The sequence below is a fragment of the Amphiprion ocellaris genome, chromosome 10 (assembly GCF_022539595.1).
Source record: "Amphiprion ocellaris isolate individual 3 ecotype Okinawa chromosome 10, ASM2253959v1, whole genome shotgun sequence".
NCBI lineage: Eukaryota > Metazoa > Chordata > Actinopteri > Pomacentridae > Amphiprion > Amphiprion ocellaris.
The window spans coordinates 27,117,044-27,189,132 of NC_072775.1; the positions used below are offsets into that span (position 1 = coordinate 27,117,044).

General features: G+C 42.0%; 3 protein-coding genes across 6 annotated transcripts in view; 2 read left to right on the forward strand and 1 right to left on the reverse strand.

Annotated features, from left to right (window-relative positions):
* The window catches only part of LOC111570366 (junctophilin-1-like), a 61,533-nt gene extending 58,622 nt beyond the window's left edge, over positions 1–2,911 (reverse strand). For 2 of the 3 annotated variants that reach the window (XM_023273086.3, XM_023273087.3), the window contains exon 1: positions 2,321–2,910. In XM_023273086.3, coding sequence (XP_023128854.1) covers positions 2,321–2,699 — 379 coding nt within the window. In that variant the 5' untranslated portion in view covers positions 2,700–2,910. Of the gene's footprint in view, positions 1–2,320 lie in introns of all 3 variants that reach the window. The other variant, XM_023273089.3, reaches the window with a different exon arrangement.
* A 5,402-nt stretch (positions 2,912–8,313) lies between these two features.
* Positions 8,314–17,823, forward strand: LOC118470476 (uncharacterized). 2 transcript variants are annotated; one of them, XM_035949453.2, is made up of 3 exons: positions 8,314–8,644; positions 15,834–16,003; positions 17,183–17,823. In XM_035949453.2, exons 1-3 carry the CDS (start codon positions 8,537–8,539, stop codon positions 17,556–17,558), a joined length of 654 nt encoding a protein of 217 aa, XP_035805346.1. In that variant the 5' UTR covers positions 8,314–8,536; the 3' UTR covers positions 17,559–17,823. The 2 variants fall into 2 exon arrangements, with proteins under 2 accessions (XP_035805346.1, XP_054870822.1); XM_055014847.1 differs by having other exon boundaries at positions 8,319–8,644; positions 15,830–16,003.
* Positions 17,824–26,544: 8,721 nt separating this feature from the next.
* Positions 26,545–30,054, forward strand: LOC111570364 (uncharacterized). Its single transcript, XM_055014846.1, has one exon. The coding sequence runs from the start codon at positions 26,545–26,547 to the stop codon at positions 28,858–28,860; it is 2,316 nt and encodes a 771-aa protein (XP_054870821.1). The 3' UTR covers positions 28,861–30,054.
* The last annotated feature ends 42,035 nt before the right edge of the window (positions 30,055–72,089 follow it).

The window sequence follows — 72,089 nt, forward strand, 5'->3', positions numbered from 1 at the left end:
GCAAGGTTGACAAGACTAACATTAGTCACTTCAATCCAGAAAACAAGACACCATATAAAGCACAATATGGACAAACACAGAAAAGAAAAACTCATCAGTCAAATCCAACATATGAAGAGCTATACTTAAGAACAACAACAGTACATATGTTAGTGAGGCCATTATACTTTAACTTTTGCTGTAAAATTAGATTTTTAAAAAATGTAATTGTATTTTCATGATGTGCTTCTGTCAAAATAAATAAATGAATAAATAAATAAATAAATAAAATTCTGCCTCGAAAGTAAAATGCTTACTAACAGTACAGCTCACTTAGGGACTGATATGTCAACTTTTGTGTGCACTTGAGTCTAGGTATTTTGACAGCATGGATATTCAACAGTTGTGATTCTAAAACCACCCCCAGTGCCTGTCATTAGGTCACAAAACAGTTAGCTTTGTGGCATGGTTAGGAGAGCTCAGGCTCTGTCCATTATGGCTTCAACTGGAGAATGTGAGAATGTGCTATTTTAAAAGATGGAAGTAACTTGAGACACTGGGAAGTCTGTGGGATGGCCTAAACATAACTCCATCCTGCTATCTTGCTATGTGGAATAAGCCTTCTCCACAAAGTCATGTGGAAGAAACTGGGCTAACCTCTGGAAAAAAGAAAAAATAAAGAAGGAAAAAAAACCCTGAGTGCCTTATATTCGATAGATTTGTTCATTTAAAAACAGAGCCAATATGGGAATTCACTTTGGGCACTGTGAAAGTCTAAAGGTTAAAGCACAAGTCACAGTAGCAGGGGTAAAACATATCCCATTTTATATACTCTAGAACAATATAGCTGAATTTTCAAAAATGCTGAGCATTAAACTTAATATGATGAAATGTGTGTAGTCTTTGGGCCCAAGTTGATGTCAACAGGGGGACTTTCTCAGACTTGAGAAATGTCCCCCACAGCCACAGACTACTTTATACAGAAGTTTTCCCACTCTGAGCAGCACTCTGCATGATTAACAAACTGGAATTTGTGTTACCTTGTCTTTGTCAGTTGAATATCCCTTTAATAGTACATTATTATCTTTGCATACATGCCTATGCTGATGCCAAATGCTCCCAAATATAATAGAAAATCTGAAAATTCTTCAGACGGAAAGACAAAGTTGTCTTACTCACTTTATCTTGAGCATTTCCACCACATCTCAAAGTTTTCCATCAGTTATACCCTAGAATGAAACACTGGTCATGCAATGCTAACTAAGCTATCTCCATCACAAGCTAAAACAAGTTCGTCTGTGGACCTTAAACTATAATGAACTTAACAAAACATTTTTTCTAGAGGTTAAAAGGTCTTATTAAATCCTTAATAAATTGTTTACAAATGAAATGGTAGAAAAACTTTCGCTGAATAATAGAAAAAGAAATGTCAGATAAATATAGATAGTTTATGTCACAAATGCAAAAAGTTATTTAAAAATGCATTGTGATCATGCAGCAGTCATGAGTTGACGATTAACATGACAAGATTGTCTGATCACGTTTGCTGTACTGTGAACACATTTTTCTACATTTGATCCAATAAAAAAAAAATAACTGATTGAAAATTATAAACAAAAATTATCTAATCAGTCGCATGCCTAACATTGGTGAACAGTTTTCTGTGTGGTCAGTCCTAGGTTGTCAGTAAATGTATTAAAAACAAATGCATTGCATCTTAAAAAGGTCTGTACAGCACAGGAAGGAACGCCTCTGAAAATTACCAGACCATTACACAGAAAATACAATACAAACTGAAGCTTAGTAAGTCGTGGAATAGGTCAGTGTAACTGCTACTCAACAGCAATCAGGAAAGTATGATGGATTAAGAGTGACACTGTATTGGTGTTTTACTACGGTCAGTCACATAAAATCAAACTCTCCTCACAGACAACCGATAGAGAGCCTGAAACAGTGGAAGCTTACAGCCTCAGATTTGCATTCCGTTGATAATTCTTTATAGGCTGTCCAGACTTAGTCCAAGCAAAACTTACTGCATACGTAATGCTGTCTCGATGTCTACTAAGAAGTATGACGCTCGATGGTGAACTAAAAAGTATTCTAGAATGCCCCAATAAAACACTCAAAAACTACAAGACTCCGCTAAATGTCAAGTTTCCAAACTGAAATAGAAGTGCTTCTTACAATTCATGATTTCGCATAAGCATGCTGGATCAAAATTAACTCCACAGCTACTCAAAAATGTACGACAGTCGGAACAGGTGTTCATTACAAACCAAATTTCACGCGTGTGTGTGTGTGTGTGTGTGTGTGTGCATCTCCTCATGACGCCCCCTCTCACCTCCATCACCGTACGTCTCCACGCCATATCCGTCTTGCAGTCCGTTACTCCAGGTCCCCTCGTACCTGGCCGGCGTGTTCAGACTCTGTCGGACTCCGTACCGGCCTTTAAACCCGTGAGTCCACTCTCCCCGGTAAATCCACCTCCCTTTGGTTTCTACGCCGAGTCCGTGTCGTTTGCCCTGTGCCCAGTAGCCCTGGTACACGTTGCCGCTGGGCCAGGTGTAGACCCCAACCACCTCGAAACCGTTCGACCATGAGCCAGAGTATTCGCCCTGGCCCTTGGGTCCGGTGCACACACCGTGGCCGTGGGCTTTGCCGTCCTCCCAGCCTCCACAGTAGGTGCCACCATCATCAAAGTCGAACCGACCGCCCGTCATTCAGAAACGGAGAGTTACGTATTGCTCGGAAGCTTATGTTTAAGTCCAGAGTGTGCGAATTGTTCTCAGAAGCGATGTTACGATGACAGGGAAACCTCTGTGAGAGTACCAGTTGAGGGAACGGGTAGTGATGGCGGCTGGGCTCATCGGCTGGTCTGTGTCGGAAGGTGAGAGGCGGCCGCCACGGCTGCAGGCGTTCCACTGACGAGTGTTAGGAGACTCCCCCACTCTATTTCTGAAGTGAACACCCCTAAGCTATCAGTGGTGAAACGATACGGTGCTTCCTGTTTGGCTTTTAAGAATAATAGCCAGCAATTCAAATTTGAGTAACCTATTGCAAATCCATCTGTCAGCTAACGTCTCCTCTGTTTCTGAGTCTAAGCAGGACATTACACAGACTGCTCCTGAGTCCGCTTAGGCCTCTGGTCAACTGATGCTGAAATGTCCTAATGTGCTTGAAATTAAATAAATGGCTGTCTTCACTGTATAATGAATTTTTTTCAGCCAAAAAGACAAATATGAAACACAAAAAACCCAAACCGAGTGACAGACTGTTATACATTCTGTATAATTTCAGCACATTAACTTTACACATATTATTGTGTCTGCATTCTTTATTCTGTTTTTAGTGTATGTGTTCATATACAGTAAACATAGATTAGCCGAAAACCTTAAACTGCTGACAGATTTATCGTATAACACTGATCATCTCGTTACAACACAATGTTCTGCCGGAACAATATATATGTGTATATATATATATATATATATATATATATATATATATATATATATACATACTATATATTAGGGATATCCCGATCCCATCTCAAAGATCTAGATCAGGAGACAATTGTCCAGCAGCCAACAAGTGTGACCTCCTAATTCTCTGAAATAGTTTTTTTTCTATGCTGATTACTTATAATTAGATGTATATAATAAGATCTAGGGTGATGTGGATGTGATTCAAGATGGCATCCAAGATGGCTAATGCAAAGGACTAAAATTCAAATAATATTAATAAGCAATAATGTTTGGTCAAAGTGCATGTTTTTGTGTACAGTAAATTTAACAGAAAGGGTTTAAAATATCAGGTGTAGAGCTGCTGTAGTAACTAACAATATGGCAGCTATTAAGCTTTAACTAGACTAAAGTCTCGTGGTCAGTGTGTTTTTGCACATGTGAAATTTACATATACAGTACATGTAAATTTACATACATAGGAAATATACATATACACTGTAACAAACTGCTGTAAGAAAACGGTGAAATTCTGGATGCATTGTTTTCTATCTTACCGTAGAAACAATGCATTCTGGGAAATATTTATGGGCGGTTTGGCGATTCCCATAAATACTGTATTCTGCTGTATATAACGTTGAGTGACGATGAATTCACAGAGAAGAGGCCACACAAACATGTCGTGGTTTCTCTTAGACATCGAGGATATGCAGATGTTGAAGAAAATGTCCATTGACACTGTTGCTTAATATAATATGATTTTATTATAAAAAGACAGCATCTGATCAGGCACTATGGTCTGCCTGAGGAGACTTCCAGAGCCGATACGAAATCCCACAGAACAATGGATCTCTGGTCACTCTCATACCCTTCTGGTAAAGGATAGAATTACAACATCTGGTTGTTATTTGCAGACCCTTACTTAAAAACAAGACCACTCTCAAATGGAGCTCCTCGGCTCACTATTTCCCAAAGGACCACATCTATCCCTAGCTAGACAGGGGACCCCAAAGTCAACATAGCATTAAGTTCCTCGGACAGAAAGGCACCTTCCAATGTAATGAGCACCTTATGTCTCACTCAGGTTCCATTGTGATAAACAACTCATATCAGAACTCATATCAGATCAGATACTTCAAACACATCAAGTGTGATGTCTGTAGGAGACGGCAGAGCAGTCGAAGCCAATGAACTTTCTTTATGAAGATTATCCACCTGAATCCGGCACTTTATGAGCAAATCAATGATCATCCATCTGAATTCTGCACTGTATTAAGCAGATCACACGGGAAGTTGAAATATTTATCTATCTGGTAATATTTACTTGTACTATCCGGTGAGGACTGGGCATTTGAACTTTTCTGGAGGAACACTATGGAATTATATTTGTGCCACTATCCTGAGTGCACAATGTGACATTTTGAGCACAAAAAAAAAACTGAGCAAAGAAAAACTTAACCTGAGCAAACAAAAATCTATTTTGTGCTCAAAAAATACATCCACAAGTTTGGGAGGCTATCGCCAGCAGTATCAAGCCGAAGACAAGAGGATATGAACTAGACGACATATGAGGGTAAGCTAATGCTAGTTCGCTAGCTATCGTTTATCAGTCCTGTGTATGACCCTGTAATGGCTGCAATTTATCGCTATTAGGTATTAAAATATGTATGCTGTGTATGTGATTATATACAGAAATTTACAGCTAGACTGGAATATATGAACACATTAGCAAAATGATAATTGCTATAAACAGTAGTGCAAAAAGCAGAGAATGCTGTTCATGGTGAAAAAAAAATACTGTACATGTCCATTGGAATACTGACTATTGTACAGGTGTGTAGGAATGGCTCAGCTCTTTATTAGAGTGATGGCAGTGGGGAAGAAACTGTTTTTGTCTGGTGATTTTTGTATACAGGGATCTGTAGCACCTGCCAGAGGGGAAGGGGGAAACAATTTATGTCCAGGGTGAGTGGGGTCTCTGATGATGTTTTCTGCAGTCCGTACTACGCGCTATAGTCTGTTTCTGTCCTGCTGTGAGGTTGACCCAAACCACACAGTGACAGGTGCACAGGACAGATTGGATGACTGCAGTGTAGAACTGGATCAACAGCTCCTGTGGCAGGCCATGTCTCCTCAGCTGTCATAGGAAATACATCCTCTGCTGAGCCTTTTTCAGGATGGAGTGGATGTTCATCCCCCACTGCAGGTCCCGAGAGATTGCAGTCCCCAGGAGCTTGAAGGACTCCACAGCTATGATGTGATGTGTTTAGCCACCCATTCATTCATTTTCAATCATGATCATGTCTTTGATAGTTTTACTTCAATAAATTTTTGGCACTCTTTACTTTTTTTTAAATAAAGTGTATTCTGTGTCAACTTTTTACCTTTTAACATCCTGTCACTTCACATCAAAGGCCATGTGAGGCTTTTACACTGCTAAAATATCATACATAACACCTTGTTGGTGTTAGTGGCCCACATGAAGTTGATTGTTTTTTGGGTTTTTTTTTTTTTGCATGTTTATGCCTTTTTCTGATTTTGTGAAGATCAAAATCAAATGTTTTGACTTTTACAGCAGCATGCATAAGTGAAACCTGTTGTAGCTGTAACACTAGATGGCAGCAACAAGCCATCTGGATTTAAACAGAACAAGAACACAGGGAGGGCACCGACTGGGTGAAATGAACTTTAAAGTCTGAAAATGAGCTTGAGCTAGAATATATAAGGAGTTCTGTTTTCTTTTGAAAAGAGGAATTTATAAGGAGCAATAAGTTTTTGAAGAATACATCCCTTTCACTTGTTTGTTCACTCAGTCCACATTCAGTTCAGTTCATCCAACCATCACTTATCCTCCTCATTTGGGTCACAGAGGGGCTGGAGCCTATCCCCACTGACTTTGGGTGAAGGCACGGGACACCCTGGACAGGTCACCAGTCGATCACAGGGCTACATATAAAGACAAACAAGCATGCACACATTCACATATACGGACAATTTATGATCACCAATGAACCTTAACATATTTTTCAACTGTGGGAGGAAGTCAGAGTACCTGGAGAAAACCTACACATGTCCACGGAGAACATGCAAACTCCATGCAGGCCCAGGGGATGTGAACCGGGGCTCATCGAGCTGTGAGGCAACAGTGCTAACCACCGATGCACCGTGCAGCTCCCAATTCAATTCAATTCAGTTTTGTTTAAAGCAAAAATTCAGAACATATATCATCTCACTGCACTTAACATATTAAGGTACAGACTTTAAGAATTTTAAAAGCTTTTTTAAAAGAAAAGCAAACCCATCAATCCAAACTTGTCTTTGAATTCCCTCTGAGCAAGCAGTTGGCAAAGCGGGAAGGAACCAGCATACTTGTCACCATCAAGTATGCTACTGATGCCACTTGGTTGATTTCAAACACCACTGTCCTTTCCTGCTCACAGCTGAAACACAGGTTGGACTAGATGTGAATAGAAGCTCATAAGTTGCTGGTCAGCCACAAACCACATAAGGTCAACAAAGGGGAATAGTTTCTTTTGCAGTTAAGCATGGTTACTGAAAATGGAATGGCCTAAAAAGAGGTGATGAACATGTTTATTCCCTCTGTGTCATAAATGCACCTTCAATTGCTTTGAAGTGAAAAAGTAGGTCAACAATTGACCAGAGGCTTGCAGGAAAAAAAACAAACAAATTGAATGTGGTATTTGCAGCACTTATGGACAATTCACTGTAAATTGACTGCATTCTACATCTTAAAGCTGTCAGTCAATCAGTGATTCTCAGAGGTTCACATCTGTTTTGAGCTTCTGCGAGAGAAGGGTTTTGGAAGGAATCTGGGACAGCCAGATTAAAATTTAATTTTATTTTGTTCTTCATTTATTTATTTAGTTGCAAATTTCCCCGCTGTGGGATCAGTAAAGATTTAATCTATCTATTCATTTAAAACAGTAATTTGCGTCACTTCTGTCTAAAATTAGGTGAACTGTTTGTCGTACATTCTTTTTTGTCTAATTTTTTCCTGGAAATAAGTAGCAGCATGAATGTGATACTTTACCAATATTCTGAGGAAGGAATACTTTGATATTCTGGGAAATGCACTTATTTGCTTTCTAAATGAGTTTGAGTGATTAAAAAGAATAATACCACTCTCAGGACTATACTATAAGAATGAACAGTCAACAGCCAGAAGCTGGCTGACTTATCATTTACTGAATTTGGAGATACTCATCCTCTCATGATGCTATGTCATTACTCAGCACCTGAACAATCAACAGGGCTTTCATACTTGTCCTTGTTCTTTGTACAACAATTTTGGATGAACTTCCCAACAGACCATTTGTGAAGCCCTGTTGTTACAGTTTCTAAACTACATGAAGTCAGGCAAAATTACACACCAAAACTTCAAACAATTATTTTCTGCATTCAGTTATGTGTAATTTATTTACATAAAATTAAAACTAGACAATGAAGTGTGTTACACAAAACCTATTGCATGGCAAACATAAAATAAAAATCTATACAAAGACTCATTGTAAAACCTCAAGAAGAAATGAAGTATCTGATCTGATATGAACTGCTTATCATATGGAACTTGGGATGTGTGGGTCATCACAATGGAATGTGTTATTCTGTTCCAGAAACCCAGTGCAATGTTTAGATAGGGGCTCCCACTCCAGGAGCTTGATGGATGGAGCTCTTTAGGAGCTGTAGAGTTAAGGGGGGGTGGTTAAAGATGCTCCCTGCTTCTTTATATGGTATGGAACAGAGCCTAGGAGCTCGACTAGTGGGGGTCTTTGAGACCCACAGAGCCTAGGGCCTTGATTGGAGGAGGTATCCTGTACTTTGACTTCTATCAGAGACCAGATGTTGTAATTCTATCCTTTACCAGAGGGTATAAAATGACCACCAGCCCTTTGTTCAAATGGGAGATTCATATTGGCTGGGGAACTCTCCACAGGCAGACCATGGTGCCTGTTCAGATGCTGTCTTTTTTATATAATAAATTATATCATAAAAGCAACAGTGTCAACGGACGTTTTCTTTAGCATCTGCACATCTTTAAAGTCTAAGGGAAACTACGACAATTAGTGGCGACGAGGATGGGATCTGTTTGTGGGACACCGCTTCACCGACAGCTCCAGCACACTCTTCCACCGCCTCGAGAAGGAGAAGAAGAGAGAGAAGAGAAAAAGGACTGGTCAGAGAGAGTGAGTATGTTTCTCTCACAATGTGGGGTGCTGGTTAGTGTGTGGAAGCAGTGGGTGTTTATTGTGGTTGGCTGCACTGTAAAGGATCATGCGTGCATATGTCCATTGGATGTGCTGAGGTTTAAAATAACTTTCGGTCTAAATTGGGGGTTTATTGCGCATAGATAAAAGTTGAGGTCAGAGTTAAAAAGACAAAGGAGTTTATAGAGTTAAAGAGAGAAGAGAGTTTAGAAGTAAAGAGAAATGATGCTGCAGCAATAGAGTACAGAAAAGAAATAAAAGTTGAAGTGAGATAAACAGAAGTTAAAGAGGTAAATGTAGAATAGTAGAACTAGTAATGATGAAGTAAGCTGAATAACCATGCAAGATTAATGAGACAGGCCTGAATCTTGTTAACGGTAAGACGTGTAAATCAGACGCTTTAAGTGAAAGTTAGCTTTTGAGTAGTCGAATCTGTGTTTAGAAAAAAAAGAGGAGAGAGTAGATTTTACTTTTGAGCCCAAAGGTCAATTGGCAAAATGAAAATATAGAGAAGAAGAGGTAAAATAAAGAGAGAATAACTGAAAAAGAGAAAAAGAGGCCTAAAGGAAGATAGGGTTTGAGAAAAATAGGAATGAGGATAATAAGGGAAGCCACAGATTTGGACAAAGCCCTCTGGGAGGCAGTGTAGAGCACTGGCCGAAACCCTGTTACTATGAATAGCCTACCATAAGTACAGGTACAGTTCAAAGGAACTGGGAATATAAATGATTATATTCAATCGTAAATAAGTTCCCTCTCGAATTCCCACTGGAGACGTCCGGTGTCCGATGCCCGATGCCACTTCTCAATTGAATGATTTATATCCCGGAATGGCAGCACAAATTTAGATGATAAGAGAAAGAGTAAGGGATGAAATGAGCGGCTTAAGCATGCTTTTAGGATTTGTATGAATGACTTGACCGTGTGTGTTTTGGATGAGGTTGAATAGGCCTATATGATTTATTTTGTGAGGTTGATTTGTTTGATAGTGCGTTGAGTGTGTGTGCTTTATTCTGTGAGTTTGATCTGCGCTTGTGGGTCTGGGTCTGGAGTCCCAGCCCCTCCCTTGCGCCTGCTCTGTCTGTGTGTGTGCTCTGTGTGTGCGTATGCTGCAGCAACTGTGTGTGTGTGTGAGATCTCTGACATAGTGTAAGTCCCTGTGGTGTTTGTTTGGAAGAAATTTGGCCAGAATGAGAGGGTTAATAGATAAACAGATAATGAATACATAAATAAAAATGGGGGATATTTCTGACTGAATCGACTTTTGTAACTGATACATATATATATAGAATAGACTTCTTATTAGATAGGTATATATATATATAGGTTGTGATAGGTTATAGGAGGAGATTTATTGCCTCCTCAGGGTTAAATACCTATGATCCCTTCTGCAGGGGGGACGTTTATAAGTTTGCTAAAACATATGAGCTCTGTAGAGGACTATTGTGAATTGATAATACATATGAGCTTTGCGTGGATGTGTATACATCTGATAAATATATTGGAGCCTTTGCTGAGTCTGAGGAGTAGAGAGACCAGTGAGGACATTCTGTGGGCATAAGCATGCATAAACACTTAAGACGATGAACAGTAACAGAGGAAGTTTCCTGATAGAGTTTGTCAGAACTGGGAAAAGAGATTCTGATTCACATAGGGGAGTTTAGCAGGTTGATTTGCTGATTGATTGGTGTGCTTTTTCTCTTTGTCTTTTGTTTATTTCTGCATGTGTGTGTGACAGCATTAGATGAGACTTTGAATAAACAACATGAAGTCTTATTTAGAATGAAGGAGGAGATGGGGTTTAACTGTTAGAGGACACATTCTAAATTCTGTGTTTTAGCTGTTGATGGGGAGGATATTGTTCTGGCATCTATGTAATTTTTGACTTTGTGCTTTTGCATGGGGTTAATTTGACTTATAGAGGTAGCTGAGATTAGATGTTCACTCTGTGATGACCATTGAAGACTGGAAGTGGTTGCTAAGTTTAAGAAGAGGAGCCAGGAGTGGTCCATTTTGATGCTGAGAAGTTCTTCTGTGTGTGAGGAGCAGTGAGGGAGCCCCCCTCCCTTTTTCTTCTCTCCTTGTGTGAGACAGAAGGAGAAAACAGTAGGAGGTTATACGACTAACAATAGATTAACACACTTACTCCTTCAATTCAATGCATTTTAGAATTGAGTATGGTTAATGTTGAATTCATGATAAGAAATCTGTTTACTAGTTGTCTTTAAAGAGACTCTTGAGGGAAGTTATTTGTTGGGGGACAATTAAATGACCTAAATGTTGACAGAGATGTGCAAATGTCAATGAGTTGTTTTTTGGGTGAAGTGTAAGATTGATGGTGATCATATGACATATGAACCTTTGTTTTCTCTGTTTTTGTTCTGTTCAACTGTGATGTGTGAGAATTGTGGAGGAGACTGAGGAGATGGAATGTGTCTGAGTCCCGATCCCTCAAAAGAACAGATGAGTGGACAGCTGACGGTGCTCTACATGAACTGAGACTTTGCGGATGACGACATGTGTGGCTCCTGTGTCCAATGTCATCAAGGCTAGTGTGATTTTATCCACAAACTGTTTTTGATGTATATTGGTGTTTACTTACATACACACACACACATACCTATTTATTGCTGATATTGGTGACACATATTTAGCTGGTTTTCACATATAGGCCCATAGTGTCTTTTACAGCAGTGACCCAGATAATCTTGTAGTTTGGGGTCAATGAAGCACATCCATGTACACTTACAGGGGATGTTTCAATTATTGGAGAGGAAGCTTGGCAACAGACTTACCATCTGAGGTATTCAATTGATTAATAGATCACTATTGATTTAGACGATTATTAAATACTGTGGAGAGGTTGATTTGGCTTAAATGCTGTTGAGTGCACAATGTCAAAGATGGACCGCACAGTTAGAAGAGTGATTATGCCGGTTGATGTAGTCCAAAAGAACAATCTGCTTGTTAAAAGCATTGCAGAGATGTCAGAGAAGTGGAGCAAGCGTTGGCCTGATATCGACCGACCTTGGCCAGTAGAGGGGACTCTCAATTCTGATGCAGTGAGAACAACGCTGGTGCTGTGTCGACGCATAAGACAGGCCAGCAGAAAGGCTGCCAGTAGAGGTCGGATGTGGAGAGCGTTGAGAGATACATTCCCAACGAACATACATCCTGATAATATTTTGATTGAGCCACTGGGTCCAGAAGAGAATCCAAGAGCCTATGTGTCGAGGGCTCATCAGACGTGGAGAAATGTCACAGGAAATGACGCAGATTTGAATCAAATGGAGAAATCGATTCTGCGAGGTAAAATACAGAAGGGGCTGCCCCTACCGGTGAGGAGTAACTTGCCAGAGGTGGTTTGTCTGGGAAGCATGACTAGAGCTGCCTACACAGATCATGTGGCTCATCTGGTGGAGCTACACTGGAAGAGGGAGCATGACCAGAAACAACAGGACAGGGAGATGCTTAGAAAACTTCATTAGATACAACTGGTACATCTACCATCCTCTGCGTGCCACACACCTGGACGGGGGAGCGTGTCAGGAGTGGGCTAGCTGCCGTAGCTTCCTGCAGCAACCCAAACGCAGTTACAGAATACTCCAACCAGTGTGACACCCAAAGTGTTTGTAGCTGGCGGCAGAACAAAGTGAAGCGACCGGAAGGGCTGTGTCCTCTGCCTCAAAGAGAAAGAGACCATGTAGAGCTCCACAATCCACCTTTTATAGTAGGTGGGCACACCACGATTGGCTGACCACCCCCTGCAGTGTTACAAGGGAGAGTAACATCACTTCCACTGGGCAGGACTATCCTGCTACACAAGCATACAAGGTGTTCAGAGCATTAGGAAGGGAAGGGTCCGAAGGACATTTAGCATCCCTCCTTTTGTACTCTGTAATGCTATTTAGCCACTTCCACATGCTCTGAAGGTCAATGGTTGAAAAATGACTCTGTATCCTGAGGGCATTATTAGTCTTTGCCCTTTTTATGCCAACCTCCAGTTCCCTCCTCGCTGCTCTCAGTGTCACTGCATCTCCAGACCTGAAGGCTGAGTCCTATGCCTTTAAAAGAAACTGCACATCTCCATTCAACCAGGGTTTCTGACTGGGACAGACTGTTACTTTCCTGGTGATGGTGACAACATCAATGCATTTGCTGATGTATCCACAGATGACACATATTCCTCCAGGTCCACCCTACCCTCACCAGTTGCTGCTTCTCTGAATACCCACCAGTTGGTACATTCAAGACAGTCCTGGAGCATAGAAACCGCTCCAGTGGGTCACACAGTGATGGTCTTCTGTGTGGGCTTGTTGTGCTTGAGCACAGGATGATGAGCAGAAATCAGCAGAATGGAGATGTGGTCAGAAAAGCGGGACGCTGCTCTCCATGTCTCTCATCTGTTATTTCTTACAAATGTTTCAGAGGTCAGGACTGAGCCACCATCCAATTTGTTTCATTTGATTCATTTCTTTTTATTGCAGTGAGCCTGACTGCAGCCCCACCACGATCCACCCACACACCCATTCTTCTGACTCCATCCTAATTCCACACATGACGTGTCATGTCACAATTTGTGTCAGTGGAGCTGCTTAGAAGAGAGATCAATAGATATAATTTCGAGAATTTCTGTTTTCAGAGCTAGAAACTCAAGATATCTGAGAGTAGTGTAATTATCTGAAAATAACAGGACATATTAAACAGCAATTAACCAAATCTAACTAAATTTTCTCTAAATATTTGCTCAATTTCCTTAAGGTTGTTAAGATTCAACAACAGATTTATTCAGCAAAATTTATATTCCTGCTGCTTTGATACACCCAAATCTTTGTTTATAATACCTGTCAGGAACATCAGTTAGTTCATCAGTTCCACACTGCTTTTATCCACACATGCACACACACATGCACAGAGACAAGTAATGACCTCAGGTTTCCAGGCAACAAACAGCGTTGTTGTTTACTCAGAAGAAACACGATCACTTTACTGACTCTAGGTGATGCAGAACTTTATGACAGAGGAATAAGAAGTAAATCACAGAATGCTGCTAATGCTGCATTCCTAGTGATCTGGATGATTTGATGCTGTGCTTTGTGGGGCACAAAGAGTGAATAACATATGCCTTAAAAGAAAGTAAGGAGTTGTATTTAGTTCTGATATTCAGTTGCTTCTTCAGAGTTTAGAATTTTAATTAAGAAAGAGCTTAGTATGCAAAAACATCACTGGTTCATTATGACAACATTTAAGAGTCAACTCTGAACTAAAAAATTATCGACATAATTTTGATCTCTGATTCAGAGTAATTTAGGAGTTATAGGAATTCATTAGTAGTTATGCATGATCATTAGTAGTTATGCATAATGAATTAATTAGTTGTTATGTATGATTATTTTGATAATAAATAATTATTTACTGGTTATTTTACTAAATACTGATCATGATACAAAATGTTGAGTATGCACCTTACTGTGAAAGAAAAAAATAAAATAACATGGCCATTGTAACGGTAAAAATGAAGCTTTGCTGATCATGGTCAATAGCTTCTTGCTTGACAGCATTTGACAATAGATTTGATTTTAAGACTGACAAAAAAATGACAAAGATTTTAAGAGCCCGGAATATGCTGTAGTTCTGAGTTCTTTTATTCAGACATAAAGTGACTAGATACACATGTGGACAGAATTGTTGGTACCCCTCGGTTAATGAAAGAAAAACCCACAATAGTCACAGAAATAATTTGAATCTGACAAAAGTAATAATAAATAAAAATTCTATGAAAATTAACCAATGAAAATCAGACATTGCTTTTGAACTGTGGTTTAACAGAATTATTTAAAAAAAAAAAAAAAACTCATGAAACAGGCCTGGAAAAAAACGATGGTACCCTTAACTTAATATTTTCTTAAACAACCTTTTGAGGCAATCACTGCGATCAAACAATTTCTGTAACTGTCAATGAGACTTCTGCACCTCTCAACCTCTCAGCAGGTATTTTGGCCCACTCCTCATGAGCAGACTGCTCCAGTTGTTTCAGGTTTGAAGGGTTCCTTCTCCAGACGGCATGTTTCAGTACCTTCCACAGATGTTCAATAGGATTTAGATCAGGTCTCATAGAAGGCCACTTCAGAATAGTCCATTGTTTTTCTCTTAGCCATTCTTGGGTGTTTTTAGCTGTGTGTTTTGGGTCATTATCCTGTTGCAAGACCCATGACCTGCAACTGAGACCAAGCTTTCTGACACTGGGCAGCACATTTCTCTCTAGAATACCTTGATAGCCATGAGATTTCATTGTACCCTGCACAGATTCAAGACACTCTGTGCCAGATGCAGCAATGCAGCACCAGAACATAACAGAGCCTCCTCCATGATTCACAGTAGGGACAATGTTCTTTTCTCGATATGCTTCATTTTTGCGTCTGTGAACATAGAGCTGATGCGCCTTGCAAAAAGTTCCAGTTTTGTCTCGTCTGTGCATAGGACATTCTCCCAGAAGCTTTGTGGCTTGTCAACATGCAGTTTGGCAAATTCCAGTCTGGCTTTTTTATGATTTGTTTTCAACAATGGTGTCCTCCTTGGTCGTCTCCCATGAAGTCCACTTTGGCTCAGCGACGGATGGTGCGATCTGACACTGATGTACCTTAAAGTAATTTTCTTTCTAATCTCCTGAGACAACTCTCTCCTTCGCTTCCTCTGGTCCATGTTTAGTGTGGTACACACCATGTCACCAAACATCACAGTAACTGCTTGTAGCCCTATAAATAGGCCGACTGACTGATTCTAAGTTTGTAGACACCTGTGATGCTAATTAGAGAACACACCTTGATTGAACATGTCCCTATAGTCACATTATTTTCAGTCTTTTCTAGGGGTACCATCATTTTTGTCCAGGCCTGTTTCATGAGTTTATTTTTTAAAACAATTCTGTTAAACCACGGTTCAAAAGCAATGTTGGATTTTCATTGGTTAATTTTCATAGATTTTTAATTTTATTATTACTTTTGTCAGATTCAAATTATTTCTGTGACCATTGTGGGTTTTTGTTTCATTAACTGAGGGGTACCAACAATTTTGTCCACGTGTAGATGTTGATTACCTTGACAGTTTCGGCTAGAGCTCTCGCCTTCTTGAGAAGCGTCTCACTGACAGCGTGTGATGTGTCAGCCAGCAGATTTTGACAGCCGGCATGCGCCCAGTAGAGCCGCCAGAAGAACATTATATGAACGGACCACTTTCACTACAGAAGAAGAGGACAGACGACAGGAGGAACAACACATCCAGCAGGCATTCACATGCTGCCAGTACCTCAAGTAGGCCATCAATAAAGGAATACGACAGGTAAAAAACAAACAGAAAGCAAAACAACAAAAAAACAAAACAAGCACAAGATACACACGATAACAATAAAACCATAGTTACCGTATATCCGAGGGATAACAGAACTAGGGCTGCAACTAATGATGAATCGACTAATCATCTGAGCCAATACGTCATCAAAGGCAGAAGTGAGCGCGCAATGCAACAGAAATCACCGTCCGAGTGGAGCGCGGAACACGGACGGACATCCGCATTTATGATACAGTGTGGACATCCGTGTGTGTCGTGCATATATAATATATGTACGATGCAGCGTGGACGTCCGTCCATGTTCAGCGCTCCATTTGGACAGTGATTTCTGTTGCATTGCACACTCACTCCCGCTTTTGATGACGTATCATGCTCAGACGATTCATCGATTCATCGTTAGTTGCAGCTCTAAACAGAACCCTTCCAATGCACCATGAAAAAACACAAGATAGGTACCGCAATAAAACCACACATCAAACTACAACAACTACTAGTACAGTGGTCCCTCACCATATCGCGGTTCACTTTACGCGGTCTCACTATATTAAAAATGTTAAAATATTTTAAAAGAATATTCAATGGGGGCTGCACAGTGGCGTAGTGGTTAGCACTTTCGCCTTGCAGCGAGAAGGTCCCTGGTTCGCGTCCCGGCTTTCCCGGGATCTTTCTGCATGGAGTTTGCATGTTCTCCCTGTGCATGCGTGGGTTTTCTCCGGGTACTCCGGCTTCCTCCCACAGTCCAAAAATATGCTGAGGTTAATTGATTACTCTAAATTGCCCGTAGGTGTGAATGTGTGAGTGCTTGTTTGTCTATATATGTAGCCCTGCGACAGACTGGCGACCTGTCCAGGGTGTCCCCTGCCTTCGCCCGAGTCAGCTGGGATAGGCTCCAGCCCCCCCCCGCGACCCTAGTGAGGATTAAGCGGTGTATAGATAATGGATGGATGGAATATTCAGTGGACATAAAATGCATAGTGTACAGCGCTGGGCTCTGATTGGCTCAGCGACCATAGCATCAGTCTCCGTCTCCCAGCAGCATTCAGCATCTCACCTTGAAGGTCTGATCGCTGCGCAGTTTGTCTGCAGTGTTGTGCTTTCGTAACATTTATTGGAAAAAAAACTATTTTTTTGAAGCAGTAGGATGTCAACCAAATGTTCTGCGCCTTCTAGGGCTTCTGATACCGAACTCAAGCGCCAGCAGAAGATGCTAACCAAAAAGGTGGAACTCCTCAACATGCTAAAGGAAGAGAGAAGCTACGCGACTGTAGGCCGACATTATGGAATCAATGAGTCTTCAGTTCACTACATAAAGAAGGATGAAAAGAATGTAAGGATGATGGCTGCAATGTCTTTTAACAAGACTGCAAAGAGGGTGATAACTTCCTGCAATAAGGCCGTTGTGAGGATGGAGTCTGCACTAGCCCTGTGGATAAGTCACTGCAGGAAGAAAAATATCCCGCTGGATACCATCAACATCCGCACGAAGGCTAAGATGCTGATAGTATGTGTTTTTCTGGGATACGTGCTTTCCATATATTTTCTTTAGCTAAAGAATGTTAAACAGAATGAAACCATATGTTGAAACGTTTACTTTAGCTATCATCCATCACAGGTTGACCTGTGGGTTAACCTAAAGGGACTAGGGACCTCCTGGCTCCCTCTTTCTCTCTTTCTTCTTCTCACGCGATGTATCTTAATGTATGCCAGATGTTGAAACCTATAAAGATCTAGTCATTGTAACTCTCTTCATTCATTCACCGCATGATGCTTGAATCACGAGCTCGTCCGTATTAAATGTACTCTTAATTTGGTCTACCTGTGTCCTCTCTTCATTGATGAACATCCACCTTCAGATCAACATCATTTCAGATGCTTTAAGAAGCTTTTGCTGAAAGCAGTGATGTTCGTGACGGTGATGAGGATGGTGAGGCAGAAGCAGGACCATCGAGAGCTTCTCCTACCAGACCAACCCCATTTAATGCCAACGAAGACTGGTTTGATAATCTTCAGAAACGCTTTGGACTTACGAGCATTTCTCTGCATGGAGAAGCTGCATCTGCGGATAGAGCCGGAACGACGGAGTACGTGAACAACACATTCAAAACCATCATCGAGGAAGGAGAGTACAAGCCTGAACAAGTTTTTAATATGGATGAAATGGGCTTATTCTGGTAGTGAATGCCATCTCGCACTTTTATAATGAACGACGAAGCCAAAGCACCTGGATTTAAAGCCCAAAAATATTGTGTAACTTTGATTATGTGTGGGAATGCTGCGGGCTCTATGATAAAGCCAGGCCTTATTTATAAGTCGAAAACCCAAGGGGCCTAAAAAACAAGAATAAGAATGCGTTGCCTGTGTTCTGGATGCACAACCCCAAGGCCTGGATGATGAAACGCCTCACATCGGATTGGTTCCATCAGTGCTTTAGCCCGAATGTCAAGCTTTATCTGGCAGAGAAATGCTATGAATTCAAAGTGCTTCTGATCATGGACAATGCTGGAGGTTACACTGTCGATCTGTCGTATGATGGCGTGCAGATAGAGTTCCTGCCACCGAACACCACGTCGCTGATTCAGCCCATGGATCAAGGCATTATTTGTGCTTTTAAGGCTCTCTATACACAAAACACCCTGCAAAACCTCGTTTAAGCTATGGACTTGGACGAAGACTTCTCGTTAAAGGCGTACTGGCATGAGTACACCATTGCATCGTGCCTCCTAAATATTCAGAAGGCCATAAAGGAGATGAAGAGCGAAACTTTATATGCCTGTTGGAAAAATTTGTGGCCAGAAGTGGTCTACAATTATAAGGGATCCTCTCCTGATGAAGTCCATCACTCTGCAGTAGATAAGGCTGTGAAGCCGGCAAAATTACTGGGAGGAAATGGCTTCAGTGATATGACTCCTGATGACGTTAATGACCTGATCAATGCGCACTCACAACCGCTGATGGACAAAGACCTGACTGAGATGACGAAGTCACCAAGTGAGGAAGAGGAACAAGAAGAACTAGGGACTGAAGAAAAGGAGGCTGGCCTAACCCTCGATCACCTCGCAACCATGGTCAGAATGGCCAAGGAACTTCAGCAAGTGGCTCAAGAATGGGATCCCCAGATGCTTCGTTCGTTGCAATTCTCAAATACAATCGAGAGTGGCATGTCAGTTTATAAAAACCTTCTCATCCAGAAGAAAAAGCAATGCCAGCAACTCCCCATAACTATGTTTCTCACTCGGAAAAATACACCAGTTACGCTGACACCTTTAGCGACAACAGAAGTAATGGATGAGTATGAAGATACTGCAACATCTGATGAAGAGACTGAGCTGTAATGCTCTTCTTGACTGTGCAGTACATTCATCTCATCATCATTAGTACTGCACAGCTAATTCATCATCATCTTCATCATTCACAGTAAGTACCCATATAGACTTTTATATGATGTCAAAATTATGTAAGTTTTAGAGTGTATAAAGTGTTTAAGAACATAGGAAGTGTTTATAAGAGTGTGGGAAAGATTAATAACAGTGTGGGAAAGGTATATAAGAGTGTGGAGAGGGTTTATAAGGCCTTAAGTCTGAATATATATAATGTTCAGACTTTCATTCCATATATTCAGGCTTTAATTCCATATATTCAGACTTTCATTCCATATATTCAAACTTTCTTTATATTTATTCAGACTTTCATTCCATATATTCAGATTTTCATTCCATATATTCAGACTTTCATTCCATATAATCAGACTTTCATTCCATATATTCAGACTTTCATTCTATATATTCAGACTTTTTTTTCCTATGGAGCCCCGGAAAGGACACGGCGAAAAAAACCAGAAAGAGGGAGTTTCCGGGTCGCATCGAAATGTCCACATAACTTTAGTGCTCTCCAACGGTGTAGCTAAAGACACCCCCCCCCCCCCCCCCAATCAAGATAGGGACATGGGGAGGTAAAGGACGGAAAAAGACAACGGACACAAAGTTAAACGAAGTGGAAATATCGTAACACAGGAGTCACTCCCCTGAACACGAGGATATGGAGGAAGACGAAACAGGAGAAGCTAGCTTGGCCGCATACTCAAAGAACTGAAAGATTTTACACCAGATAGCATGAAACAGCTCTCGGACATCCAACAAAAGCTGCACTTAACAAATAACCGGCTGGAGGAAGCAGAATGCCGTATTGACGATGCGGAAACTGCAATGCAGGCGACATCGACTTTACTGAGGCGACTGGTACAAAGACAGGATGAGATGCAGGCTAAACTAACAGACCAAGAAGCCCGCGCACGCAGAGACAACATCAGAATCTATTCCATTCCCGAACAAGCAGAGGGCAACAACATCATTTCATTTTTGGAGGATTTGCTATGAGTTTCTTTGGACTTTCCACGTGACGCTGAAATGAAGATTGAAAGAGCCCACAGAGCACTCGGGCCCAGACCAGCGGACCCATCAAAGCCTCGCTTCATCATTGCCAAGTTTTCTAGCTTCAGAGTTAAAGAGGAGGTTGTTAGAAGAGCCTGGTGAAAGCAGCAAGTTTTCCACAACAACAAACGATTCTAGCGAAAATGCGAGTGTTTTATGAAGAAGGGGTCCGCCTGTATCAAAATGCAGCAGAGGTGACAGCAGATATGTCATCGTGCGGACTCCCAGTCACCATCATCTCGCCCACCATTGACCCTTATCAGCGCGAGCTACAGTGGCTTTCATCACGACGGAGCACCGAGGACCAGAGCGCAGCAACGCAGAGGAGCACACTTTCTCAATCAAGTAAAGAAAATCGGCAGCGTATTCTGGAAAAGCTCCAAGAATTCAGGCAAACGACTTCTACAGATGAGTAAAAACACATCTAATTCAACTGCTCCATAGCTAAAGATAAAAGACTACTCTAAAAGTTGACATTCTATACATGTTCTTGTTTTGCACCTCATTTATATTATTATATACGTTGGACATGGACACTATTTATTTATGGTTATTGACGCAGTACAGCCATTTCATGGCCATGGGGCCCTGCTAGTAGTGAGCAGGTTTTCCCCTGACAGGAGCTCTAACATCACAAGCCCAACAAAGGTTCAGTTATTCAGAACATCTGCTCTGGAAGCGCACCCTCATTGTGGTTTTATGTTTGTTCAACTACTTGCATTGAAGACAATAAGTTTTTGTTTTGTTCGTGTTTTTCTGTTCATAGTTAAATGGATGCAACATGTTAATGGACATTGTACATTGTACTTTACCGTTTAAAACGCCATGACGATAAAGTTTTGTTCACATAATGTAAATGGGGTTCTTAACCCATCAAAACGCAGTAAGATTCTATCCAAATTGAAAAAGGATAAGGTTGAAGTTGCAATGCTTTGAGAAACCCACCTCAGTCCTACAGAACATGAGAAATTGAGAAGAATAGGTTTCTCCAAAATATACTACTCATCTTACAAAAATGGTCATAGAAGGGAGGTCAAAACTTTAATCACAAAGTTCCATTTGAACTAATTTCTGAAAGTAAGGACAAGGAAGGGAGATACTCACTGATATCAGGAAAAATAGATGGTGTTATTACATTGCTAAACGTATATGCCCCTCCTGGCAGCGACCTTGTATTCTATAGAAAACATTTTGAGCTTATGGCACAAGCGACTGGTATTATTATCTGTAGGGGAGACTGGAACATTGGACTTAATCCCAAGTTTGACTCTTCAAAATGCTTCACTCAAAATTCTTTGCAAAAGAAAATTAAAATACTAATGTCAGACCTGGGTATTATAGATATTTGGAGGAACCTCTACCCAACAAGCCGAGATTATACTCATTATTCACATTTGCATACAGCATATTCCAGGATTGATTATTTCTATTTTTAAAAGAGATCGCCACTGAGTACAAAATGCTGATATAGGAAATATTGATTTGTCAGACCACGCTCCCATCTTTTTAACATTAGAAATTAATAATGAACCTATGAATACTCTGTGGAAATTGAACACAAGTGTGTTAAATGACATGCAATTTACCAAATTAATTAAAAAAGACATTACTAATTTTTTGAAGGAAAATTTAAATGGAGAAGTGTTACGGTTTCAGTGGGAGCTCAGGCGCAGGAAACAAGCAGACACGCTGAAGCGATTTAACAGAGTTTATTCACAAACAGATTTTACTACAAGCCAAAACAAGGATCGAAACTGGTCTACACTATACTTGAGATGAGCTCTCTAACACTACTAGTGGTGAGGCGGACCAACAACAACTTAAGACGCTAACTCACTGTGGGTAATACCCAGGCAAGGAAGGTTTCTATAAAATTTCAATAAAACTACAAAGCTCTAAATCCTAACATGACAATGGGCTCGAATGCACTCGTCTAAAGACTCTAACTAAACAGTAACAAAAGGGCACAAAAATGCCACTCAGAATAAATTCGATAAACTATCACAGACTGAAACTTGGTAGATGCTCGGACCGGGTTCAAGCTGGAGGACCTCAGGTGAGCGGAAACCAGGGAGAACTTGAGACGGCAGGTAGGTATGAAGTGGACGCCAAGGAACGGCTGTGATGAATCAACCCCGAGTGAGGAAGACGGCGAAGAATCCAGGTGAGACCAGGCAGGAGCAGGTAGATCCAAAAAGGCTGTATCACAATCTGGCACTGAGAGGTGAGTAGCATCTGCTTAAATGCTGAGAGAGTGAGGTCTGATTGGCAGCGTTTCCACCTGCTCCTGAAGCGGCTGATGAGGGTGATGTGAGACACCTGGTGCAGCAATTACTCCCAGGAACACCTAAAAAGGAAAAAGAGGAGGAGAGAGAGCACTATCCAGGTCTGGCAGCTGCCAGCCTGACAAGAAGTTAGTCCAGAAATTGTTTGGGATGCATTAAAAGCATGTATGAGAGGTAAAATTATATCCTTCTATTCACACAGAAAGAAGGAGAGGCAATCTGAATTGCAGGAACTAAATGAAGAATTAAAAGAGCTTGAGACAAAACATAAGAAAGATTTGAATTCAGAGCTTAATATGAAATTAAACTTTTGAGAAGTAGAATAAATGCAATGTATCAGCTGGAAATAAAAAATAAGATGATTTACACAAAAGTATTATGAATCAGGCCCCAAATTTGCTAAATTGCTTGCATGTAAATTACAAAAACAACAAGCAGATAATACTATATATAAAATAAAACATCCGATTTCTAAAATGTGTGTGTATAAGCAGGATGAAATTCAACCAGTTTTTCAAAATTACTAATTAAATTACTAACAGTAACACAACCAAATTTACACAATGAACAACAGATGAAAATTTTTTTGAAACCTCTTAATTTACCTTCTGCGTCTGAAAATCAAAATAAAACCCTTATGGCTGAAATAAATGAAAGAGAATTGTTATGGGCAATATCAGAACTAAAGGCAAACAAATCACCTGGCCCAGATGGCTTTCCCGACGAATGGTATAAAAAATTAAGAAATGAGTTATCACCATTCTTATTAAAAATCCTAAATATGGCATTAAAAAATGGGAAAGTAATACCATCATGGAAACAAGTCACAATTTCTGTAATTCCAAAAGGAGGAAAGGATCCACTTAATTGTGGCTCCTTTAGACCCGTCTCTGTTCTCAACATTGATTATAAAATATGTACATCAATCCTTGCTAAGAGACTAAAAGATATTTTACCCACACTTATTAACACTGATCAAACGGGCTTCATCTCGCAGAGACAAATGCATGATAATATAAGACGCACTCTTCACATAATGAACCACATTAAAAAACATTAGATCGAGGCAGCTTTGGTCAGTCTTGATGCCGAGAAGGCCTTTGACTCTGTGAGCTGGAGCTTTTTATATAAGGTCTTAGAGAAATATGGTTTTCATGATAATTTTATTGAAACTATTGCAATGTTATACACAAAACCAACTGCTCGAATAAAAATAAACGGTAACTTATCAAACATGATTGAATAGGAACATAGAACTAGACAAGGTTGCGGGCTCTCGCCTTTTTTGTTCTCTCTTTACATAGAGCCTCTAGTGCAGATGATAAGACAAACAGATGAGGTACAGTGCACCGCTTTTTCTGGAGACACTCATAAGGTGGCATTATATGCAGGTGATGTCTTAATATATTTAAATGAACAAACTGAATCACTGCCAAGATCGTTTAAATGCCTAAACACCTTTGGCAGTTATTCAGGATATAAATTGAATGTGAGTAAAACTCAAATAATTACCTTAAATTATGATCCACCAACAAATTTACAAAAATAATTGAATCTAAAATGGGACCTGACCTCTTTGAAATATTTGATAGTTGCTATCTCAACTGACACTTCAGTTATAGCCAAACATAATTACGATGATCTTCTCATAAAAATCAAACAAGATATTCAGAGGTGGAAAGCCATTCTCCTTTTGAGCCTGACTCAAAGAATCGAATCAATGAAAATGAACATACTACCGAGATTTCTTTATTTGTTTCAAGCTCTCCCTGTTGAGATTACAAAAAACAGTTCTCATTCCTTGCATTCGTTTTGATGTCTCACTATGGGATATGCCCCTTGCGTATGCCTCAGAAGCACTTATCTCATTACGCTAATTCTGATTGGCTGGTGATCGCAACGCCTGCGTCAGGTGGAGCCACCTACCCTTAAGTAACCTGCGCTACCACGCAGTGTCACTCAAACACCTCTTCTCGCTTCATATAGCATATCTCAACTTTTTAAGTGCTAGCTAGCTTAACTGTTCATAGATTGGAGCTAACTCGTCTATTACTCCATCGTTGAACGTGAGCTGCCAAATTTGCAAACTTCCAGCCTTCACCATAGCCTGGAAATTTGACCGCCCGACCACACCATGGTAAGGCGTTTTTACATGGGTTAGCAAACCAGCTTATACTGTTTCGGTTAATTAGCAGACCAGCTGACACCATTTTGGTTAATTAGCACACCAGCTAATTTACGGCGTCTCTTGTTTGGCAATCCAGCTAATCAGGATGGACGCCCATGTTCCTCACACCAGAGGAAATGGAGACTCCGGGGCTCGGCTCTGTGCCTGTGGCAATAAAGTATCGAGCCATGACTCAGACCAGGTCTGCTCATTTTGCCTCAGGCTGCAACACACCCGACAGGCTATCGAAGCCCCCGGTTCATGCGGGCACTGCTCCCGCTTCACCATGAAGAGTCTCCGACAATGCTTAGCATGCCAAGCTAGCTTGTCTGGCCAGGACTCCTACTTGTCCACAGGTGACACACCAGTCACCAGCGAGGCCAAGGACGGGACTGCCATGGACACCGGACCGCGTGCTAGCGTTAGCTGGGGCTCCCAGCTAGACCTAGCTGTTCTGACTCCACTTATGGAAGATGTACTGGAGTTGGATTATGAGGGTGACGACGAGGATACCTCGGAGCTCCTCATATCCGAGGAGGATGAGAGTGAGGATGACGTCCTCATCCCCTTCGCTCAGTTTGCCATGTCAGGTGCTGTAGCTGCCCTCAGGGACGAGGAGGGAGAAGCGGCTGCTTCCCCCTCCACCAGGATGGATATGCAGTCCGTGTGCAAACATGCTGCATCCCAGCTGAACGTCCCTTGGCCTGCAGTAATAACAGAGACCATCAGATCCCTTTGTGAAGGAAAGAAATTGCCCCAGGCTACAAGGACAGCAACACAGCAACTTCCTGTCTTCCCTGAGCTGCTTGACAAGGTGTCCTCCTCATGGAAGGAACACCCGTTCAGCAGCAAAAGCCCGATACACGGAGCTTCCTCCCTGGATTGTGAGGGCATGGAGAAGCTTGGCATTCTCTGCATGCCCCCTATGGAGCCGTTAGTCGCCGCGTACCTTCGCCCACGGCTGACTACCTCCTCCAGGAACCCCACACTGTGATCCAAAGCAGACCGCTTCCAGTCCGCCATGACGGAGCGAGCTTACAGGGCAGCAGCGCTGACTGTCAGGGCACTGAATGTCTCCTCCATGCTCACAGCACGCCAAGCGGAGCTATGCGAGGATCTGACGACCAAGCTTGATCCAGCAGTGTGGGACGAGATTACCATGATAACGGATATCTGCCTCCGCGTACAGCGCTGTGCGGTCCAAGCCACGGGAAAATCTCTGGGAATGATGGTGTTGCAGGAAAGAGCCAGATGGCTCAACCTGACCAACCTATTGGACAGAGAGAAGGAGGACATTTTGGACATGCCAGTCATTCCAGACGGCATCTTTGGCTCTGCTCTCGCCTCAATGCAGCAACGCTGTGAGGTGATGAAGAAGGAGGACGAAGCTCTCCAGCTCTGCCTCCCTCACAAAGCCAAGCCCACACCGGCTCCAGCCACACGACAGAGCTTCGCACTGGCTACGGTGCGGCCTCCAGTCTCTCAGTTTGAAATCCCGACACGGCCTAAAGCCCATCCTGCCCCTAGTGCTGCACCCAGCCAGGAGGCAAGGACCAGCTGGCCCAGAAAGGCCCCCGCAAAGACAGTAGCTCTGCCAGTTCAGACCACGCAGACTGCCAGTCAGCAGGCCAGGAAGAAGAAGAGGGCAGCCTGATGGCCTCCCCTCTTCCCGCTGGTGCCCGTGCTGGCTGTTCCCATTCACCAGCCCCACTGGTTCTCTTCCACAGTGTGCTACTCCGGGTTTCCCAAGCCCACGAGTCCCCGCCTCTGCGTGCACTCCCGGTGCGGCAACAACACATCCCAGCGGAGGGGGAAAGACACTTCATTGTGAGGACAGCAGGTTCTGTCCCTCATCTAAGTCACACAAGCACACACCATTGTTCTTGTTTAATAAAAAGGTGTTCACTGCCGCATCCAGACTTTCGGTCAAGGGCACAGTTACAGTTAACAAACGAGAACACAATAAGCAGTTCGGTGCCGGTTCCAGGTTTGGAGCGGAGGTGTACAAAATCTGTCAATGCACTAACACCCAGCGTATGCGCAGTAACGCCCAAGGGTCACGACCATATCCTGCCACTAGAGGGCCCCATAGCACCGTTATTGGAGGCCCCGGTGACAAGCAGTGTGTCAGACACTGTCACATCTCTTTCTATGATGAGAGAGAGGTGGGAAGCGATCACAAGCCCAGCCTGGGTTCTGAGAATGATTTCACGGGGTTACAGGCTTCAGTTTGCCGCTGTTCCCCCCCGCTTCTCTGGTACAGTGCATTCTCAGGTGCGCAGAGAGTCAGCTCGTGTTCTTCAGGAGGAAATTCACTCGCTGTTGTCAACGAGAGCAATATGCATAGTGCCTCCCGAACAATGTCAGAGCGGCTTCTACTCCGGGTATTTTCTGGTCCCCAAACGAGGAGGGACCGGGATTCGCCCAATCCTGGATCTCCGGATCCTGAACAAATACCTCAGAACATACAAGTTCAGGATGCTCACACACGCATCCCTGCTGCGTATGTTGCATCAGAATGACTGGTTCACATCAGTCGATCTGAAGGACGCATATTTCCATGTCCTGATTTATCCTCCGCACAGGAAATATCTGAGGTTCGCTTTTCTGGGTGTCTGTTATGAGTACAGAATGCTCCCTTTTGGCCTATCACTGAGCCCGAGAGTGTTTGTACGCTGTACTGAGGCAGCCATTGCCCCGCTACGACAGCAGAACATCATGGTGGCCATGTATTGGAACGATTGGCTCCTCCTGGCACGGTCCAGGGAGGAAGCCATGGTGCAAACACACACCCTCATAAAACACCCGGTCAACTTGGGTTTCATGATAAACCCAAAAAAGAGTGTTATCTCCAGTGCAGAAAATAATCTTTCTGGGATTATCACTATACTCGGTGTCCTTCACAGCTCGTTTGTCAGCCGCAAGGGTGATGGTTTCAGAGCCTGCCTCTCACGCTTCACCCTGCACAGTCTGATCCCTTTCAGATTATGCCTCCGACTACTGGGGCAGATGGCCTCAGCCATCCTGGTAGTCCAGCTCGGTTGCCTGTACATGAGGGATTTCCAACGATGGGTGTCCTCCCTCAGGCTGGACCCTGTGCGTCATGGCGCATGGAGGGTGACGGTCAGCGCGCCATGTGTAATGGCGCTGTGCCGCTGGCACCACCCGACTTTCCTGGTGAAAGGGGTGCCCATGGGCCCCATTCTGTCCCAGAAAGTGGTCACTACAGACGCAAGCATGTCCGGCTGGGGCAGTATATGCGAGGGTCGATGTGTGAGGGGCATCTGGAGCAAAGATCTCCAGCGCTTTCACATAAACTATTTGGAGCTCTTAGTGGTGTTTCTCACACTAAGAACGGACAATACAACAACGGTGGCATATATCAACCGTCAAAGGGAGTATGTGCTCACGGCAATTACACACGCTGGCAAGCAGACTGATTCTGTGGAGCAGCAAGCGTCTCCTGTCTCTGAGAGCCACCCACGTCCTGGGGGCTCTGAACAAGGGGGCAGACCTGCTGTCCAGGTGTGCGCCGCTCTATGGGGAATGGACACTACATCCAGCCATCGCAGAGCAGGTGTGGGCCCGCTTCAGCAGAGCCGCGGTGGATCTGTTTGCATCGAGAACGCACAGTGTCCGCTGTTTTTCTCAATACGCGATCCAGGTGCGCCGCTCGGCATGGACACACTCGCGCACATCTGGCCGCTGGTCCTCCTGTACGCTTTTCCCCCGTTGGCTCTGATACCTCCGACTCTGGACAGAGTCAGAGAGCATCGCCACACACTAATTCTGATCGCTCTGCATTGGCCGGCCATGCACTGGCTGGCGGAGCTATATCAGCTCCTGTCGGGACAGCCATGGCAGATTCCCCTGAGCAGGGATATGCTGTCCCAGGCAGGGGGAGTAGTATTTCACCCACACCCGGAGCGCTTGGCCCTATGGGCCTGGCTCGTGAGTGGTTTAATTTAAATACTACAGGGCTCCCTCAGAGTGTGATTAACACTATTCAGAGCGCTAGAGCATCCTCCACCAGGTCTCTTTATGACTGTAAGTGGAGGGTGTTTGAGGAGTGGTGTCAGAGGAGAGGGCACATCTCCTTTCAGTGCACTGTTAGTGTAATTTTGTCTTTCTTGCAGAGCTTGATAGACAAACATAAAGCCTTCTCCACAATTAAGGTGTACTTGACTGCTATTGCAGCATGCCATGTGGGATTTGAAGGAAAGACGGCCAGCCAACATCTTTTGGTCTGCCGTGTTATGAAAGGGGCGTGCAGGCTGCTTCCTGTTTCCAGGTCGCTGGCCCCCCATGGGACTTGGCAGTGGTTTTGGATGGGCTCTCCGGGGCTCCATTTGAACCACTGGAGGAGGTTAGCTTGAAGAACCTGTCTCTGAAGACAGGGCTGCTGCTGGCGTTGGCCTCTGCCTAGCATGTGAGTGACATTCATGCACTCTCAGTACACTCCTCGTGCACTCAGTTTGCTCCTGGGCATGCCAGGGTGTCATTGAAGCCCCACCTTGCTTTTGTGCCCAAGGTGGTTGGCTCATGCTTTCCCATTGTTCTTACAGCATTTTCTCCACCACCATTTTCTTCTCCTGAAGAACAGCGGTTGCACATGCTGTGTCCAGTCCGTGCCTTGCGGATTTATATGGACAGGACAAGGGGGTTTCGGAAAAGTGACCAGCTTTGTGTCCTGGGCTAGCCCCTACAGGGGCAGGCCCATCACAAAGCAGCGGCTCTCCCACTGGATTGTGGCCTGCGGGCTCATTCCACACGTGGCCTGGCTGCATCCTGGGCCCTTTATAAAGGGTCTCAATTCAGGAGATTTGTGCAGCAGCAAGCTGGTCTTCACCTCTTACTTTCGTCCACTTTTATAAGCTGGACGTCTCTGCTCTGAGCCTGGCTCATGCAGTACTGAGTACTGGGCCTACATAGGGCGGAGGGCCGTTCCTTGAGTGCTGGTGGTTGATTTGAGATAAGCATGTCTGGCAATACGGGAGTTTCCATATCCCATAATGAGACATCGAAACGAATGCTGGGACTGAGAACTATAGGTTACTTGCGTAACCCCGGTTCTCAGAGTAGCATGAGTGAGGTGTCTCACCAGACAGCCCTTCTTGATGTGCGAAGTGAGAAAAGGTGCTTATTTTGAGTGACGCTGCATGGTAGTGCAGGCTACTTAAGGGTAGGTGGCTCCACCTGATGCAGGCATCGCGATCACCAGCCAATCAGGATTGGCGTAATGAGATAAGTGCTTCTGAGGCATACGCAGGGGGCATATCCCAAAGTGATACATCTCACTCATGCTACTCTGAGAACCAGGGTTAAGCAAGTAACCTATAGCTTTTGGAATGGGAGAAATGATCTCTCGATACATATGGTTGGGGAAAAAACCACGAGTGAGATTCAAAACGTTACAACTTTGCAAAGAAAATGGGGGAATGGCAGTATCAAATCTAAAGGACTATTTTTATTCAGCACAAATCAAACCCATAATAAATCTGTGTAACCCTAATTATCAAGCTCGGGGTGAAAGGATATTGAATTGGAGATTTTATCAAACCCCCCTATACCGGCGATATTGGGAAATAAAGATTTAGGAAAAATTCTTAAATAGCTTGAAAATCCATGGCTAAAGTCATCATTGATATCATGGTCAAATGCTAAAGATGAATACAAATTACATGACAAATTGAAGATTATGAGATGGTGTGCATATGACCCGGATTTTAAGCCCAACCAAATTGACACCAGATTCCGAAAATGGATAACTAAGGGTATAACAACATGTTACTCACTAATGGACAAAGGAGTAATAAAGGATTTTCAAACTCTCAAAAACAGTCACAATCTAGAGAAACATGATTTCTATAGATATTTGCAATTGCATCACTACATTATTCAGAAGATAACTTTCCCTCTAGATGTGCAGGAACCTGTGCTCAATGAAATACTAAATTCATACTGTGCAAAATCCAAAAAAGGTGTAATATCTAGGTTATATAAAGTGTTTATCAGTAAAAAGCCATACTCAACACAGTATGTCAGAATTAAATGAGAAAAAGAAGGCACCATTATAATAACCGATGAAGATTGGCAGAGTTGCTGTACATCTGTATGGAAATGCACAAATTCGCACTCATAGAGAGAGTTCAACTGGAAATGCCTTATTAGATTTTTTATTACTCTGAAGCAAAAGTTGCATTGTACCGGGGAGGAGCCTAAGTGCTGGAGGCAGTGTGGAAGTCAAGATGCCAATCACTGGCACATATTCTGGGGCTGTCCAAAACTAATACAATTCTGGAAGGATATACACAAAATTATGGAATCTATATTGAATGATACATTACCTTTTGAATGTAATACGTTTATTATGGGAATGACTAAAATGCACCCAAACAATACATATTTGTATAGAATTCTTATAACTGGTTGTAAAAAGGCGATCACCAGACGCTGGCTCCTCCCTGAACCACCCAATATAGGACAATGGACAGGTATTGTCAACGAAATATATCAGATGGAAAGGCTGACTTTTTCGCTCCAGTTACAGATAACTAAATTTTCAAAGCTATGGTCAAAATGGACAACATATGTTTCAGCTAACCAAATGCAGCACATAGCAACCCTGAATGTACAGGACATGTAAGGGAGTGGTTAACATCCTGGCTTGGGAAATGTTTTATTTCATTTAATTTAAATACTTTTATTTTTGTCATGAGAAGAAAGCTCTTGGTCATTGTTGTGTTATATTGCATCCAATGTTCAATGTTTTTTTTTTTTTTGCTATTCAGCTAATTTCATAATTTCAAGGTAAAATGCTGATTGTTCTTGAGGTTTCAGCTTTGCAGATGTGGAAATTCAATGCACTGATTTCTTATACTCATGTTTTTGGTGATTTTTAGTTGTTGCTCAAATAAATTTAGCACTGTTGGAAATTAATACAGCAATAATTAATCAGTTAATGGAGAAAATGATTTGTAATGCAGATGCTATCAATAGCATTTCTTAATCATTTATTTAGTTGTCGGCCTTGAATGATGAGGTCCAGTTACCAGGACCGCTACTCTGCAGCTCACTGGTCGCATCCTGCAGCTCATCCATGCCATCCTCCTCTCAACAGAAATTTGTTATGAGAGATGCGTGTTTAGTGTATAATTTACAGACTTCATTCAGTGTTCAGTGCACATTTCTATATACACACATTTTGACAGATATTCAGTGTGACACTAGAGGGCAATGCTTACATTTCCATGGTATTGCGGTATGTAGCCAACATTACTTCACTTTTGCCAGCGGTGTTTAGTAATAATTTGGCAGTCAGTGACAGAAAAATGGCATGGCATTTGGATGCATATGATAAACATAACATGTTCATAGCAATTATGTTATAAATATAACATAATTTAGAAGTTACACTCTTCACCTGTTTCTCCACCATGGACACAAATATGTTTTTTGACTCTGAATGATGTGGTGTCGTGAGTAACTTTAATCTCTGATACAACTGGGATGTGGGTAATTTTTTAAAAACAATGTCAAGAGGGGGACCAGCAACCTGTAGTTCTTCATAAGAACTACATGTGTTAACACAAAGTATATTTGTGCTCAGCCTTTATTTTCACATATTTCAAAGTTGTAACTTTAGAGTTTAAAAAAAATATTTTAAAGATTTAAACATCTCCCCATTGCACAAATCTAAAGTTCTACCTACAACATAACTGGGCTGCAATGCACTAATGTCATACACAAGAATTAACGCATCAGAAATGACAAACTTTATCTACTTTGTAATTGTATGAAACATATTTTTTATGTAAACACACGCACATCACATCTGCATGTGCGTGTGCACATGCATCACATCACACACACACACACACACACACACACACACACACACACACACACACACACACACACACACACACACACACACACACACACACACATACACACACACACACACACACACACATACCCTCTGCCATCGCTTTTACATTATTACAGCTTTGACAAACTAATATCCAAATACTGTTAGGAAAATTAAACCCGCCAACCCCAAATGTGTATTGATGTAAGGAGACCTAATTAAATGTGCTAGCATTGAGTGTGTGTGTATGTGTACATATGTGCTTATGCATGTACTTTTTTAATTAAATCAGTTGACACCCCTGAGGTAGTGTTATTACAGAGGTGACAGAGACCTCCTGGACAGTGACTAAACACACAGCACTTTCATTTATCCACTCATGCAGCATGAATGTGTGTGTTTATTTGTCCTGTAAATGAGTGTGTGTGTGTGTGCGCGCATATGTGTGTGTGTGTGTGTGTGTGTGTGTGTGTGTGTTTGTGTGTGTGTGTCAGAGAGTGTGGGGCTGGGGGAAAATAGCTTCAGGTGTCACACCATATCAGTCTGTCTTTTTATTAGACTCTAACTGTAACGAGTAATTAACTTCCTGCCGAGAACATGTTTGTTCCTCTGTTGATGTCATAAAGAGAGATATTATCAAGCCACGGGTCAGAATTTACTTTTCCCTACCAGAGGCTAGGGAAACTAACGTGTGTGTGCATGTGGTGTGTCTGTGTTATACAGCATCCTATATATATATATATATATATTAGTTATTGCCCATTTCTGTGTAGCATTGTATTTTCTGACTGGAATTGTTTCTGGTGTAATCTTGTGATTACATGGGTGTACATTTGCAGAAAATTTTAGAAATGTTCTTAAAAATTTTTTGCATACCAGTTAAAAGACTTTATGAAGAGTGTGGTGTGTTCACAGATACATGAGGTTTGGGTGATTGTACCTTACTATTTATTGTATGCAATAAGCTAGACAAGAGTTTTGTGTAAGAGCATGCTGCAGGCCTGTACTCTAATAATTAGTCTTGCCATCTGTGTGTCAGAGGGTGGCAGCAATATGCCCCCTGTCTTGTCTTTGCCTCCAGCTATTAAACTATGAAGCTGCTTACACTAGCCTAAATGTGTTGCTCCATTATAGGGACTGACACAATGTTACTGCACAGTCAAGTTACTAAGTTACAAAATCTGAAAAACGATCCAACAAAAAATTTTAAATGTAATCTTTCATATAGTGTATATTCATTAAACACAAAGTGAAATATTTCTTTTTTACCTTTTTTTTCTTTTAATTATTGTGGCTTATATCAAATGAAAATCCAAGATCTTAAATTGTTGTGCCTTTCCATTCTTGGTTCAAACTCTAAGACACTGATTTCAAAATGAAATGCCAAATAAACGTTCATCTGAAAAATGGAGTTTGGACCACTGAGCAACAGTTCAGTTAATTTTCTCCTAAGCTTTGGTAAGATCTTCTGATCTCGTCTCTGGTTCAGGAGTAGCTTGCTATTTTGAACGTGACAATTTTAGCCTCTTCCAAACGATGTCTGTGTTTGGTGGCTTTTGATACACTGACACCAGCCTCAGTCCACTGCTTGTGAAATTCTCCAAGTTCTTCAATCAACTTGACAATCCTCTCAAGACTGCGGCTATGTGCGTTGCTTATGTTCCTTTGCCTAACACACTTTTCCTGTCCAATCAACTTCACATTAACAGTTGAAGACAAAATTACTTGCCCCCCTATGAATTTTTTAAAAAAATTTCCCAAGTGCTGTTAAAAAAGATCACATAATTTTTAACACAGCTTTTCACATCCTAGTTCCTAGATTTATTTTGGATGCTTACATTATTTTCTTTGCACACAGAAACAAAATTATTGAACAAAAAACAAAAACTACCAGGGTCAAAATTATTCGCCCCTTGATGCTAATAGTCAGTTGTGTATCCTTTTTATGGGATAACAGCTTGCATTTGTTTGTTGTACATATTTAATCTGCAGTGGCAAAAAAAAAAAAAAAAAGATAGTTGACAAGATTTCCTATGTGTCCAGATTTTAGGGACACCCTGTAGTTTGTAAGAAGTCTCTGGCACATCTCCTGAGGAATCCCAGCCCATTCTTCTTCAGTAAATCTCTCAAGCTCCTCCAGATTTGATGATCTTCTGGCATGGACCCAGGTCTTCAGTTGACCCCACAGATTTTCAGTTGGATTCAATTCAGGGCTGTGTGCAGGCCAGTCAGGAACGTTTACTTCAGTCTTCTGGAGGACCAGTTTCCCAGTTCCAGACGCACTGATGCATCCCCACAAAATAATACTGCCACCACTGTGTGATTGTGATCTTTGACACTACAATTCCTGACTTGGCTAAGTCATTAACTAGTGTTTTCGTGGTTGTTACAGCATCATCAGACACATCTCTCACAAGTTTTCTTTCCAGAGTCTTTGAAATCTTTGGCTTCCTACCTCTGCCAGACTTGTTCTGGCTCTCTTTGAATATCTTGATGATACATCTCGCTCCACTTCTTGACACTTGAAAATGCTGTGATAACTTTGTGTACCCTTCTCCTGCTTTGTAAGCATCAAAGATTCTTTTTCTCAAATTCAAACTGATTTCTTTTGTTTTTGGCTTGATGTTTTGTCAAGTGACAGCTCAAATCCTTAATGAAGTTTTTATATTGTGTGTAAAGGGAAAGACGATCCTCAATTTTAACTTGATTGATTGATTGATTACAAGCTGTGAGCATTACAAAGTTAAAGCACATTATTGCACAACACTGGTTTGTGCTTTGGCTCAATGACAAGGTCAGTTCTTAAGGGGGCTAATAATATTGACCCCTGTAATTTTTCATTTTTCTAAAACTATTCTGTTATTGTGTTAAAAAAAACAATTAAATTGTGCTTTGTGAAGAAAACTAGTATGTTTAGAAGTGCTATGATGAAAATCACCTGCTCTGCTTAAACTGCACCTGGGAAAATTTTGAAAAAAAAAAGTAAAATTTCATAGGGTAGATAATAATTTTGTCTTCAACTGTGCATGCTTTGATACAGAGCTCAGCCAATAGAAAAGATAAAATAGAAAAATAAAATACAAAAATGCTTGAAACATTTTATTTTGCATGCAGTGAGTCTAGAGTATATAAAACACTGTTAAATAACTAATGTAAAATATTAAGCATTTTCACAATATATAAATTTTTTTGTTGCACTACTAGTAGTAGTACATCCACCACATCAGAATGTTGGTGGATAAAATATTTCTAGCACTCATAGCACTGGAAATTCTTTTTATGCTATTCAACAACAATTTCTTTGCAAAAACAATGCCTGCTTGACTTTGAATAACAACAAGCTCACCAGCTAGTCTCTTGCAGTGAGTCATCTCACACATTGGTCATTGCAATCTTTACCAGTGCAGCTCAAACATTCAGTCACTTGGCACAGCTGGTCTGAGAACATGAATTACAGGCAAATTATCAGGTGCAGAAAGCTTTATTACAATGAAGGTAATACAATAAGAATGACTGAGCACAAGATCCCTACAATACAGGGCAGGTGGTGAACCACAGAGAGAGCTCACTACTATTGTGACTGTCATTGCTGTTGGCTCACAATGTTGCACAAACATTTACATCTTGTGTCCTGGGTCATCTGTGGGCCATTTGCAATGTGAGCTGGAGTGACTACAACCATCTGAAGCTCCCCATTAGTAAGTTAGAACTGTAGAAGTGTCTTGAAGGTGAAACATTCTCCAGAACCTAAAACAGAAGTTTAGCTGCTTTCTACTGAAGCTCCTAGGGTTGAGCTAGAGTGAGTTTGTTGGTTCAACAGACAAAGGCAGAAGCAGATACATTGCCAATGATTAAGGGACTTCCTACCCACAAGGAAGTAACAGCAGCTCAGCAGCATTGGTCAGCAATCATTCTCTGTGTTACAAACTCATGCCAGGATTCTTTCCTCTTTTTCCATGATCAAATGTTTGTGGAAGACTGCATGTAACATCAGGGAAGACTGCATGTAACATCAGAGGATAATGAGTTTTTTTTTCTTGTGTTCAGGTTTCAAACCAAAGGTAGATATGCTAATCATGAGATGAAGTCTTAACTGTGAGAAGGACTGCAAAGATGCAGATTTTTTTTGGCATTTTATATGTTTACCAGGTGAGTGTCAGATCATGCAAAATCCATTCTGCAGCATGGCAACAAATCCAAACATATGGCCAGAGTCATAAATAACTATCTTTATTCACAAGACAAAAAAATTGTATTGCAAACAGATGGTCTGACCCCTACAGAGCCCTGATCTCAGCATCATAGAGTCAGTCTTATTACATTAAGAGACAAACGAAACTGAGACAGCCTAAAACCACAGAAGAACTGTGGCACGTTTTCCAAAAAAGTGTACCAAGGAGAACTTTAGCTATTTTAAAGGCAGTCTCTCTTTTCTCTCTTTACTGCATTTTGCATGAGGTTTATTAATAAATACAAAATAAAATAAAATAGTCAGGAAAAGCAAAGTCCCTAAAACTTGAACAGCACATTATTTTTGATATATTAACAACAGGATAAAATCATATATATATATATATATATATATATATATATATATATATATATATATATATATATATATATATATATATATAATATATATATATATATATATATATATATAGCCTGCTATGACCACATGTACTGGAGCACTTTGTTTCCTGGCTCAATTGGAAGTGTGCACCACTCCCACATCCTCCCCCTCCAGCTGCTGTCATCATTATGATTGTTGCTGTTTATTTTGGCAAAACAACAGCCATTATGACAGAACTCTCCTATGTACAACATGGTCTGCCACTTGTTCAGATGTCAAGTATTGAAGAGCCTATATTTTCATACAGTACCACCTACTGGTTCTTAACAACCTGTTTTTCCTCGCTCCTCTTTCTCTGAGGTCAGCAGTCAGTTCACACAGCCATCAGAACTTTTTTTCAGAAACATGCAAAAACATTGAAGTAGGACATGTTAGATTTGGAAAAACCATGCATTGAAAAATAGTGTGGTTTGATAATACAACACTATACATAAGATAATAAGCATTGAAAACAGTTCTACTAATATCTACAAATCAGCTGTTTACATTTATTTATCACTCTATCATTTTCTTGTTTTTTTTTGAAACATCTTTCTTACCTCCTACAGTGGTTCTTCATTCTCTAGTGTAAAGTGTGTGGATTTGCTTTGCAAAGAAACGAGATAATGAGGCACAGCCAAAGATAAATCAGATAATTAGTGGGAAGTCAATAATAAATTAAAAGAAATGGGAGGGAAAGGAAGGAAGAAAATGAAGAAGGAGAGGTTGTGTAGATGAGGGAGGGTAAGAAATTAAAACTGATAAAGCAGTGACTGCTTAATTTTTCCTGATTAAATAATAATAAAATAAAAGTTCTATCACTCATATGGTAGCATTCTATTCCAGTACAGTGTGTATATTTACATGGACTAGTTACACAACTACTGATTCGAGCAGGTAATTCCAGATGTCCGTCTGACCAGCAACACTTTGCAGCTCCTCCTGGGGGATCCTGAGGTGTTCCCAAGGCCAGATGACATATTCAATCCCGCCAGTGAGTTCTGGATCTACACCTTGGTTTCCTCCCAAATGGACATGCTCAGAAAACCTCAAAAGAAAGTCTCCCAGGAGGTAATCAAATGTCTAAACCACCTAAACTGGCTCCTTTCAACCAAAGGAGCAGAAAGTTTACTCCGAGATCCCTCTGGGTGTACAAGCTTTTCATCCTACCTCTAAGACTGAGCCAGCCCCTCTAGGGTGGAAATACATTTCGACCTCTTGTACCTGCAATCTCATTCTTTTGGTCACTACCCAGAACTCATGACCATAGATAAGGTGTGGAATGTAGACAGACTGATGAACAATAGCTTCACCTTTTGACTCATCAGTACAACTTCTGCATTCCTGCAGATGTTGCACCAAGCCGCCAATCACTCATGAACAAAATCCAAAGATGCTTAACCCTGTAAAGCCTGACCCATCACAAAATAGCCAGAAAATTCTAGGTTTTTGGAACTGAGATTTCCCTTTTAACAAAATCCAAAAGATAAATTTTGCCATATCATTATATTTATGATATATTTTTTGTATCAAATTTGATACATTGGGCAGTTTTGGCAATTTTTTGCTCACAACAATCTTAAGCAAAACTACACTTTCTCCAGTCTACTAATTAGCATTAAGTGAGCTGACATAATTCTTAACAAAAAAATAATATAATAATACATGAAATTAAAAGAAAGAACAAAACAACAAACTGCAAGGAGCTTTGTCTCCATCTCCCAGTAGACTCTCACACTGGACATATGTACTACTCCCATTTGCATGTACATGCCTAGAATCTGCTCTATCTCCTCCTCGTCCTTATCTTCTGCAAACTACTCCATGTCACTTGTGTTGCCATCCAGTATCTCATTGATGACATTTTCAATGTACTTTCTTTTTCTCTCTTCTTCATCTAGTCTGTTTGACATCTAAAAATTGGTCAATATAATATAGCTATTATGATTTCAGAGGAATTGTTATTATATAAATACTCAAAATGCATTTGAATGTGGCATTTAATTCATTAATTAAGTTAATTAAGTCATCAAAAGTAGTGTGTTGATGACATTTTCAATGTAATTTATTTTTCTCTCTTCCATGTCTAGTCTTTTAGACATCTAAAAATTGGTCAATATAGTATAGTCATTATGATTTCAGAGGAATTGTTATTGTAAAAATACTCAAAATGCATTTGAATATGGCATTTAATTCATTAATTAAGTTAATTAAGTCATCAAAAGTAATGTATTGACGACATTTTCAATGTAATTTATTTTTCTCTCTTCATCGCTAATCTTTTAGACATCTAAAAATTGGTCAATATAGTATAGTCATGATTTCAGAGGAATTGTTATTGTAAAAATACTAAACATGCATTTGAAGATGGAATTTACTTCATTAATTGAGTTAATTAAGTCATCAAAATAGTGTGTGTTTGTATTTTCATAGGTATAATGCAGATTACATTACATTACAAAAATGGTACATGACAATTCAAGAAAAAAGCATGTTATAAACCTGGAGTATCAAATTTGATAGAGACATTTTAACACAAGTTAATTGAAATATAAACAATGAATTGCTTAGTAAATATGCATTCTTTCAATGTAGAAAATATATATTGGAAAAATGAGTAACAACTGAGATGTTATTTTTACCGTTACTTCTTGAAAATTAGCAATGATTTTCCTGAAAAACACGTGTGGCAGATTTCATGAGAGTACCCATTTTGAAAAGGGGCAAAATGCGACTTCAGCTGCCTGTAGTGGAATTATAACCCACAAGGGGATAGAATACATGTTTCACTTTATATACAACAGGTTTTTAAAGAAACTATCTATCATGTTGATGAGATTGAGGTCTCAGAAACTTTATTTATATATATATATATATATATATATATATATATATATATATATATATATATATATATATATATATATATATATATATGGTTTTTTTTGCCTTTTATTTGATAGGTGCAGTGGAGACAGACAGGAAAGGAGGGAGAAGAGTGAGGGGAAAAGACATGCAGCAAAGGGCCACAAGCAGGAATCGAACCCGGGCCACTGCATCAAGGAAGCCACTGTTCATGGGTCACCCGCTTAACCCGTTGAGCTATCCAAGCACCCTGAAACTCATATATATCAAAAATGAGACAAATGGTTTTATATTCCCTTAGGGCAGTACCACTCCGCCCAACACAGAGGGAGCATTCCAGCAGAGAGCCATGGTCTCGGACTTGGAAGTGCTGATCCTCAATGCCAGCCGCTTTGCATTTGGCTGCAAATTGTTCCACTGCGTGCAGGAGGTTATGGTCTAATGAAGCCAACAGCACCTCATCATCTGCAAAAAGCAGAGATGTGATCCTGAGGTCCCCAAACCAAACACCCTTCTCACATGTTCTGCGCCTTGAGATTCTGTCCATGAACACCACAGGATCAGAGACAAAGGGCAACCCTGACAGAGTCCAACAAGCACAGTAAACATGTTTAACCCTTTAAGCGCCAAAGTCGCAAAATTGCGACATGCAACATTGCTAAATTTAACAAGCCATAGCTGCAAATATGGTGCCTCATGTAGTTACTACTTTACACCAGGAGATGGTGGACATCTATGGAGTGGACATGATGGAGACTAGGCCAGTTGGTGGGACAGCAAACACAGATCTGAAGCATCCAGCTCAGGGACCACGGACACTCGGAGAAAGAACACAGAGAGAAACAGAGTGAGTGTAATGCAATAACAGTATATATATTCAATATAAAGGTAGATACAGAAGGACTCAGTGCATCAAGAGAGGTCCCCCAGCAGCTTAGGCCTATAGCAGCATAACTAGGGGCAGAACTAAGGGACGTTGAAAGAGGAAATCAGTTGTGCAAATGAAGACACCAGCTGACCCCCTCAGGGTCACCCAGTCAGCCCTAACTATAAAATTTGTTAAAAAGGAAGGTTTTAAGCCTGGTCTTAAAAATAGAGAGGGTGTCTGCCTCCTGAACCCAAACTGGGAGCTGGTTCCACAGGAGAGGTCCCTGATAACTGAAGGCTCTGCCTCCCATTCTACTTTTAGAGATTCTAGGAACAACAAGTAAGCCTGCAGTCTGAGAGTGAAGAGTTCTGCTAGGATAGTATGGTACTATCAGGTCTTTAAGATATGATGGATATCGGTTGTTAAGAACTTTATATGTCAGAAGAAGGATTTTGATATGATCTCTCTTGCCAACTCCTGTCAGTACTCTGGCTGCAGCATTTTGGATCAGCTGTAGATGTTTGAGAGAGCTATTGGAACAACATGATAATAAGGAATTGCAATAGTCAAGCCTAGAAGTAACAAATGTGTGGACTAGTCTTTCTGCATCACTCTGAGACAGCTCTCGTAGGAGGCAGTTGCACTTTTCCTCGCTCCGTTTCTATCTCTGTTCTCCCCACTCCCTCATGTCTTCTGCTTGCTGCACTTTTTTGTCTTTTTGTCTCATCTCGTCTGTTTAACTTGGAGCGATTGCTTAGCACTGGACCTTCGAAACACCGATCATGGAATTGATTAACTGGTCTCTCAACGCAATTGACAAGATTGTCACCACAAAGAGCACAGGCCTAGGGGAGCCTACCTGCCCGGATGGGAGTTTTGCCTCTGGTTACGTGATCGACGCCTGGGGGAAGTGGAAGGGGATCATGTGCTTGGCACCCCTATCCGTGAAGGATGTGGAAGATGTTTATATATTCGGATTTATGATGACAGGCCTGCTGATAATTGGCTTGTTCACTGGCCTGAGCTTCTGGAAAATCAGGAAGACCCCATATAGAAATGACGTCCAAACACTGCTGGTCTATGCAAACGATCGGATCACGGCTGCCGATTCTCGGCATGATGAACTCAATCGTAAGATGAACAATTTGTTTGTTGTGACTGTTGATTTGAGTCGCGATGTGGAAGCCCTCAGGGTGAGCATCGCTACAGCTGGGGTCTAAAACTGTTGAGAGCAGTAGGGGAAAGGTGAAATTACACCTCTCCCGCCCAAACAAGAAGGAAACTGATCACATTCTGGCGCCCCTGGAAAAATAACAAACTCCTCTGGAAGTTTCATGGTCAAGAGATAGCTCTCCTGACCCCCCCCCCCCCCCCCCCCCACCACCACCACCACCACCACCACCACCACCACCACCACCATCGCAACCTGCTGTGTTATTGCGCTCCCACCCTCGTGAACTGAGACACCGGAGGTCTGAGACGGAAGTAGTTGGGCTACACGCATACAGACACATCGGACTCATGAACTGAGGACTGAGCTAAACATTCGCACAGACATGCCCATACCCCCCTCCCCCCCGCCTCCAAAAGCTTCCCTCGCTATATGCACAGGGGTCAGGAATCCGTGCGTTGCTGCACAGGAACCGACTAACTGTGCGGTGCTCCCTCCTCCACCACCCCACATCCTTATCCCAACTATCCTTGTCTTATGTCATGCTTTGCCTGTTGCAGGTTTGGTTTTTTTTTTTAGGTTCCTTCTCAAATTGAATTTCCCAACATTGGAGGTTTCATTTGGTACAACGAGCCTTTTTTCTCATTTACCCTCTGCTATCCCTACCCAGATCCCAACATGTCTTTTTCTTTTTTCCTCAAGAAAGGTGTGCGCAGCACTGCACAGCAGCCGGAGCTGTCATTGGCAGGGCAGCTCAAATGAAATTTCATTGTGTATGAAAGTGTGCAATGACTAATAAAGGTTTGATTGATTGATGTTCCTGATTTTTACAATATTTCTCAGGTGAAAAAATGAAGTCCTACAGATTTGTTTTATGTGTGAGTTAAAGGACATGTCCTGGTCAAAGAAAACTCAGAGGTTCCTCACAGTAGTACTAGAGGCCAATATAATGAAATTCAGAGTAACCATATGCTTTGAAAGCGAGTTTCTACGATGTTTGGGGCCAAATACAATTACTTCAGTCTTTTCTGAATTTAGTAGTAGGAAATTACTGGTCAACCAGGCCTTTATGTCCTGGAGACAATCTCACAGTCTGGCTAGCTGATTAGTTTCATCTGGCTTCATAGATAAATACAATTGTGTCGTCAGCATAACAATGGAAATTAATACAGTGCTTCCTAATAATATTGCCTAAAGGAAGCATGTATAATGTGAACAGTATTGGTCCTAAGACAGAACCCTGAGGAACTCCATGATTAATCTTAGTATGGTCAGAAGAGTCGTTGTTGACATGCACGAACTGGAACCTGTCTGATAAGTAGGATTTAAACCAGTCCAGTGCTGTCTCTTTAATGCCAATTATGCTGCCCTCGCGGCGCGTGTTCTTGTGCGTAGCTAGACAGCTAGTTAACGTCCGAAAAAGGTCTTCAAATAAACACACAGGGCTTGCTTTTCCCGTATTTTACTTGAGTTGACTGTTCTTTTTCTTTTCTTTCCTTTCGTAAAACTTAAACATTACAGAGAAAATAAAAAGGATCAGTATGCAAGCACTGACATATTCACATTGACGCTAAGCATTACACACGTAGCTTCGGCGACCTAGCATACAGTTTCTACCGACATACAAATCCGCAGTATAATGTATAAGACACGACTTTACAACTTATCAAAACATTGTGCTCATGTACATATTTTACTTACAGACTAATGATCTCCAAGGCAGAAGCGTATCATAAAAACATTAGCAACGTCATGAATTCGTCTCTGTCCGTCTTGACTGTGTGCTCGACATGAGAGACGGAGCTAACTAACAAGAAACACAGAAACGTCAAAGATAGGTTGTGAAATAAGAGCGCTCACTCTGTGGCTACTTCTGAAAACCAAACAAGAAAACAGAGCACTCACTCCGACGCTGTTTTTAAACCCCAACTGGTAATAGCCTTTTAGCTTTTTAATCCACTTTTAACTAACTTATTTAACTTATCAACTTATTTATCTAATTTTGAAGACAGTACACCAATAGAATGTTCTAGTAGCTGTATTAAAATTTTATGGTCGATTGTATCAAATGCCACACTAAGGTCCAACAAAACAAGTATAGAGACCAGTCCATTATCTGACTCTATGAGAAGGTCATTTGTAACTTTCACCAGAGCTGTTTCTGTGCTATGATGCAATCTGAAGCCTGACTGAAACTCTTCAAACAAGCTATTCCTTTGTAAATGTTCACATAATTGATTTGCAACTGTTCTCTCCAGAATTTTAGAGAGAAATGGGAGGTTGGATATCGGTCTAGAGTTAGCTAAAACATCTGGATCTAGAGTGGGCTTTTTGAGTAAAGATTTGATTACAGCAATCTTAAAAGCCTGTAGTACATAGCCTGTTACTAGAGAGAGATTAATCAGATCTAACATTGAAGAATTAATTAACGGTAAAGCCTCCTTGAACAGTCTAGTTGGGATAGGATCTAAAAGACATGTTGATGGTCTGGATGTAGAAACTGTTGAAATTAGTTGAGAGAGGATATATAGGAGTGAAAAATTCTAAATATCCATCCGGTCTTACAGCCAATTCTAAAGCAACTGTACTCAATGATACATCTGTGAGGAAGGGCCAGATTATTTTTTTTCTAATCATAACAATTTTATCTGTAAAGAAGCTCATGAAGTCGTTACTGCTCAGCACGAAAGGAATACAAGGTACAACAGAGCTCTGACTCTTTGTCAGCCTGGCTACAGTGCTAAAGAGAAACCTGGGGTTGTTCTAGTTTTCCTCTATTAAAGATGAATAATATGTTGTCCTGGCATTATGAATAGCTTTCTTGTAAATTACTAGACTATTTTTCCAAGCTACATAAACTTCCTCTAAACTAGCAGAATACCACTTCCTTTCCAGCTTTTGGGATGCCCTGCTTCAAAGTCCGCAGCTGGGAATTCTACCAAGGAGCCTAAAGGGTTAACTTAGAGAATGCAAACACAGCTCTCACTATGGTTGTACAAGGACCGAATGGCTTGACCACCATACCAATACCATTACAGTACCTCCTATAGGGCCCCTCAAGGGACACGGTCTAAACCTTTTGTAGATCCAGGAAAAACATGTGGAGTGGTTGGTTGAACTCCCATGAAACCCTCAGCAGCTCCACCTAGGTAAAGAGCTGGTCCACTGTTCTACAGCGAGGATGGAAACCACATTACTCCTCCTCAATCCGAGGTTCGACAGTCAGTCAGAGCCTCCCTTCCAGCATCCTGGTAGTAGTAGTATGATACTCCAATAATTGGAGCACACTCTTTGGTCCCCCTTTTTAAAAACGGGAGCCACCACCAAGGTCTGCTACTCCATGCGACACTGAAGAGACATGTCAGCCAAGACAGTCCACCACTATGGGTAAAGATTCCCTTGAGTCTCCAGGCCCTGCCTCCTCAGCAGAGGACATGTTAACTGGGTTAAGGAGTTCCAAGAAGTGCTTTTACAACCATCCAACAATGTCCCCAGTCTGGGTCAGCAAGTTCTCCTTCTTGACTGTGCACAGCCTGGACAAAGCTCTTCTTCCCCTTCCTGAGGCATTGAACAGTTTGTCAGAACTTCCTCGAAGTCCTGTATAGCCTCTCTGAACTCTGAATTTTAGATTCTGCAACTGCAGCCCTTTTGCCTGATTGGTACCTGTCTACTACTCAGGACACCTCGAGCCAACCAGACCTGAAAAGCCTCCTTTTTCTAGGAGCTAGGTTGCAGCCACGACAGGCACCAGTGACCTTGTGACCACAGCTCCTAACAACTTCTGCAGTAAAGGCTTTAAACATGGCCCATTCAGATTCCATGTCCCTAACCTCCCACAAGATACAGGAGAAACTCTTCTGGAGGTGGGAGTTAAAAAAACCCACAGACAGACATTTCAAGTCCACTTGCATTACATGTTTGGGTTTACCAGTTCTGTATGGCAGCCTACTCTGTCATCAGATCCAACTCAGCAAATGGTGATGATCAATCAGCAGCTCTGCTCCTCTCTTTACCCAAGTGTCCGAGACATCCAGCTGCAGGTCTGATGACATGACTACAAAGTCGATTATTGACCTGTGGCCTATGGTGCTCTGGTACCAAATATACTTATGAACCACCTTATGTTTGTTATGTCCAATCCATGACAAGCAAAAGAAGTCCAATAACAGAAGACCATTCGTATTCAGGTCAGGCAGTCTGCTCTTCTCAATCACCCCCTTCCAGGTTTCTCCATTATCGCCCACATGAGTGTTGAAGTCCCCCAGGAGAACAATAAGGTCCCCAGGCGGCATCCCTTCCAGGACACCACCCAGAGACTTTGAGATGGCCAAGTACTCTGAGCTGCTGTTTAAAGCATAAGCACAAACAATGGTCAGAGTTTTTTTTGGTGAGTATCCCTACACTGGCCCAGTGCCTCTCATTCTGGGCAACTCTGGAACAGGAGAAAGTCCAACCTGTCTTCAGAACCCTTGCTATGTGTGTAGGTGAGCCCAACTATATTTAGTCAATACCGCTCCACTTCACGCATCAGCAAAGGGTCTTTGACCACCAGTGGATATAGACAATCTATGTCACCTCACTGTGACATGGACACCCCACTGTGAAGTGTCCGTGTCACCCCACTGGTGGGGAAAGAACCTGAGCTGGTGCATGAGGTGGAGCGTTACCTGTGAAGTGACATTCCATGTCTCCACAATCAGGCTACGCTACCAGGGGCAGTACACCCAGGTGCCTGCTCCTGTCCACTGCCTGGTGTACATAGCTCCATCTCAGTTGTACCTCCATCCCTTAAAAAGAATAAAATATTTATTTGTCAAAAGATATACTATAGGTGCTGCAAAGTTTTTAACAAAGGCTATTTTTATGACCATATTATTACTATATTTGTTATAGGACACCTTATCATGTATATTCAATTCAATTGAATTTTATCTATATAGCGCCAATCACAATTCAAGACACTTTACAGAACCCACATACCTGAACCTGATGTATACTGATGGAGTAATCAGTATTCATGCTTGAAATCATAGAAGTAATACAGAATGAAGATGAGTAAAAGTACGCATTAAAGTAAGTTTGAAAAATATACAATTTACAATTTTATTTAGCAGACGCTTTTATCCAAAGCAACATACATCTGAGAGAATGAAGTATAATATGGATCAAAGACACTGACAAAATGAATAATGTATTTAAAGGTCCTATACAGTGAAAATAGTTTTTTTTTGTATGTGTGTTTTGTGAGTAGCAAGAGAATGAGACCAGCAGCCAAAAGCAGGCCTCCAGTTGAACTACAACATCACTGACCTGAAGATGAAATTTAAAGAGCTGGGAAGAGAAATCAGCCAAACTCAGAGCACCAAGGCCCACGAAGGCCTCCTCTACCATCATCACAGAGCTGATCAAGCTAATCATCCTGAGGACTGAGATCAGAGAGCAGCAACAAGACAGAGAGAACTACAAGGCATGGCTGACAGCTCTGATAGGAGGTGAAGGAGCTGAGAGAAGAGAAGGAGAATTACGGGAAAGAATGACTACTCTGTTAGTGTAAGGGCCTCCTCCCCAGTTCCTCCATCTGCCCCCACCTGATCTCCCCTTTTTCTCCCTCTCTCCCCTTTTTCTTTCACTCACCTCCTGTTCTACTCCTTTAGGTTCTCCCTCCCTCCCTCTCTCTGTCCCCTCGCTCTCTCTCTCTCGCCGTTCTGTGCCGCTCCCTGCAGCGGCTGATTCTAATCATAGTCTTCATCAGCAGCAACACCAGGCAGCTGCAGCGCAGCACATCTGTCTCATCTCTCCATCCATAAAAGTCGGCTCCAAACTCCACTCCCTGCCAAATTGTAGCTTTGGCTCCTAGCTGATAAGGGATAGGCCATAGCACATTGTTGCTCTCTTGTTTCATGCCTTGTACTAACCCACACTTCTTGTATCTGCAGTAACTGCTGGCCGCACTGCCCGGTCCTGCTTAGCCCCGCCATTCCAACTGCCCATCAGCATTGCTGCACACACCTCTGGAAGAGGTTCGATCACATTTTGCCTGCCCCGGTTCTGTCCTTCTACCCAGCCTCGAATCTCCCACCCTCCCCCACCTGGCCCATTCTCCAGGCCACAGATTTTTTTAAAAAAAAGACTAGTTTGTCAAAGACTGTAAATGTGTAAGAAAAACACTGAGATGATGATCTAAATATTACCACAGACAACCTGAAAATTCTGAGCTTTGTTCCTAGTATTGGAAAATAGCCAAATTATACAGAAGAACACCTTGCAATGTTACACCCTCCACATCTAGTGCCATGTAGTGGCAGTCTCTCCCTCTCTCTCTCCAGGTGGGTGTAGGCGTGAGCGTGGTGTGTGACATTGCGGACAGGTGCTGCCAATCGGCAATCACGGGCAGGTAGAAGTGATCAGCGACAACCAATCTCCTCCTTCATATAAGCCAGCAAAGTCACCACTCTTTGCCAGACCGTTGAACAACGCAGTCAGTGTTTGATCTCTGTTTAGCTCCCTGGTAATTTTCTGGTACTATCAGTCTTCTCCTGTTCCATAGTTGTGGATCCCGCCCGATTACTGTTCCCTCTGCATTATCCACCATCCATCTCCTGTCATCTGTCCAGACCAGCCCTGGATCTCCATTCATTCATTCCACCGGCTGCAGTACACGTCTCACCTCTGGGACCACTCCAGCCACACGCAACCTCCGCCGCCTGGAGTCACTCCATTCCTCCTCAGCCAGTAGGAGGAATGTTGTTCCCTGCTCAGTCTCTGTACTCTGTCTTAGTGTGTTCCCTTGAATATTTCATTGCTAGGTTAATATTTCTGTGTGTCAGCATGTGCAGTACTATTGTGGTTAGTGTATTTCTGTGTAGTGCTCTCTGGCCGCTTTTGACCATTTAGTGTTCCAACCGTTCTTAGTTTCTTGTAAGGGTTTTCCTGACCTTTCAAGTTGCACCATTTTGGCATTTGGGTTCTTGGTAGTCTGTAGCGCTACTCCGTTAAACTTTCCTGACCTTGTGATACTTTGTTCAGATTAGTTTGTTAGTTCTCGCTATTGTTCGACTGTAGTCTGATATCATTGCTGTGCCCCTCCAATCCCTTTGGGGACTCTCTAGTTCTCAGGTGGTTTGCTCCTCAGTCCACATTTCCTGTAATCTGTACATTCTGTAAATAAATTTTTTGTTTAAAAACCTTGTTGCCGTGTCTTCGTTGTCTGCACTTGAGTCTCCATATCGGAATTGTAACATGCTATTTTAAAGTTATTTAACCTTAGTGTGAGAATTAGACAAGTGTGAGTGGTACCGTTTCACGTCACAGTCCATAATCTACATACACAACCTAATCCGTCCTTACATTTGCAACATTACCAACCGCAGTCATGCTCTCACATCCCATCACATATTGTGTGTTGCACTGCGGTTCTTTGCAAGTGGAAGTTTTTTTGTATAATGTCAGACATGCAGAATGATTAAGTAAAGCAACTGTATACAGGATGGTCAGAAAAGTGTGCCTGGCCCTGAAAGGGTTATTACCCATCTTTGTGGTTTTCCCTGGACATAAACTTGTCAGAGCCATCAAGGAGGAGTTCCACAGGACTGCAGGTGAATGATGTAGAGATCTGTTAAATTAATTTTAAATCATATTCTGTTTTTGACATTGTGCTGCCACCTCAGACTGGGATTAGTAATTTTTATTTCTTTTAGGATTTACCAGGGAGTGTTTTTATATTTCATCTTAAGCTGCTGCCACGTGCGCTTCTCCCCCACGGGATTGCACCTAAACAAAATAACTTAATAGGCTACCATTCAAGCAGTTTTCCCCTGTAATATTATTGTGATTCTAAAGGACTACATTTAAACTAACGCATTGACCCTGGCAGCAATGTTCTCCCATGCTGTCTCCCTCTCTTTTGCAGCTGCAGCAGTGTTGCACTTCCTTGTAAAAACGTGTTCAAACTCGCCATATAAGCGCATTAAGATTTCCAGTTCAAGTGGGGTGAAAAACGCAGCCCTCCGCTTCCCAGTTGCCATGGTGACTCGTCGAATCGTGGCTCCATTGATAATGGCTTTTTATAGTTGTGGTGCATGCGCTTAACTCCCCGGTGAAACTACTCCGAGTTGATTAAACCAACTCAAATTAGCTGTTTTGGAACCGGAAACTCAGTTTCCTATCTCAGAGTAGATCAACTCAGAGTTCAGGGTTACACTCAGAACCTGCTTTGTGAAACGGACCCCATCTCACACCTTTATTAATAAAAATGTCCATCAAAACAAACTGTAATTTTGCAGATTTCAAAAAAGCATTTGACTGAACGGCCTATTACTGGAATTAATTAAAAAGAGTTTAGCAGGTAAGTTCTGATAGAATCAAAACATTGTATACAAGTATTAAATGTGCTGTGAAAATTGGCAAAAAAAAACCCCAAACTTTTTCCCCAAAGTAGGAGTGAAACCAGACTGCAGTCTCAGCCTCACCCTGTTTAACATCTATATGGATTAACTGACAAATCACGAGAACAGTCAGACATTCCTGGTCTCATCCTCTCTGACACAGAAATTAAATGAAGAATGAAATCACTGTTGCCCCTCCACCAAATGAAGCAATGAATTATTAAATTGCTCCATGGTATAATGAACAATTGCATCTGTCATGCTCGCTCCTGCGGGCTCCAGGTAGCTCTCTCCCTTTCGCCGCCCCTTCGTTCTCTTTAGGTGTGTGTGACACTGAGGCTGAAGCAGCAGGTGCATGTCATCTGCAATCAGCAGGAGCTGAGCATGAGCAGGTGGAATGAAGCCAAACAAGACATCTTCAGCTGCAATAAATACAGACGCCACTCACCATTCGTCGTGAACAACCAACCGTCAGTTCTCTGCTCAGTTCTGTTCTGCTCCCTGGCTTTAGAGCTTCTAGTAACTCTTGTTTGTTTCCTTCCAGTTTGGATTCCTGCCTGCTCGTGCCTTCCCGGTTTTTGCCTTCCACAGCCAGCCTTCGTTTGCTCCCTGGATCCTCTGTTCTTACTCAGTCGGCTTCTCTGCTCGCCACCAGCCTCACCACCCTCCTGCCCTCTTGGTGGACCTGCCTGGTCCATTACCTCTACTCCCTCCTTCCCGCCGACCCCTCACTTGGAGCCCAGCCACTGCAGCCTACAGTCACCCACCTTCTCCACTCCATAGTGCCTCCAGCTGTTCTGGCTCCCTACACCAGCCCCTCTCTGCCTGGAGAACCCCTGACTCCAAAATCCCAAATCCCACAGCTAAGTCCCAGTCTTCTGCAAATCCAGACTAAATGTTGTTTTCGTTCTTTAGTGTAGTTAATATTATAGTATAGTCTTAGAATTCTTGGATTGTGTTTTGAATATCTCCTAGGTTAAGTATTTTGTAGTGCTTCATCTTAGTGAATCTTAGATTCTTTAGAAATGTTTCTTAATAAGTGCTAGTGTCACTCTTCAGTTTTGTGAATCTCTAGATTAATATCTCTTCGTTTCGTTCTCTTCTTGTTAAGCCTGCCTTAGGTGGTACCTTCTGTGGGTTTGCTGTTCCTGCCTTCTAGTTTTAAGTAGTTATCCTCCCGTCTGCTAGGGCAGCACGTAGTCTGTGTTTTTGACTATCTTAGTTTCCAGGTTATTTCCGGTTGTAGTTTTGATTATCATTTGTAGTTCCTATTTTCTTGTATCTCTGATTTCTGTAAAATAAAAGTCTTTCTTTTATACTTTCATGCTCCATCTCATTTCCTGCTCCTGAGCCTCTTAGAAACCATAACAGTATCTTAAGGCAGGCTTCAAGAAGACTGTTTACGCGCTGGGATTCCACTAATTCGGAAGAATTTCACCTAGCCTGGAAAGACAGTTTTATCATGTATAAAAAGGTGATTTGTCAGACAAGAACTGCTTCATATTCATCTCTAATAGAGGAAAAAAAGAACAACCCCGGGTTTCTTTTCAGCTCTGTAGCCAGGCTGACAGTCACAGCTCTGGGGAGTCTTCTGTTCCTTTAACTCTCAGTAGTGATGACTTTTTGACCTACTTCACAAATCAAATTTTGAATATTAGACAAAAGAAAATCATAACCATATCTTTATGTGCAGTGGCTCTGGAAGTGTCCATAGGACCAGACTTGTACTTGAACTGCTTTTCTGCTGTAAATCTCTCACAGCTCTTGTTAGTAAATTCCTCTAAACCAGCAACATGTTTGTTAGACACATCCCCAACCAGACTGCTCAAGGACATCTTTCCTTTAATGGACACTCCAATATTAGACCTCATTAACCTCTCTGTAATAACTGGCTTTGTATTGCAGGCTTATGCCTGCTATAATCAAACTACTGAAGAAGCCTACTCAGGATCGAAGCATTTTAGCCATTTACAGACCTTTGTCAAACCTCCTTTTCATTTCCTTTTTGTTTCTTGCCTTACTCATTGACGAAAGATACATTCAGCTGAAAGCAGAAGCTTACATACACTGTTGTGGGATCATGTGTTCGTTATTTGAGACAGAAGACAAACTATTTCTCTCTAATTAAGCTGTTTATTTTCTAATATCAGTGTCTCAAAAAATCTTGTACAAGGACCTCTTCTGTTTGGAACAGCCTCCCAGAAAAGGATGAAATCTGAATGTGAACATAACATTTTATTCTGCATGGTGCAATGTGATTGGCTATAGGACATACACGTATAATACAAATGATGAAATGTGAACGGCTAGAAGGTGGGGATGAACCATGGTTTAGACTCAGTTCTCCCTGTGGTTGGCGCACAGATATGTCCATGTCTCTTGGCACATGATTCATCCAATCTATAAGAGCTGCACCCTGTGAAAAGAATCCTCCTTCCTAACACTTTCTGCGCTCTACCTGTCATTTCTTCTCCTTTGTTAGCTGTGATGGGATGCAGCTATTGGTGGTGTCCCATAGGAAGGATTGCTATGGTTTCCCACCTTAAAAAAATAGTTTCAGTGCAGCTTGCTGTTACCTTATAAGGGAATAGGAGTAACCTCTGTGTGTCTTTGGAATGTGTATGTGTAGAACCACTCCATGTTGTGGTGTGTGTATGTGTGTGTGTGAACAGCTAGGGTTAATACCTGAATCCATATCTCTGCCTTGAAAGACCAAGCATAACTCATGCATTAATTGCACAATCCATGGTTATTAATATCAATATTGTAATACCCATATGTGATATCAATTTCAGTGTTGGGCTAGCAGTGCCTTTAAAAAATAATAAAACCTGACACTGTATAAAAAGTCACATAACCTTTTTTTTTCTCTCACTGTCTGACATTTAGTCAGACTAAATGTTTCCTGTTTTAGGTCAGTTAGGATTATCAAAATTATTTGTATTTGCTAAATGCCAGAATAATGAGAGAATTTTTTAGACATTTTTTTTATTACTTTCTTCAAAATTAAACGTTTACATGCATTTCCTTGGTATTTGGTAGCACTGCCTTTAAACAATATGACTTGGGTCAAACGTTTTGGGTGTCCTTCCACAAGCTTTTCACAGTAATTTGCTGGAATTTTGACCCATTCCTCCTGACAGAACTGGTGTAAGTGAGTCAGATTTGTAGGAGCCGCCTTGTTCACACATGCCTTTTCAACCCTGTACAAAAATTTTCTATGGGATTGAGATCAGGGCTTTGTGATGGCCACTCCAAAACATTGACTTTGTTGTCCATAAGCCACTTAGTAACTAATTTGGCAGTATGCTTAGGGTCATTGTCCTTTAGGAAGATCCATTTGCGCTTAAGCTTTAACTCCTTGGCTGATGTTGCTTCAATATTTCTCCATAATGCTCTTTCCTCATGATGCCATCTATTTTGTGAAGTACACTAGTCCTTCCTGCAGCAAAACACCCCCACAACATGATGCTGCCACCCCCGTATCCCACAGTTGAGATGTGTACTCAGGTTTGCAAGCTTCCCCATTTTACCCCCTAATGTAACAATGGTCATTATGGCCAGAAAGTTCAATTTGAGTTTCATCAGACCATAGGACATTTCTCCAAAAATTAAGGACTTTGTCCCTGTGTGCATTTGCAAAGTGTAATCTGGCATTTTTATGTTGCTTTTGGATTATGGCTTCTTCCTTGCCGAGTAGCCTTTTCGGCCCGTTTCGATACAGGACTCGTTTCACTGTGGATAATGGCACTCTCTTACCAGCTTCAGCCAGCATCTTCACAAGGTCTTTTGCTTTTGTTTTGGGGTTGATATGCACATTTCACACAAAAACACATTCATCTCTGGCACACAGACACAGAATCTCTTTCCTGAGCAGTATGATGGCTGAACATTCCCATGGTATACATGTTTATAATTGTTTAAACAGTTGAACGTGGAACCTTCAGGCATCTGGAAATTGTCCCCAAGGATGAACCAGACTTGTGGAGGTCCACAGTTGTCTTCCTGATATCTTGGCTTATTTTTATTTTTTTGGATTTTCCCATAATGTCACACAAGGAAGCAGTGTGTTTGAGGTGGTTCTTAAAAATACATCCACAGGTGAGCCTCCGATTAACTAAAATGTTGTCATTAAATCTTTCGCAGCCACGACATCATCATATAGGCCTTCCAAAATAGTTTGAAGGCATAGCAATTTTAGTGGATGGAAACTTCTGAAAGTAGCACAAAATTCTCTAAAAATATTATCTCTCCCATTCTTCTGGCATTTAGCAAATACAAATAATGTAGGGAGTTATGGCAGGGAGGGCTTGGTGACAGGATGGTCAGGTCTGTGTGTGTGTGCACATGTGCTGATCTGGAGTTTAGTATTATTTAAGTACAAATAAATGATCTCATTTCAGTTATGGATGTATATTTATATATATTATTGATACAATTTGCATGCAAAAGAGGTCCACCCAACCAGCTAAACTAAATCATCCAACAGCAACATTTGAAATTCTGCTGGAAAAACACAGACCTGGCAACCCTGCCTGGCGAGGCTAAACATAAACAAACAATGCATGCTGCAGCGCAAGCTAGCAGAGCATGGAGAATTTTGTGACAGGAGGACGGCCAGGTAAACGGAAAGCAAATGAATCTACTCCAAACCTCACAATAAGTATAACAAAGCCAAGAAAATATGACAAAGCATTTCTCGCCCTCGGCTTCCCAAGTACACCTGTGGGTAATGAAGAGAGGCCACAGTGTGTTATGTGTCTCAAAACATTAGCTTCTGACAGCATAAAGCCAAATAAGTTAAGGCACCATCTAAATGGTGCCTTTACTTATTATTGCACATCCCGAACACGGAGAAAAGCCAGTTGATTTCTTCAAAAAAAAAAAAACTACTCAACTGTCATGAACAACAAAATTGTTTCCCTAAAGCAGCATCTGTACCTGGAAATGCCCAACTTGCCTTGTTTAAGGTAGCCTACAGAGTTGGTCAGTGTAAAAAGCCGCACATTATTGCACACTTCTGCTACTGACATGGTTTCAACCATGATTAATGAAGCAGCAGCAAGCAAACTAAAGGCTATTCCTTTGTCAAACAATATATATCGGGAGGCGCACCTTAATGATGAGATAAGAGAGAACCGTTTTGCTCTGTAGGCGGATGAAGCGACTGCTTATTGATAACATACGTCACTCATTGATTTGAAGGAGGATTTTGTTGGAAATCAGCCTATTCTGAAATTAATCATAAAAGAATAAAACAATGTGTTAGGCTTTTTCTTCCGGTTCTTTTGATGGAGTAGTCAGAAGAATTCAATTCAGGTTAAAAAAGAGTCTTTATTACACCAAGATTGAATGTGCAATACAGAGCTCTGGGTCCGAATGCCTTTCCCTAACAGACAACAAGTGTTCAGTCAGTTCGAGCAGAATCAGACTGGCTATTTCTCCCCGACCCAGTATTTTATAATCTAACAGAGTTGTGTGACTATGTAAGCGTTGAGACGCAGGCCGCTGGATGAGTTCCGGTTCCTCTCTTCTCTGATGTGCTGCTGACTCGTTCCCGTGGCCTTGGTTGTTCTTCTGTTTTCCTGTAAAACAAGGATACTCTGCACAGCAACAAAAGCTACTTTTCTACTGCTGTTTGAAAAAATGACAAGGGCACTCTATGTTTAGAAATGAATCAGTATCACTCAGTATAATAAGCATTGTATATCTGTTTAGCAAATACATCTTTCTGATTAACTATTATAAACAATTTAGCAGTAAGCATCCAACATTATCAAACATTAATGAGTATATATTCCCACAATTCCCCCTTTTGGCCTAAGCTGGTCTTAGGCCAACACCTAAATGCTATTCAAGGCTAAACCAACATGCTCCTCATCAGTGTCCACGTCTTCTTCATTGGGTTTATCACCCTGCAGCAACAGCGGCAACTGCATCCCAGAGGACGGTGGAAGAGCATCTAGAGCAGTGTGGATCATCCTAGTGCAAAGAGATCTAGCACAGGGTATACAACAGCCAATGCAAATAAGCAAAGCAATAGCAATCATAGGTCCAATAATAAAACTTTTCATGAAACCACTCCATCTACCAAAGCATGAGTCCAGCCAGTCAGTGAGTGGGTCAGAGATGCCCTAATGCTCCTTCAGCTCGTTGGAGAGTGACCTCAGGCCAGCCAGCGTTCTGGTTACTGATTCATCAGGAGCTGTATTGTTGGGTATGAAAGTCCAACACTGATCTCCAAACATAGCACATACACCCCCTTTTTCAGCTAATAGGAAGTCAACAGCCATTCTGGTTTGATACGTCATTAAGGAAGTAGCATGTAATTGTTCAGCCACACCTCCAATAGCATCTCTAGTCATATTGGTAAGTCTCTGCACATTATAATGAACATAATTTATGCTATCCACATTTTTATTAGGAGTAACCCAAATGAAAATGGATTCTAGTTGTGGTGACCTCAGATTTGTCTGATATCAATGTTTCTTTTTCTAAAACGTCTCAACAGTTTTGTGCTTTTAAATCATGCTGACTCCCACTTAAATCTCTCTGTGGCTCCTCGGTGGGTGTACACATGCTCCAGTGATACCATATGTCACCTTTGCCCTTGAGTCTTACTGCGTGTGACGTTCTCTCCGTCACTTGGAACGGTTCGGTCCAGCGGGGTTCCAACCACTTCCTTGTCAGGACCTTAAGAAGAACCCACTCAGCTGAATGGGGCTTGGTCCTCTCCTTCTGCTCTCCTCTCCGTTCCTCCACCTGTTTTGAGAATGCTGAGACAATAGCCATTAGTTGGTCATAGTAAGGTTGATAACCTACTCTAGTTTCTGTGCCAGAGGCTGTCAGAGGCTCAGCTGGTCCTGGAAACTGTCTCCCTGTCAACAACTCATACGGAGTGAATTCTGTCTGTCTATTCACTGCGCTGCGAATGTGTCAAGGCTCCCTCCTCAGTCCCTGCCTCAACGCCCTCCTGATCACCTCCTCCTCCTCACCTGGTCTCCACTCACTCCCTACAGCAGCTGCCTGCAATGACCAATCAGTGTCATCAGAACTGTGGGCAGCCGTGATGCAGCACACCTGTTCTCCATCTTCCTCCATAAAAGCCAGCTCCACACTCAACACCCTGCCAGATAGTTGCTCTAGCTCCAAGCTGTTAGGTTGGCCTCAGCATGTTTGGTTTGTGTTCACCTGCAAACTCTGAACTAATCTTTTTCCCCTGTACCTGCAGTCTCCGCTGGTCACGCTGCCCGGGCTCCCCTGTCACTCCTGTCACCACCAAACTCTGAACTGGCGTTCACCTCTGGAGGAGGAGGTGTCTCATTCCTGCCTGCCTCAGCCCGTCCCCGCTGCCCCAGCCTCTGGATCTCCCGGACTGCCACAACCACTCTCTGCCGCTCGCCCACCCCAGCGGAGAACTAACCTGGACCGCCGGTCTCCGGTAGCCTGTCTGCCCCTTTTCCAGTCTCTAGTGAGTTCCTTAGTTAGAGTGTTTCCTGGTTTTAGTTTCACGTTGATTTAGTCCTTAGTTTCTGTCACTCACTCCCCCTTAGTTCTGTTGACATACTTATTTTGTACAAAATAAATTTAATTTCTGCTTGATCCCGCCGTGAGTTTGTGTGTTCTCGACCTGGGTTCACCACCACCCCCGTGACAGAATGGTCATTAAGGCAATAGGTAGTGCGTCTAACCAAGACATGCCAGTCTGAGAGCATATTTTGGCTAATTTTCCCTTCAGGTTTTGATTCATCCTTTCTACTCTGCCTTGGGACTGTGGGTGGTAGACTGTACCAAATGCATGTTTTAGACCTAACATCTGTTTAACGGTTTGCAGATCTTTGTTTTCGAAATGAGTCCCATTGTCTGATTTGATTCTTCTGAGGAACCTATGTGTTGGTATGTAGTGATTCACCAAACATTTTATCACTGTTTTACCGTCTTCTTTCTTAGCTGGCCAGGCTTCAGGCCATTCTGTGAATGAATCTACCACCACTAGGAGATATCTACATCCTCTCACTCTGTCTCCCATGTCAGTGTAGTCTATTACTATTTCTTGGCCTGGCATGGTGGGTTGTGGGAACTGTCCCACATCTGGTTTTACTGTGGCTTTAGGATTGTGTTCTCTACATATTTTACAGTCTCCGACATACTGATTTGTCATGTCTGTCAGGAATGGGTGCCACCAATGCTTTAAGTTTGTTCTCATCTGTACACTATTTACATAAGCTAGACCATGTGCTTGTTGGAATAAAGCCTTTTGCCAAGATGGAGGTAGCACTGGTCTGTTTACATCTCCCTTCCACACTCCTTCTTTGTCTTTCCACATGGTTTACTCTTGGGGTGATGCCCTGTCCTGCGCTTCTTTTAATGTCTGAGCGTTTAACTCTGGGAGGGTGTCTGTGACCTGTTTTTCAGTTTGTAGCATCACCAAATGAGGGTTATAGCCTGTCACTCTTTTTGCTGCCTCATCCGCTGCATTGTTGCCTCGTGCCACTGCTGTTCCTGTCCTGTCATGGCCTCTGCATTTAACTACCACCACTTCTTTGGGCAGTAGAAGTGCTTCTGCCAGTTCTTTCATCTCTTCTTCATGTGTTATAGGTTTCTTTGCTGCTGTAAGAAATCCTACTCTCTTCCACTAGGGCAATTCCACATGTATAGCTCCAGCCACATAAGCAGAATCTGTATATATGGTGACTCTCTTGTCTTTGCTCCATTGTAAAGTTTTTATCACTGCTGTGAGTTCAGCCAACTGGGCTGACTGTCTGCTCTGCAACTGTCCTGTTTCTACTTCTTCAATTCCTTGTCCTCTCTGCCTCATTACTGCATAACCTGCTTTTAAGCCTTCTGTGGGATGCCTGAAGCAGCAGCCATCTGTAAACAGTATTTCCTGCTGTCCTTCAAGTTGCACTGCTGATAGATCTGGTCTAATCTTCTCAATCATTCTCACTTTCAGTTCACATTCATGTGGTTCTCCCTCTCCCATCTGTTCTGCCATGTTTATACCTTCATGTGTGTATATGATGTTTGGTGCTGAGAGGATTTTCTCCATACGTGTCTGTCTTAGTGAGGTCATGGTGAATGCTGCTGAGTTAACAAATGCTACACTATGTGTAGTGAGTACTGTGAGTGGGTGGCCCATGACTATGTGTGCAGTTTTTTGCAAAATTTTGGCCACTCCCTCTGCGTGTCTTGTGCATGGGGGATGTCTTTTCTCTGTCGTCTAGAATAACACTGATGTACATTAGTACCTGTCTGTCACTCCCCCTTTTCTGGAACAAAACACCATTTACTGTGTGTTTTGCTTCAGAAACATCCAAATAAGACCTAGAAGTGTAGTCAGGTATTGCAAGGTCAGCTGCCTGTGAAAGTCCATTTTTGAGGTCAATAAAGGCTTCTTCCACCTCTACAGTCCAGGTCAGCGGTGCTGTAAGATTTCTCATACCCTGTTCATTTACCAGGGCGCGCAAAGGAGTAGTAAGTTAACTGTAGCTGGGAATGAAATGTCTGCTGAACCCCGTGAGTCCAAGAAATGACAACATGTCCTTAACAGTCAAGGGCTTGGGATGGCCTAGAATGGTCTGTCTGTGGGAGCCAGAGAGTCCTGAACCTCCTTTGGAGATAATTCTACCGAGGAAAGAAACTTGTTGACGAGTGCACTGTAATTTAGAGCGAGAAACTCTAAAGCCACATTGGTGAAGGTGTAGAAGCACCCCTTTGGAAGCTTCTAGGCAGGAATCACTAGTTTTAGCAGCAATCAGAATGTCATCAACATACTGAACCAGGATAACATCATCAGGGAGGGAGCACTGTGCAAGCTGTTGTTTCAGAACTTGGTTAAAAATCCCAGGCGATAGGATAAAGCCTTGTGGTAGTCTGGTGTATCTGAAACGCAGACCACGAAATGTGAAGGAGAAAATATCTCTCAGGTCTTCTGCAGTGGGAAGCAGAAGAAGGCATTTGCTAGGTCAATGCAAGAGAACCACTGGTGCTCAGGTGTGAGAGCAGATATGGCAGTGTAAGGGTTAGGAACTGGAACAGTAGGAGTAGAGATTACATTGTTTATTCTCCTCAAATCATGTGCCATCCTGTATTTGCCTGTGTTCTGTTTTTCTATAGGAAGAATGGGTGTGTTCCAGGCTCCAGCAGGAGGTTCTAACACTCCGGCTGTTTGCAGCCCTGTGATAGTGTCAGCTATACCTTCTGCCACCACAGGTTTATGTCTGTATTGTGTCTGCCAAATTGGTGTGTGATCTGTCAAGGAGAAGGTGATGGGTGCAACATTGTGACAGAAGCCAACATCTGTGCTGCTGCGTGACCAGAGAGTTTCAGGTAGTGTAGATAACATTTTGTCACTGTCCTCATGGTCACAAGATTCCCTACCATGGTCACGAGATATTTGTCTGTATTCTAGCAACACAGTATCAGTAGCTGTAACCTTGATTTTGTAGGCCTTATTCGTGGGAGAGAAGAAAACATTGGGAATCTGCGTATGCACCCAATTAGTGGACTGAGATAAGATTTTAGACATGGGACCTAAGTCCTTGGCCTGATGTCCACTGTGTATCAGTAATGTTACATGAGGAACAGCTTCTTCTGACATAGAGTACCAAAGTAGCTGTTCAGCAGTCCTGAGTTAGAGGCTGAGCCTGATTTTGAGGCTGCGGAGGAATCTCTTGTTGCACCATTTGCTTTTTAGGTTGTTTCTTGGCCTCATTCACTTCATTACGTGCTTTGGCCAGTTGTAGTTTTAAGAGTTGGACTTGTTGAGATTCAATTTCTTTAGTCTCTTTTTGTGCTACTTCTTGAGCTCTTTTCATGTGGTGTGTGAAATGTCTTACCCAGGTGTCATCTGAACAGCCAGGAATGTCAGGGTTCTCTACCATTGTAGCTCTCACCATGTCTGGGGTACCCTTTAGAACAGAATTTCTGAATAAGGATACTTGCAAGGGGCCTGCCTGAGGATGCATTCATCCACTGTGTTCTGCATCTGCTCAGATATGTTAAGCCATCCTCTCCCTCTTTACAGGAAAAGGAAAGAGAGTCCAAAGCTCCAGCTGGTAATGGATATTTTTCTCTCATTGCTCTTCCTATCTGGTCACCCCAAGAAGCCATTCTAGCATTGTCAGGGAGGTAGAGTGTTCCTGCTCTTTCCTCCACATCAGTTAGGTCATATGTACATGCTTGTCTGCTCAGCAGAGCTCTAAAATCACCGATAGCCAATGTGTGTCCTTGTGTCAGTCTCTCAAATTCAGTCATCCATTGCCCTCCTCCTGATGTGGGAGGTGGCATCTTCTCCACTATGGAGTTCATGTCAGTGAATTAAAATGGAACATATTTATCACATGCTCCGCTGCTGGTCTGCATTAGTGGCATTTGCATTTGTTTTCCAGATCAAAGGGCGTAATCATGTGTGGGTTTTTTGTGTGTCTGTTTCACCTTTCATGTGTATGTCATATTGTTCTTCTTCATCTTGTTCTGTCTGTGTTTCCTGCTCACACTCGTCCTCTATAGCCTGCAGTTCCTGATGCAATTTACTCATGATTTCTTGATGCTTCTCTCGTACTTCTCTAACCTCCCAAGTATGTGATCTGTCTAATGGAGCCTTTTTTCTCTCTTTGTTGATGGAGTTACCTGCATTTTGTGGGTTGGAGTGTGAGGCCTGTGTGGATGCGCTACAAACGCTTTTTATGTCTAAAGATTCTCCATCTGAGTCATATACTGGCAGGGTGGCATTAAGGCCACTGCCAGGACTTGTCAAAGGAGTTAGGTGTGGTGGAAATTTACGTGGGGTGGATTCTTCCGCAATGTGTCTAAGAGAAGTCTGTTGTGCAGCCTGAGCTTGCTCTTGCTGTCTTGATTTTTGCTGTTTCTCTATTCTGAGGGTGCTCAGTGTTCTCTGTATTTCTTCCTGGTCATGTTTTTCATCATCAAGCACTTGTACATTCATTACTCCGCTAGTCACGAGTAACTGGGGCATCTGATAAGCTGGTGGTAGAGGAGCACACGGCAAGGCAGGATACAGAGGCACAGGCATTGTGGGGTCCTGTTTGGCTTCTTGAGCCTTTTCACTGGCGTGTGTGTGATCATTAAATGTAACCTCTGTCTTGTCAGGTAAACCTAAGGATTTGCAAGCTAATCCCATTATGTGGACTGTTCTGCGTTGCTCTTCTAACTCCTCAATTTCGCTTTATTTTTCTGCGTGCAAACATTCCTGATTCTTGTTTGGCTTGCTTCTTTTTTTTCTGTCTGACTATGTCGTCCTCAATATCTGCTAATTGTCTCCACAGTAATTTGTTTTTCTCTTCACTGACCTGTCCAGTCCCTTTAAATGCTGTGTATTTAGCATCATATTGTTGTCTTTTGTCCTTTCTCTCTTTTGGTTTTTCCCCACTCATGAGTTGAGTAAGTCCTGTTTCCCACTTTGTCTATTGTCATGTCTTCTGTTTTGTCAGTCATGTTTCTGTCTGTGTACTACAGAGTGTGTGTATGACAAGCAACAATGCTTCAAGAGCCAATTCAGAGTTCTCAGAAAACAAGCTTCTAGGCCACTCTATACGTGGTCCGGTTTTCTGCTTGGGATCCTAATCCCAGGACTGAGAATCGTTTTAGGGTCACTGTCAATCACACCTAAATCCTTAATGAATGAATAAATGACGTACCTCAACTGGTAATCGTACGTTTTCACCGTTAGGTTTCAGGTTGCCTGCTGATTCAGTCACCTTTCATTCCATTCATATTTGCATTTCTCCATTCACCGTCATTCATGCACTGATCAGCAATCCCGAGTACAAGGATTTCACTTTATTGCAATTGCATCAACTTTTTCTTCAACTTCTATTACTTCACTTTAGTCACTGGCATTTCTCTTTTTTTTTTTTTTGTCTTTTTATATTTGTACTTTCAGAGGTGCACTAAGTCCTCAGGGCTTCTAAACCCAGTATTTTCTACCCCTCGTCAGGAGTCAAGGTTTATACCTAACCGTGCAGCCTACAAACCCCAGCCTACAAAACTGTATTTCTACAGGGTTTACATTACATGTAGGGTTGAGTTGTAGACCCCTGTCCTATCCACCTTTTTGAGGGACTCCTAAAACCCTCAGGGTCTTCTAACCCAGGACAGGGATGTCCAGCCAGAGATTCTATCCTCTGTGGACCAGTGACTTTTCAATTCTTCTTCACTTCTTCTTCTTTTCAATATTCTATAAAATTATGCACATTCAAATATTGGTAAAACTAGGACAGATAGATGAAACTTCTGACAACAGTTTTTAGAATGTCCAGTTGCAGAACTTTGATATAACAGGCGTCTGCTTACCTTCCTTTCGTTGTGGCCACTTGTGTTGTCAGAAATTCTCCAGCTGTCCGGTGTCCAGTTAAAGTAGTTGTAGAATTTCAGATGTCCTTCTCCATCCGGGTCACGGAACCAAATTGTTGGAAATCAGCCTATTCTGAAATTAATCATAAAAGAATAAAACAATGTGTTAGGCTGTTTTCTCCGGTTCTTTTGATGGAGTAGTCAGGAGAATTCAATTCAGGTTAAAAAGAGTCTTTATTACACCAAGATTGAATGTGCAATACAGAGCTCTGGGTCTGAATGCCTTTCCCTAACACACAACAAGTGTTCAGTCAGTTCGAGCAGAATCAGACTGGCTATTTCTCCCTGACCCAGTATTTTATAATCTAACAGAATTGTGTGACTATCTAAGCGTTGATGCGCAGGCCGCTGGGTGAGTTCCGGTTCCTCTCTTCTCTGATGTGCTGCTGACTCGCTCCCGTGGCCTTGGTTGTTCTTCTGTTTTCCTGTAAAACAAGGATACTCTGCACAGCAACAAAAGCTACTCTTCTACTGCTGTTTGAAAAAATGACAAGGGCACTCTGTTTAGAAATGAATCAGTATCACTCAGTATAATAAGCATTGTATATCTGTTTAGCAAATACATCTTTCTGATTAACTATTATAAGCAATTTAGCAGTAAGCATCCAACATTATCAAACATTAATGAGTATATATTCCCACAATTTGCTTTTTTGCAAATGTGTAATTAACAGAGCCACTGCAGAAGCATTGTTCAAAATCATTGACACTTACCTGAAAGAGGCTGATCTGAAATGGGAGGACTGTGTAGGGATCTACACTGATGGGGCTTAGGCTTTTTCTGGGAAATGAGGAGGGCTGCAAGCGCTCATCAGGCGCACCTCCCCTGATGTGCAGTGGACACACTGTGTGATACATCGAGAGGTACTGGCGTCTCAACAGCTAAGTCCCAAAACAAGACCTGTCAATGCCCAGATTATTGCAGCCCTCTGCGAGGAAATGGGATCTGACCATACAGCTGTTTTGTTTCACAGTGAGTCCCGATGGTTGTCATGTGAGAAGGTTTTTTTTTTTTCCCAGAGTGTTTGAATTGCTCAGTGAAATCACAATCTTTTTGTAGGAGGAAGGTAATGAACTTGCCCACAAGTTCAGCAATAACAACTTCCTCATGAAACTTGCATACCTCAGTGACATGTTTCAGAAACTCAATTAACTTAATCTCCAGATCCAGGGCATGAAAATACACCTTCCACAGCTCTCAGATGAAATCACATCTTTCACAAGAACACTGGAGAATATGGGAGAAGAGAATGAAAGAGAGGAATATAGACTCATTTGAGAGCCTGAAATCATTCATTGAGGACAACAAGCTGCAGAACACATACATCCCATGCGTGATAAGCCACATCTCTGCCCTACAGAAACAATTTCTGAGTCCAGATCAGAAATACAGATCAAAGCTGGACATTGAAAATAAGCTAAGAGTGGCAGTCTCACAGCTGCAGCCTCAATTCAATAAAAGCTGCAGCACAAAGCAAGCCCACACCAGTCACTGAAAGGATTGTGGGACTTGAAGTGTTATTAGAAATGCTGCTTTTGCAGAGAATATTTGTAAGTTTTTGTTTATTAACAGAGAGTTGTTAACATGCCATTTTTGTGCAGAGGGTAAATTTTGAGTCGAGTTGAAAGGAATTAATACCGACAGTAAAAATATAAGATTCATGCTACAGTCACAGCTTCCACTCCAGTGACTTATGCATTTATTTTTTTTAGTGGTGGGACGCGATCTAATTAAGTACAGGCTTTGTAATTAATTAATCGCAATTAACTGCAGTTTTCGCAAATAGCGATATTTGACACAATAAGTGAAGTTTTTCAATTCAGATAAAATTGTGGTTGACAGTTGAATCAATGAATAGACATATGCGTGTTTATAATTTAAAAATTATTTTAAAAAAGGAAAATGGGACATATAGAAAAAAGTGATTTTGATGATTTAAAGCCTGGATTTAGTTGTTTTTTCCACTGTATGGCACATAAAATCAGCATAAGTAGTTCAAGGAGCTTCAGAAAGTTGAAAATCCAGAGATTCATTCTGTTTTCATCTTTTCTGGGTCTGATAAATGGTGTAATTTTGAGGGTTCTTTTTATAGGAATATCAGTTTTTATTTATGTAATTTTTTTTCATAAACAAAAAGTGTATAATTAATTTATTAAAAGAGATATTTTTGTTGTTTAGGTTATTCCTCCTCCAAGGAGGCAGAGCCTCAACAGAGTAAAAACTTAAACCACAAAAATGTTTGTTTAATTTCTATTTATCTGCATTTTTCATCTGTCTGCTACATTCACAGATTACGTACTGCAAAATCTAAGTGCAATTATAGCAATTTTATTCAACATTTTAAGACTTTCTATAAACTCAAGCACTGTCTAGAAAAGTGGTCTATTATGGGATGGCTACACCGTTAGCCGTTAGAATGACTCGTAGCTAACGTTAGCTCTGGTGCTAACAGCAACATGTTTTACATTGAGGTGATACCGTCGGCTTGAAGTGACGCAGTGATCAGAAAACTGTTTGTTGTACAATTTGCACACAACCAGGCTTTTATCCAAGCTACCATCGGGAAGACTTTTAAAAGAAAACTTTCTGCTCAACAAGCTCTCATCTTCCTTCACTTTTCACCAGTGCCTGACTTCACTCAGTGCTTCCTGTGCTTCTTCTTCATGGCTACAAACAGACTTTAGGTTCATTACCGCCACCTACTGGGCTGGAGTGTTCATCAGAGTTACCGGTGTGCCAGAAATGAGGGAACTGAGGAGGGTGCAATTAATTGCGTTATTATTTTTTAACGTGTTATTTTCGCTGTAATTAATTAAATGAAATTAACGCGTTAAAGTCCCAGCCCTAATTTTTTAATTGTTTTTTAGGAAGATGTTTACACTTTTGGAGCTTCCTCAATTAAGTTAGAATACAAATTTGAGAGATGTATGCTGCAAAGTCACTCTTAATACTTCCACTCTTAGAAATTATGTGCTCCTTTTAAGAGTTTTCAGTAAGATGTCACAAACTAAATTTCATATAAATTCTACAGGAGTTTGCAAGCAAAAGATGTGTCTGAGAGTGTGTTTACATGGCTGCGTGCAGGTGGGGGGGCCAGAAAATATATTTTTCTTCCAAAAGGGGGCCCTGCAGAAAAAGTTTGGGAACCACTGCAGTAACCTAACAGTGAACCTACGAAATCAATACACTGGATACAGTTAAGCAGTCCTGTGCTTAGACATGTGCTATTACAACCTGGACCATGAAAAGGTGTGCTGCTTTGAGGCAGAAAGAGTTGTGGTTCTGGTTGCTGAAAGAAATGCACAATGGTGACGATGGTGGTGTGCATAGATGCTGTGGCTCAGAGCTCTTCCATTCAGTCCTTTTTTGTTTCTTTTTGTATATCTTTTCTATCATTTCAACCATGGCCTGTCAGATAAACATCTTCTACAGTCAGCAAGACCTCCTCTTACTGGGATTCCAGTGAGAATCAAGAATCAAAAATCAAGAATCTTTATTGTCATTGTGTTTCCACACAGCGAAATTACGACTGGCGACTCCCAGCAATAAATAAAAAATAGAAAAAGGCACACTATATACAAATAAAATAAAAAAATACTGAAAAGATATAAACATGTAAACAGAGTTAGTGCACATGAGCAGTAGGATGAGTGTAAAGTGCAGTCCAGTGCAAGACTCAGTTCTTTATTGCACATAGTGTGTCTGTTGTGTGTCTAGGGGGGGAATGGATTGGACAGCTCTTGGATAAAAACTGTTTTTCAGTCTGGAGGTCACAGTTTTTATGCTCCTTGTACCGTTTGTCTGAGGGACGCGGAACAAACAGTCCATTTCCCAGGTGGGTGGGGTCGGCTTCGATACGTCGGGCCTTCCTCTGGACCCGGCCCGTGTATATTGAGTCCAGGTCTGGAAGAGGACTTCCCACAATTTCCTGTGCTGTTTTCACAACCCGGGATAAGTTCTTTCTGTCCTGAGTTGTGCAGCTTGCCGTACCACACTACTGCAACAAGACAGAGGATGCTTTCTATTGTGGCCCTGTAGAAGGTTGCCAGGAGCTGAAGGAAGAGATCAGCACGTTTTAGCTTCTTAAGGTAGAAGTCTTTGTTGAACCTTCTTCACTAGGTGAGCTGTGTTCAGGGACCAGGTCAGGTCAGATGTAATGTGGACACCCAGGAACTTGATGTTGTCTACACATTCCACCGCTTCCCCTGTGACGAGGAGAGGAGCGTGCTCTGTCCACCTGGACCTCCTGTAGTCCACAGTGACCTCCTTGGTCTTGCTGGTGTTCAGAACAAGGTTGTTATCTGAACACCACTGAATAAGGCGTCATCATTGTGTGATATGAGACCCTTCACAACCATGTTTGTGTAGTGGATGGCAGTGCAGTCGCTGGTGAATAGTGTGAAGAGGGCTGGGCTGTACACGCAGCCCTGTGGTATTCCTGTGCTCAGGACCAGCGTGGAGGATGTACTGTCTCAGATTCTCACCCTCTGAGGCCTGTTGGTGAGGAAGTCCCCGATCAAGTGACACAGCGATGTGGACAGTCCCAGGTTATGGAGCTTCAGTGTCAATATTACACCGTAAAACACTGTATTAAAAGCAGAACTGAAGTTCACAAATAGCATCCTCACATAGGTGTTAGAAAGCTGCAGGTGTCAGGGCCATGTGAAGTGCCATGGAGACTGCATCCTCTGTTGATCTGTTCTCTCTGTAGGTGAACTGATATTTATCCAGACCAACAGGGATGACGTCCTTGATGTGCTTTAGGACGATTCTCTCAAAGGACTGTTACAATGGAGTTTCTTCATTCTGACAACATAACAGTGGACACAGCCAGATCACCAGGCTCTTTGTGGTTCATAGTGCCTGGGAACAAAAGGAGGAGGTGACGTTGGGACAGAAAGCAGAAACGAAGCTGCAGAGCTGGCACATGGAAGAGGCTAAGGAAAACCACACAAACCTCCGCTCCCCAGCCTTTTCCTCACAAATGACAGATCTATTGTAAACAAAATGGATGAGCTGAGGCTACAGCTGGAAGACAAGAGAGATATCTGGAACTGCTGCACGCTAATCATTCCGGCTATGTGGCTGCACCCAGATATATCTGATGCAGCTATGGAGCTAAGAGGCCACATTCTACACCACCATGACAGAAACCAGAATTTACAGAAACAACGAGGTGGGGATCTTTTAATTTACATCAGCGATCAATGGGCTCCCAAAACTGTAGACGGTCACTGCTTTTCAGAATTAGAGTATTTGACAGTTAAATGTAGACCATTTCCTCCACCATGAGATTTCATCAACTCTTCTGATCATGGCAATGTACATAGCTCCTGATGCTAACTTAACTCGGACCCTAGCCTCCTACATAGGGCCAGTAGCATCCAACTAAATAAATATTCAGAAGCAACACACATAATAGCGGGGGACTAAAATCATGTGGACCTAAAGACCTTATTCCCTAAATTCCACCAGCATGTGCACAGACACCCTCACCATTGACAAACGCATCCAAGTGGATGACAAAAGAGGTCAGGACCTTGCTTAGGATCAGAAACACCGCCTTCAGATCCCATGATGTTGAAGTGTACATACAATTAAGGACCACCTGCACAACAACATCTTGAGGCAGGTGTGCCTGGGAGTCCAAAGCATCACCTACTAACCCAAACCCAATGCTGTGGATGGCAATGCTGGACTGTATGCATTGACTACTTCATCACTTGATGTGTGAAGTTTGGTAAAAAGTCCTTGTTGATTTTACAGTTTAGCAAGCAAAGCTTCAGATGTTGATGCATGCTCTGCATCAGTCAAGTCCTTGCATTTCATCTGTATCTTTGGCCAAATGCTCACAGGCATACCTACATGCACGAACGTACGTTTTTAAAATGGCAGTCCTTTTCAAAATATAAACAATGGGCAGTTGTGTTGTGTGCATGATGTGTACCTATTTATGTTTGATTCCTAATTTACCACTGACTTCACGTGGGTCAACTAGGGACAATCAAAAGACCGGATGTGGCTCAAAGACCATTAAATGCCTATGTGGCAAGGCTACGAGGGTTACATTTACTTTTGTTAGTTAACAAGTGTCCAACAACGCCACTTAGGGGAATTTCACCCCCAGGAAATCTATTAGAGGGGACCACCGCTCTAACACCGACAAAAAGGTCACACAGGTAAGAACAACACCAGAGACTGATGTGATTCCAAAGTAAAGTATACAAAATAGAATTTATTAACAACACTTAAAATTTACAATCTTTCAACTGAAGTCTCTTAGTGGCGATGCCAATAAATAATCCAGTAGTAAGTGGCACAATATTGCACAATCCTCCAGGGCCCCTTCAAAGCTTAGTTAAGTTTGCTACAAAAATACAGACACTAGGCACAGGGCCGAGGGCTTACCAGGCCGAGATGACTAACTGAAGGCAGAAGGGAAGGGTCCTGATGCTACACACCACACGTGAAGAAAAAAAAAACACACCATTGACGGACACCCAAGTGCACTACTGTACAGGGAGTGAAGGGACCACCACCGCAGGGATCAGTCAGTCAGCCACTTGCCACACTGGCCCAACAGCTCCTGTCCAGAGAGAAGAGGCAAACTGTTAGTCACAGCAAAAGGGCAAAAATATATAGATATCTAGAAAAAAATTGCCCCGACACCACACTATGCTGGGCCCAGGAGGTCAACCCCGAGGTTGATTATGCTTTCATATGCCACTTACACATACACTCACCCAGTCAACCCAATAAACCAGAAAAAAAAGAAAAAAGACAAAATCTGCAAAACCAAAAAAAAAAAAAAAAACTGGATAACTAAACACAAGGTCGCTAGAAAATGACAATAAATGATGAATGAAAATAATAAATGATCCCAAGATCTGTAAACAATATAATAATAATAATAATAATAATAATAATAATAATAATAATAATAATAATAATAATAATAATAATAATAATATCTAATTATAATACAAAAAAGAACAATAATTAAATATTAATAGGTTAGCTGATGAGGATCAGTCTGCCTGGTGCAGCTTTAAATCCTACACTGCCTTAATTTCCTTTACAGAGACCGCATCCTACACTTAAATCTCGTCCAGAGGAATTTACTCCAGACGTGCCAGGCAACAGGCACGCGCACACACAAGGGTTGGGTTTAAAAAAAAAACCACAAAGAAAAAAACAATAGCACGTAAAACAATTGCAGACGAGCAGAGGGCTTGCTGTGGTGAACCCACAGACAGAACAGCAGTAGCGCAGCGGTCCGCTTCAGGGATGGAGCCACCCGTAAGTGAAGGCGCAGCCCCCAGGCAACATGGGAGGCAGCCACGGAAGAATGCAGCTTGATAACTCAGGAATCCAATGTAGCGTGTGGATTATTACGCACGGCTCTGAGGCCACACATGCCCAACTCCCAACCTTCAGCCGGGATACAGGCCGAACTGCTGACAAAAGTGAATGGACGAAGCTCGACAGCCAGCTCAAGACAGCCACGTGGATCCAACACAGCCACGCCAAACCACGCTGCCGATGCGACACTGAGGCTCCAGGAAGAGGTAGGAGGATGCACATGTGAGACGTGAAGCCCTCTCCCAGATATAACTCGGTGCGGCACCGCCCAGTAAGCAAGGTGTAATAGGAAGATTGCTCCCAGCCCAGCGGCATTCAATGGGCGGGGAGCAATTGAGAGAGCTACACCACTATTCACCTGATCCAATACACACAAACAGCATGAGTGGAGACGGACTGGGCCATCCTACCACACCTAGGTTTGATTTAGAGAATGAAAATAAAGCTATATATAGGCTGTGTCATAATAAAATGGCATATAACCACTTGATTGGTCAATGGGTTCCCACATTCAGCTCAGGCACATGGTCTTCAACCTGCAAGGAAGGAAGGGTGCTGGTGCTAGCACTTCTAATGTTAGCCACACTCAGCAAACCAAAATAATGCAGTTCACCACTGCAATGACTATGTAATATATGTATGCTTCCATTCAACTTTGCTGAATGCATAAGCTTCTGAAAGTTAATTGAAT

Bases quoted from the DNA above. Each gene is read 5' to 3' on its own strand.
- LOC118470476 (XM_035949453.2), top strand. From the start codon at position 8,537: ATGGGATCTGTTTGTGGGACACCGCTTCACCGACAGCTCCAGCACACT. The intron at 8,645-15,833 runs GTGAGTATGTTT...TGTGTCAGCCAG, and splicing joins AAAAGGACTGGTCAGAGAGA to CAGATTTTGACAGCCGGCAT. The intron at 16,004-17,182 runs GTAAAAAACAAA...TGCGCCTTCTAG, and splicing joins TCAATAAAGGAATACGACAG to GGCTTCTGATACCGAACTCA.
- LOC111570364 (XM_055014846.1), top strand. From the start codon at position 26,545: ATGGCCTCCCCTCTTCCCGCTGGTGCCCGTGCTGGCTGTTCCCATTCA.